The 72,089-nt window shown below is 39.1% G+C and overlaps 1 protein-coding gene and 2 non-coding genes across 4 annotated transcripts; 1 reads left to right on the top strand and 2 right to left on the bottom strand.

Moving 5' to 3' along the window:
* Positions 1–20,239: 20,239 nt before the first annotated feature.
* On the bottom strand, positions 20,240–20,311 carry trnaq-cug (transfer RNA glutamine (anticodon CUG)). The gene has a single exon. It is a non-coding gene; the product is annotated as a tRNA-Gln (tRNA).
* A 280-nt stretch (positions 20,312–20,591) lies between these two features.
* Positions 20,592–20,663, bottom strand: trnaq-cug (transfer RNA glutamine (anticodon CUG)). The gene has a single exon. It is a non-coding gene; the product is annotated as a tRNA-Gln (tRNA).
* Positions 20,664–36,394: 15,731 nt separating this feature from the next.
* Positions 36,395–56,197, top strand: LOC133537092 (homeodomain-interacting protein kinase 1-like). Of its 2 annotated transcripts, none has more exons than XM_061877954.1 (9): positions 36,395–36,989; positions 37,188–37,447; positions 38,257–38,448; positions 45,713–45,894; positions 46,612–46,735; positions 48,765–48,875; positions 48,977–49,063; positions 49,322–49,515; positions 54,621–56,197. In XM_061877954.1, the coding sequence occupies exons 1-9, from the start codon at positions 36,938–36,940 to the stop codon at positions 54,802–54,804; spliced, it is 1,386 nt and encodes a 461-aa protein (XP_061733938.1). In that variant the 5' UTR covers positions 36,395–36,937; the 3' UTR covers positions 54,805–56,197. The 2 variants fall into 2 exon arrangements, with proteins under 2 accessions (XP_061733938.1, XP_061733945.1); XM_061877961.1 differs by having other exon boundaries at positions 36,399–36,989; positions 37,136–37,447.
* The last annotated feature ends 15,892 nt before the right edge of the window (positions 56,198–72,089 follow it).

Here is a 72,089-nt window from a genome sequence, read left to right as displayed (position 1 = left end):
TTTTTACCATTTCCACCCAATCATCCTCTTGTGAACAGATGTCAATGGAAGGGCTCGAAACCAAAGCAAAATATAATACTTTTTTTGGAAGACTCATTGTAGTTCATTCTTTTTCAAATTTGCCATCAGAAAAGGGAAGGTACCACCCATTACCTGCATCAAGTTATCAGATTGATAAAGGGGAACATTATCACCAGACCTATGTAAGCGTCAATATATACCTTGATGTTGCAGAAAAAAAGACCAAATGTTTTTTTTAACCGATTTCCGAACTCTAAAAGGGTGAATTTGCCGATTGAATCGCCTTTCAATTGTTCGCTGTCGGAGCAATGACATTTTACCCGTGACGTTACAAAGGGAAGCAATCCACCATTTTCTCAAACACATTACACACACAAAGTCAAATCAGCTCTGTTATTTTCCGTTTTTTCGACTGTTTTCCGTACCTTGGAGACATCATGCCTCGTCGGTGTGTTGTCGGAGGGTCTAACAACATGAACAGAGAAGGTTTCAAGTTGACTTACGTGGAGTGTGCTAATCAGACATATCAATGGTCACGGCAAGCTAATTGATGCTAACATGCTATTTAGGCTAGCCGTATGTACACATTGCATCATTTTGCCTCATTTGTAGCTATATTTGCATCCAACCTTTCCCTTCACCCACATTTAATGCCAAACAAACACATACCAATCGACGGATTCAAGTACACCAGGGGTCAAAAGATGCGAAAGTCCCTCGTTTGTTCTGCACATTTTACCGACGACAGCTATGCTACGACAGATGGCACAGAGATGTGTGGATATCCTGCGACACTAAAAGCAGATGCATTTCCAATGATAAAGTCAACAAAATCACAAAGGTGAGTTTTGTTGATGTTATTGACTTATGTGCTAATCAGACATATTTGGTCACGGCATGACTGCCAGCTAATCGATGCTAACATGCTATTTAGGCTAGGTGTATGTACATTTGTAGCTATATATGCATCCAGCCTTCCCTCCACCCACATTTAATGCCAAACAAACACTTACCAATCGACAGATTTACGTTGCTCCAGTGGTCAAAAGATTCTATCGTTGGTTAGAAGGCGATCACCGAATTCGTCCTCGTTGGCTGAATAGCTTCAGTTTTTTCTTCAATTTTGTTTTCGCTATCTGCCTCCACACTCCAACCATCCGTTTCAATACATGCGTAATCTGTTGAATCGCTTAAACCGCTGAAATCCGAGTCTGAATCCAAGCTAATGTTGCTATATCTTTCTGTTCTATCTGCCATGTTTGTTTGTATTGGCATCACGCAGTGACATCACTATATATATATATATATATATATATATATATATATATATATATATATATATATATATACATATATATATATATCTTTATACTAGGATGTGTTAAAAGTGCTTAAAGTGCATGGTTTTCCCCCAGTATATTGATTAACAGATAATGGCTTAATGGTATTACCTTTATTCTTGGCAATATATTTGATAGTATTACAAGTTACTCCTTATATGGATGATCAAAGAGTGTTCTGCAAATTAATTAGACTTTTATTAAGATAGGCTGTCACCCTATAAAATCAGGTTTTAAAATATGCATTTCTAACAATTACTGGGCGATATGGCCTAAACTATGTCACGGATATCTCGTGATAACAATCTGTATTTCAATATATTATTGGATATATAAATAACAGGGCCATTTGCAAAATATGTCACAAAGGGACCTAATTTAGCTGCTGATCGCATAATTTCCTCTTGTATTATTTTCTCATATGAATAATTTACTTGTTATTTTATTGTTAATAGCTGGTTATTTTCTATTGTAACATTGTTCCATCGATACTTTTGTTAAAATGTACCAAGCACGTACTCTTCTGTTGTTTGGAGACACCACATTAGTTTTGGGCAACATTACAAATTTAGGTATCGATCCAATAGTAGTTACCGGGGCAGTATTGATCATAGCAATGTTCATACTTAAAATGTTCAGAACCATTAAATGATTACATTTTTCTAGTATTTTTGTTAGGGTTTTTTTTTTGTTTGTTTTTTACGGGCATCACCGAGCGCAGTCGTCACGATGTGACATTGCTGGTTTAACCAGCCGAGGAGCCTGTTTGGCAACGTACAATCACGAAATACTTAAACAGAAAAGGTAGAATGGAGGCATTTCGGCTTAAATACTGACGATAAAAGTGAAGCTTTAATATTGAAGCACTGCTCTACCAGAGGTGCTTCAAAACATGGCTATTAGCTAACGGCTAACAAACAGCCGTAGTCGGCAGTGTTTTAGCTACTTCTAAATCACTATTCTTCACCATCATGGCATCAAATAAAGTAAGTTTAATACAAGTATCATCCCTGCAGGACGATGAATAGCTAACATGCTTCATTACACACTGTAGGAGGATACAATAGCTCACCACAAACAAATGCCACGAGTGGATCTAAACCTGACATCCACTGTAATGATACCAAGTACAATAGCGTGTCTTGTCGATATTACAATGGTAACGTCGAGATTCTTTTATGTCCACAAAATCTTTTTTTTTTTTTTTTTATATAATGTTTATAAACTCAGGAAATACATCCCTGGACACATGAGGACTTTAAATATGACCAATGTATGATCCTGTAACTACTTGGAATCAGATCGATACCTCAATTTGTGTTATCATCCAAAAGTAATGTAAAGTACCCAAACAACAGAAAAATAAGTGTCTATTACATTTTAACATAAGTGTAGGTAGAACATGTTAAAACAGAAGGAAAAATCAGATATCAACAGAGAATGAACAAGTAGAATAATATTCCTTTTTTTTTTCAGGTTGTCCTTCATAATTTGGACCAAATAATAGAATGAGAATGATTATGTTACTGCATATGTCAGCAGACTAAATAGGAGCCTTTGTTTGCTTACAACTAAAAAGACAAGTTGTCTAGTATGTTCACTATTTTATTCAGGCCAACATTGTTCTTTGATTGCAATAAGAAACTTATGAATAACACAATTATTGTTATAATAAAACCAATAATACAATTTTTTTGTGGTCGCCTTTATTTTGAAAAGTATCAAAATACATTTTGGTACCGCCTTATTTTCGTATTCTATTTTCCTTTTTTTTAATATTAAATGTATATTAAAGTCAAGAATGCAAAAATAATTGAACAAAAGCAAAAGCTTATATTGGCTCTTTTTTCTTGAATTAGTTAACAGTAACAAAAACGTCAAAAAAAAGGATTTTGTGATAACAACAAATATCAATCAAATCACTGTAGCTCTGGGGGACACAGCTAGAATATGTCATCAACATGAATTAACCCTGATTAAATGATAGCATTAAAATCTCTATCATCAACCCAATGTATATCTTTTTTTTTGTCCTGTCCAGCCACTCAGGCAGATCATATCTGTTTTACAGATTTACTTTACAAAAGAGAAGTGTGGTATACTTCTCTTGTTGCCTTATTTGTATTTGACTTTATTAAATGGATTTATATTATTATTTGGCGCAGTTAGGCCGGAGGAGGCGGGGATAGAAAGAGAAAAAAAAGGAAGACAGAGGGGGAAATTGTGGGGAAAAGGGGGGTAAGACAGAGAGACAAAAACAACAACAGCAAACACAACAACAGAATAACATCAGCAAATAGGATATGTACAAATATGATGGTAAAACTGATCGCAAAGAAGTAGTGAAATAAATAATACAGACAATAAAATTAGCATTATTACAATACAAATACGAATAGACATAGCACTATTGATAATGAAAAATAACAATAATTACCTTTAATCAACAATACAATAAATATAGGTAATGATAACTTGAAATACAAAAGAAAGCAGTTAAATGGAGGGGAAGAAAGAGAAGCCAACCATATTAACCTTGTAAATTGTTATAGTAACAATAGGCTAAGCTTTGTCAGTGTGCCGTGTGTTACCCAGTTTCCCGAGGGCAACACTTTCTATCATTAATATCGTATATTGTCCATATTTTTTGCAACCCTAATTATGACTATTAGCACTGTTGTAAACGCCAGCATTAATGATGTACGATTTCATAGCCCAAAGTCTTTATTATTTTTAAATATCAGTGTCAACAGCCGGTCTTTATCTTCAGGTCGTCATAAAATAACATATGCACAAAGATGAAATGTACTTCAAGAATGTCATGTTATGCATTGCCTTACGAGACACATTTTTTTAAACGCTGCGATCAAAACAACACCGAGATACGATGGAGGTTTTAAAATCAGACGGCAGGCACTGAAACCAGAACAGCGGTGAATACTAAAGTGTCACCAGAACTTAGGTGTCACCCATCCATCCATTTCCTACCGCTTATTCCCTTGCCGGTGCCTATTTCAGCTACAATCGGGCGGAAGGCGGGGTACACCCTGGACAAGTCGCCACCTCATCGCAGGGCCAACACAGATAGACAGACAACATTCACACTCACATTCACACACTAGGGCCAATTTAGTGTTGCCAATCAACCTATCCCCAGGTGCATGTCTTTGGAGGTGGGAGGAAGCCGGAGTACCCGGAGGGAACCCACGCATTCACGGGGAGGACATGCAAACGCCACACAGAAAGATCCCTTGCCTGGGATTGAACCCTGACTAATCAGGACCTTCGTATTGTGAGGGAGACGCACTAACTCCTCTGCCACCGTGAAGCCCAGTGAGATGTCACATTACCTCAAAATAATTTAGAAGACAAATAAATGTGTTGGAGCATAATGAGATGAATCGGCGTGTGAAGCACGTGAGCGAAAAACGGTGCGATCCAGCCCGGTGTAGTCTTCTTAGGAGCTATCAAAGTGTCATTAAAATGTTGTAAAATGGCTCCGAGCCAACCAAAGAGAGGAGTGACGAAATGTGGCAGCGGAAGATTAATTCCACGCTCCCTCTTCAAGGTCCCCGCAAACCTTCCAATCATCATGAAGTCACGTTTTCGGATTAAGCCACGTGCTATTTAGACCTAACGTGAATCACACCTGCAGCTATCCAAATGCATTACGTTTGTTTACAGTGGCTCTTTTTGCACAGCTGACACTTTTCACCGTGGGAGAAACGGCATGCAATGAAAAGGGTGGCACAAACGATTATCACACCACGCAAAATGGAAGCAAAGATTTGAGAGGAGCTGATTTCTAGCTGGTAAAAAACATGACCTAAATTGCTTTTTTGTCACCGTGACGTCCAATTGTAAACATGCACCGTGGACAATTGGATTCAATGGAACCTACGGTGAAAGGTGCATGAGTACTGTATTGACTTACAGTACTTTATTCTGGAACATATGGTTCATTCATTTTTTACTTATCTCCTTCGTTAATGTGCATCTTTGATCGATAGACAATTATACCTCAATTATACAATTATACATTTACACAGCAATGCCTGAGAAGGAGCAGGATGAAGAAAAATCTTGTATTTCCATGCCCCCTTCAACATAATACGTAGTCTTATTTAATGGATATCATACAAACCAACAAATACATCCAAATATAATGAAAACAAACAAAAAACACAACAAGTGCAAAACTTCATGAAGTACACACCGGACAAAAAAAAAAAAAGAAGTAATATACACCTCACGGGATGATACAAAACAAATACTAAACCAGACAAAAAAAATAAGTAAAATAATAAATATAAAGCAAAATGTAAACACTTATGACTGTCTATATCAGGGGTCGGCAACCCAAAATGTTGAAAGAGCCATATTGGACCAAAAATACAAAAACAAATCTATCTGTAGCCGCAAAAAATTAAAAGCCATATTACTTACAGATAGTGTGTCATGAGATATAAATTGAATTAAGAGGACTTAAAGTACACTAAATGAGCTTAAATATACCTTCAAATGAGGCATAATGATGCAATATGTACATATAGCTAGCCTAAATAGCATGTTAGCATCGATTAGGTTGCAGTCTTGCAGTGACCAAATATGTTTGATTAGCACTCCACACAAGTCAATAACATCAACAAAACTCACCTTTGTACATTTGTGTACAACGATAGAAGTTTGGTTGACAAAATGAGACAGAAAAAGAAGTGGCATAAAACACGTCATCGAAAGTCGGAGAAAGTTATACATGTAAGCAAACAAGGGTGAGTTCAAGGACTGCAAAAATAAGTAGGACAAAACGGCGCTCGCCAAATACTCGAATCAGTGAAGCATGTTTAATACAAACAGTGTGCTTTATAACAATTAGGGAGGTTTGTGTCATGTTTGTCCTCCTACAGAAACCATATTTAAACAAAAAATATGTTTTTCCCCCCTCATCTTTTTCCATTTTTTATACAGTTTTGAAAAAGCTTCAGAGAGCCACTAGGGTGGCGCTAAAGAGCCACATGCGGCTCCAGAGCCGCGGGTTGCCGACCCCCGGTCTATATGATCTTATTGTTTTGTCTTTATATCATCCATCCATTTTCGACCGCTTATTCCCTTTGGGGTCGCGGGGGGCACTGGTGCCTATCTCAGCTACAATCGGGCGGAAGGCAGGGTAATCCCTGAACAAGTCGCCACCTCATCGCAGGGCCAACACAGATAGACAGACAACATTCACACTCACATTCACACACTAAGGCCAATTTAGTGTTGTCTTTATATATATGTTTTTCCATTGGAATATATCTAGGGGGGGGGGTTACCCACATTTGAGGTCCTCTCCAAGGTTTCTCATAGTCATCATTGTCACTGGCGTCCCACTGGGTGTGAATTCTCCTTGCCCACTAGGTGTGAGTTTTCCTTGCCCTTATGTGGGTTCTTCCAAGGATGTTGTAGTCGTAGAAATTTGTACAGTCCTTTGAGACATTTGTGATTTAGAGTTATATAAATAAACATTGATTAATTGATCTTTACGGTCTTTTATCTCATTGTAAAGAGAATTCCATAGTTTAACCCGCACCACTGATTGATATACAAATCTGTTTTAAGGTTGTCCTTGAATACTGATGTTTCAAATGACATTTTCTTCTATGCTCTGTATTCTCAGAAGTGATGACAAACATTTTTTGTAAATTTGTTGGTAATGTTTTACTTTTAGCCTTAAACATGACACATAATGTCTGTAACTTTCCTAGCTCCAGTAGTTTCAATAAACCAGAATTAATGAATATGTTAGTGTGTTCTAAGTAATGTACTTTATGAGTAATCCTTATAGCTCTTTTCTGTAGTTGATACAATGCCTTTATGTTACTCTTATATGTGTTCCCCCACACTTCCACACAGTAGCTGATATATGGCAATATAAGTGCACAATAAAATATATGCATTGCCCTATAATCTAACACATATTTTACCTTGTTTAATGGAAAAATACTCTAAGATATCTTTTTCCATACATGTGCAATATGAGATTTCCATGTCAGACCATCATCCAGTATCACTCCTAAAAATCTAAGTTCAGAAACCCTTCTCAATATCAATTCCATCTATTGACAGTTTGATCGTTTCCTCACTTTTCCTCTTACAAAAAATCATAATCATGGTTGTTTCCAAGTTCAAGTTTTTAAAGGCCCCTCCGATGCTTACAACATTGACACTAAATCCATAGTTCTGGACCTGAAAATGTTTTCCCTCAGTAGCAGTGGCGGGCCGTGTGTTTCCCACCTCGGCCTTCAGTGATGTCCGACTTCAATGATTACCTCTTTAAAACCATGATTTATGTCACCACATGACCATTGCTGGAAAAGAAGTATACAGGAACATATTTGCGCCCTACAGGGGATTGAATCACCGCAAAAGTGTACAAAATGGATTATTTTCTGGCGCATTTAAAAGTCAATAAACCCGTATCAGCAATTAACACATCTTTTGTGGTACTGTCAAAATTACAATTTCAAAAAACATATTGAACGTGAAAAAATAACTCCTCTACAACCTGACGTCACGTCCGCTTCTCCTCCATACAAACAGCGTGCCGGCCCAGTCACATAACATATACGACTTTTGCACACACATGAGTGAATGCAAGCATACTTGATCAACAGCCATACAGGTCACACTGAGGGTGGCCGTATAAACACCTTTAACACTTTTACAAATATGCGCCACACTGTGAACCCACACCAAACAGGAATGACAAACACATTTCAGGAGAACATCCGCACCGTAACACAACATAAACACAACAGAACAAATACCCAGAATCCATTGCAGCACTAACTCTTCTGGGACGCTACAATATACACCCCCCGCCACCACCAAACCCCATCCCCCTTATCTTCCGAATTCGGAGGTCTCAAGGTTGGCAAGTATGCCGTGGGCGTGTCCAGCGTGTACAACTGAATGTGCGGCGGCAGGAGCTTGAGCCGTAACACCCCTTGGCCTCGGCAACTAAAAATGCAAAATTTCAGACTTGAATAAGAACTATCTTCCAAAGAAGCTATGGTTGTCCAAATTAAAGTAAAATGGAATAACATTGTATTTCCAGATTCTGGTATGCTCTATATATATGTTGTCCTCATAATGTTAACCCTGTCATCAGTTTTGAAATACTGCAAATTCTGAACTATAAGCCGCTACTTTTTTCCTTTTGCACCCTGCGGCTTATAAAACGGTGCAGCTAATTTATGGATTTTCCTTCGCTGACGTCCATGATACAAAAGTTGGCAAAAAAAAAAAAAAAAAAAAAAAGCAAATACATTGAGAATGTTTTTACTTGTTGGTGCTATGGCGCCATCTTTTGGACATGTTTGATCACTGCAGGTGCTGCAGTCTACTTCCATTTACCGGTAGTGCTTTCAACAGCAAGTCTTATTGCCATCCATAGCGGTCCTACTTGTATGGATTCTTCATTCATAACTCCAAGCATCGTTTGTAAGTGACTAAAACTGTTTATAAATACTGAACCGTCCCATGTGGGATGTCTGTAGGAGTGTTTTCAAGCATATTTGTACATGCTATAATAATGTATCGACATTAGCATTCGCTAATGTGCTAACAGGTTGACGAGTGTCTGTGTTAGAATTATTAACTTACAACGACATTATTTTTGTATTGTTTTACTTTCACAAATTCCTCAGGAAATTCACCAAGACATCACCGTGGAGTGATTGAGACTAGTTATCTCATAGGTGTCAAACTCTGGCCCTCGGGCCAATAATGGCCCACCCTCTAATTTCATTTGGCCCTTGAGGCAATATGAAATCAACATTAGAGCTGGCCCGCCGGGATTATGCAGCGCATTCACCGCTAATACTCATACTTGCCAACCCTCCCGATTTTCCCTGACTCCAAAATTTCAGTGCACCTCCCGAAAATCTGCCGAGGCAACCATACTCCCGAATTTCTCCCAATTTTCACCCGGACGACAATATTGGGGACGTGTCTTAATGGCACTGCCTTTAGCGCCCTCTACAACCTGTCGTCATGTCCGCTTTTCCTACATAGAAATAGCGTGCCAACCCAGTCACATAATCTATGCGGCTTTTACACACACACGCACACAAGTGAATGCCAAGCATACTTGGTCAACAGCCATACAGGTCACACTGAGGGTGGCCGTATAAACAACTTTAACACTGTTACAAATATGCGCCACACTGTGAACCCACACCAAACAAGATTGACAAAACCAATTTCGGGAGAACATCCTCACCGTAACACAACAGAACAAATACCCGGAACCCCTTGCAGCACTAACTATTCTGGGACGCTACAATATACACCCTCCCCTTGCCCCCCCCCCCCCCCCCCCAAGCAATAATTGACGTTTTATTCATGCACTTTCACTTGCTACTTCAAGGCTTGAATGTTTGATTCATTCATTATTGTTATTTTATTTTCAAATGTATTATTAGGCTGTGGAAAAAGTTTATTTTAATATTTCCCTCAGAGCGCTGCAAATAGAAAAGAGGCATTCTATTTTTATTTAAATTTTATTTGATATACCATTGATATTTTTTAATTATTATTTAAAACTCAATTTTTGCATGTCACTATAAAGTTATATAAGCCTTGCTTGTTCGATATTCAATGCAAAACTTGTTTGGGCCCCTATTAAAAGGTTAATTTGTTCACCCTTGGCCCGTGGCTTTGTTCAGTTTTAAATTTTGCTCCACTCTGTATTTGAGTTTGACACCCTTGAGTTAACTGATTGGAGAGCTAGCTTTCGCAGCTAGCGGGTCGATGAGGATGACTTCTGTTTTTTTTTTTGTTTTTTGATTGGCTGTTTTACTGCCGTGTTACAGAAAAAGTTTGGAAACAGTTGAGGTATGTAAATATCAATCAATCAATCAATGTTTACTTATATAGCCCTAAATCACTAGATAAACATTAACAAAATATTTCCGTGTAAATCACTAATTTCATAATGTATACTTCAGCGGCTTGTAGTTTTTCTCAAAAATGTTGTGGGTGCGGCTTACATCCCGGTGCGCTTTGTAGTCCGGAAAATACGGTAATCACTAACCAGGGCGATAAACATGCAATTAAGTGATCACAATAATGTTGTTTAAATTCCTTTATCCACACAGCTTAGTACAGTTAGTTATCTACCGTTTACTAAAAAATGTATTGAAAGTGTGGGAAATGATTGGCATATTCAGAAACAAAAAATACAGAGAACTTGACATTTGAAATTGAAGTTTCAGTCATCTGGAAGCTACAGGTTTATTTAGGAAAGTGTTTGTTATGTTTCATCAGCTATTTGTAACCAGGTTCTTCAATAGCGCTTGAAATTTTACTTATTGTTAATATCACAATTACAAAGGAAAACATATATGTGGGCAGAATGCGGGCCGCCAGCATCCAAAATCTGACCACTTCTATGTTAGCTACCTCTCTTTCTTTATCATGTCCATTTTCTGCTGGATCTACTCTCTATTTTATCCTGCCCTTTTTTTGACTGCAGCTGTTACATGTATTGCAATACTGTACATCAGGGGTGTCCAACTCATTTTAGCTCAGGGAAATCTGCGCACGCGCGGGCCGGACTATTAAAATAATGGAATTAAAACTAAAAAATAAAGACAACTTCAGATTGTTTTCTTTTTCACACTTAGGCCAAAAATAGAACAAACACATTCTGAAAATATGACAATAAAAGTATAGAAAAAAATACCAGGCAGCGGTAAAGTTTAGATCCATGAAGGAAAGAAGAAATTGAATGAATGTTTATAACTGAATACATTTACATATGCATAAAAATGTGTGTTCATGTGTATGATTTTTTTTTCATGAATTAAGTAACGTTTATGGAAACCTTTTTCCAAACCCCAATATAGAATGTAAGATATAACGGGATAATGCATACATTTTATAATTTGTTTTCAAAACTGTTACAAAAAAGTAGGACCCCAAAAATCTACTGTGGTATGACTTGATGAGGTCGTTGGGACCTCATTTTGAAAATTCCTAGCACCAACACTGATGGAGTATTGGTACGTGCAAAACAGCATATAACAATAAAAGTATAGAAAATAATGGTAAGGTTTAGATCAGGGGTCCCCAAATTCTAGTCCGCGGGAAGTCTCAAGCTCTTTTTTTTTTTTTACTTGTCCTTTATAATCTATTTTTTACTGCTTGTTACTCTCAGGGTCTCCTAGCCGCTTAGGCAAATAATACATGCATTTTCCCATCAATAACATGACATCATCCCAATGTCGGGGGAAGTGCGCACTCTGTTGAGGTTAAAGTTAAGTTAAAGTATCACTGATAGTCACACACACACCAGGTGTGGTGAAATTACTCCCTGCATTTGACCCATTTCCTTGTTTCACCTGGGAGATGAGGGGAGCAGTAAGCAGCAGCAGTGGCCGTGCTCAGGAATCATTTTGGTGATTTAACCCCTAATTTCAAACCATGATGCTGAGTGCCAAGCAGGGAGGTAATGAGTCCTTAATCAATTAGTGCGTGAGGAACACGCACACATACACACAGCCCGGGTCCCGGCCAAATTTTTTTAACCCAATGCGGCCCCGAAGTCAAAAATTTTGGGGACCCCTGGGCTAGCCAGTGGCACTTTTGAGAAAAAACAAGTTACAGACAAGCACAAATGCAAACAAAGAACAATTAGTCAATTATTATAAAACATTCTAAATTATTTGAGGCCCACATTAAACATTTTTTGAGCAGAATATGGGGGCACATTATATTTGTGCCAAATCCATACAGAATGAAAACTATGCATGCTACTATAGCATGCTAGAGGAAAAGACAGGCAGATAACGTTTAGATTACAGTCGTACCACATAACTTTCCTCCAGAAGGTCTTATCTTTCTTTGTCTATGGTATGTCAGATAAAACAAAAATTGAGATGTTTGGCCAAAATACCCAGCAATATGATTGGAGGAGAAAAGGTGAGGCCCTTAATCCCAGGAACACTACTCCTACCGTCATGCATGGTGGTGGTAGTATTATGCTCTGGGCCTGTTTTTCTGCCAATGGAACCGGTGCTTTATTAAGAGTGTAATTGGGACAATGAAAAAAGAGGATTACCTTCAAATTCTTCAGGATAACCTAAAATCATCAGCTCGCAGGTAGGGTATTCAGCACATTTGGGTGTCCCAGCAGGACAATGACCCCAAAACACGTCAAAAGTGGTAAAGGAATGGCTAAATCAGGCTATGATTAAGGTTTACGAATGGCCTTCACAAAGTCCTGACTTAAACGTGTGGACAATGCTGAAGAAACAAGTCCATGTCAGAAAACCAACACATTTACCTGAACTGCACCAATTTTATCAAGAGGAGTGGTCACAAATTCAACCAGAAGCTTGTGGATGGCTACCAAAAGCGCCTTATTGCAGTGAAACTTGCCAAGGGACATGTGACCAAGTGTTAACATTGCTGTATGTATACTTTTGGTCACATTTTCAGTAGACCCATAATAAATGCATAAAAGAACCAAACATCATGAATGTTTTATTTTTGTGACAAACAAGTATGTGCGCCAATCACTCTATTACAAACAAATAAGAGATGCAGAAATGATTGGAAACTCAAGACAGCCATCACATTATGTCCTTCACAAGTGTATGTAAACTTTTGACCACGACTGTATATGGAACATTAAAAAGTAACTCGAGTTAGCCAAGTCTGCTTTTCTTTAAACAGCTATCGCAACGTAAAACGGAAAAAACCGCAGCGGCAGCATTCATCTGAAGCCAGAGTTTACTATCATTGATGACTTCCTAACTGTCGAGGGACAACAGACATATCGTTTTCTCACCTCCTGAATGGCCCCGCGTAATAACAAGCGATAGAGGAGGAAGCCAGAACAGCCAGATGTCATTACACTATCATGCGCCGCCATAAAACATTTATGAGCTATTAGAGCGCCGTGCCAGAGGTTGCTGCTGATTCTTACGAGTTGTTTGAGACACAGTCTGGGGAGGAGGCGATACACCAGGCTAATGTCACCAAATACACACAACAGCCTGCTCGATTTATTCAACTTCCACAGAACAACAAATCTAACGGTGACCAATGATTGCATCATTTTGTATCCAGTTTTTAGAGACCCATACCATCAATGATTGATGAATTTGTTAAGTTATCGTTTTTTTCCATGCGGAAGGCGGACGTTCGTCAACTTCACCGAGACCTCTTGACTATATCGTGTTAGCTGAAAGAGGCCGGCTCAAGCCCCTTTTCCGAGGGATTTTTTTCTGTAAGAAGGTGATTTTGTTCTCCCGGTGTCCATTGCATTACCTGTGGCAATTCCGCAGCTCAGACGAGATCTCATTTCAGCGTCGTGCCTGAAAAGAGAGCAGGCTTAGGGGAGATGACAGGCCTCTGTCGGAGAACGTCCCGCCCGGCCCCGTGCCAGGAAAATGAGGGTTACACAATTACACACATTTCCGAAAAAAAAGAAGCCTTTTCGTAATTGGATCCATTTTAGGGGCCTTTAAAGCCCACCTTTTGGAGCTACAGCAGCCCGAGGTGCAGATTTCATTCTTCTCTATCAGTCTGCAGTTCTGTTTTATACAGACTGGCCTGAGAAAACCCAGGACTGCAATGAAGTTAGTCATTCACTTGTGCTGAGGAGATTCCATTCTAAAGGTGTCTAACTCGGATTATATATCGACAAAAGACGACAGGCACCTGTGTCATGACTTGATATACAATACTGAAGTGTCGTATAGTTACAGTACATTATATTACTTATAACATATATTCTGTGCGAGCAGTTTCAAGTGATAACTAATAGAATAAAATCACCCAGACTCCACCATGGAGTGTTCCCAACAAGAGCTGAGGGGATTACCTGGCAAAAAGAAATATAAAACAAATCTAGTGTTTTCTGACTTGGCCTCAGGGTAGACCTACAGTTTACAATGTACAGCAATGTTTCCCATACATTGTTTTATTTGTGGCAGCCTGCCACTAACAAATTAAGCCTTCCACGTATGGATAAATAAAAAACTATAAAGCACCTGGTCTGCCAGAAAACAGAAAAGGTTTATTAAAAAAACTAAAGTAAAAGCAAATGATCTGAGCAACATACATGTCAGGTCAACAGACACATGTTCAGATCATTTGCTTTTTATTTGTGTTACGAATCAGTTTGGAGCGTCTCAGTGTAGTTCTGGTCATACGCTTGTGCATAGTAAGGGCCATATGATGTCCGCCTTCACCGAATCACAGTTAGGATTACAAAATTGCCAATAAAAACAGAATCTGTCACTATAAGGAGAAGGAACATGTATCATGCATGCATTGCACCAATAAATGAAAGAATTTGCATTTCAATTAACAAACATTTTAGTAGGGATTTGAACAAAACAAAAAACTTTTGTGCTAATACAGCTTGTGCTTCACATTATGTTGATTATATAATGTCACATGATTAAAGATATTAATTACAGTTACTTACAAAGGAGCTGAGCCGGAAGGCAAAGCTCTCAATTTACCGGTCGATCTATGTTCCCATCCTCACCTATGGTCATGACCAAAAGGATAGGATCACGGTTACAAGCGGCCGAAATTAGTTTCCTTCGCCGGGTGGCGGGGCTCTCCCTTAGAGATAAGGTGAGAAGCTCTGCCATCCGGGAGGAGCGCAAAGTAAAGCCGCTGCTCCTCCACATCGAGAGGAGCCAGATGAGGTGGCTCGGGCATCTGGTCACGATGCCACCCGAACGCCTCCCTAGGGAGGTGTTTAGGGCACGTCCAACCGGTAGGAGGCCACGGAGAAGACCCAGAACACGTTGGGAAGACTATGTCTCCCGGCTGGCCTGGGAACGCCTCGGGATCCCCCGGGAAGAGCTGGACGAAGTGGCTGGGGAGAGGGAAGTCTGGGCTTCCCTGCTTAGGCTGCTGCCCCCGCGATCCGACCTCAGATAAGCGGAAGATGATGGATGGATTACAGTTACATTTGTTCATTCACACAAATTCAATGTTCAGCACTTTTGGAGCCATTCTATATATAAAAACATATATTGCCAAAAGTATTTGGCCACCCATCCAAATAATCAGAATCAGTGATCCTAATCACTTGGCCCAGACACAGGAGTATAAAATCAAGCACTTAGGCATGGAGACTGTTTCTACAAACATTTGTTAAAGAATGGGCCACTCTCAAGAGCGCGGTGATTTCCAGCGTGGAAATTTCAGGATGCCACTTGTGCAACAAATCCAATTGTGAAATTTCTTCGCTCCTAAACATGCCAAAGTCAACTGTCGGCTTTATTAAAAGAAAATGGAGTTTGGGAACAACAGTAACTCATCCACAAAGTGGTAGACCATTTAAACTGACAGAGAGGGGTCAGCGGATGCTGAAGCGCATAGTGCAAAGAGGTTGCCGACTTTCTGCACAGTCAGTTGCTATAGAGCTCCAAACTTCATGTGACCTTCCAATTAAACCATGTACAGTGCGCAGAGAGCTTCATGGAATGGGTTTCCATGGCTGAGCAGCTGCATCTAAGCCACAAATCACCAAGTCTGATGCAAAGCGTGGGATGGAGTGGTGTAAAGCACGTCCTCACTGGACTCTAGAGCAGTGGCGACGTGATTCATCACTTCTCTGGAGTGATGAATCACGCTTTTCCATCTGGCAATCTGATGGATAAGTCTGGGTTTGGAGGTTGCCAGAAGAACGGTACATTTCGGACTGCAGTGTGCCAAGTGTGAAATTTGGTGGAGGAGGAATTATGGTGTGGGGTTGTTTTTCAGTAGTTTGGCCTGGCCCTTTAGTTCCAGTGAAAGGAACTTTGAATGCTCCAGGATACCAAACCATTTTGGACAATTCCATGATCCCAACATTGGGGGAACAGTTTGGAGCGGGCCACTTCCTCTTCCAATATGAAGGTCCATAAAGACATGGATGACAGAGTCTTGTTTTGATGAACTTGACTGGCTTGCACTGAGGAATTTTCGGCCGGAGAATAATGGAAACACAACAATCGAATGTCTCAGAGTTCATTAATAAAGCTCTGTGTATTGATGGACGGAATTCTAAATCCGGAGAAAAAGACTGTGCCGCGGCCGATACTGTTTCAGATGAGGGTTGCTATTGTTGTGTACAAGCTTGCCAGTTGTGTGGAATACAAATGTATTGTTAATCAGCTTGGAGAGCACAAATGCAGCATGAATAGGTTTGTGTTTGCTTTATTATTTGCCTTGTAGTATACCTGCTTCATTCTTTTTCGTGTCATTCGTATTTTGGTTCGGAAGTCCGAATTAAGCCGGCATTCTCAATTTTTCCGTCTTCAATAAAACTCTTTCTTTTTTCTCCAATCGATGCACTATAAAATGTTATGTTCTTTTACTTGGTGAACAGTTTAATATTTATTACAATTGTTGCCTATGTTTTTATTGAATGGTATCTGCTTCCGGGTCCCCTCCGATGGTCAAGAGATCTTGTTTTCAATCGCATTACACATTTGTGTTCGTCGGACTTTACAAAAACTGAACACAATCAGATTAAGGTGTTTCCATGGGTTGTTGGAGAGTATTTAGAGCCAAACAATTTGGGAAATCGGACTAATTTAGTGCATCGACACATACTGACTGTGAAACTATTAATGTGTTTAGCTACAGTACTAACACAAAATTAAAACACAACTAAAATAGTGGAAAGTATTTTGAGAAACATGAAATGATGCAGATATTGCTAAAACGGGATCTTGTTGGAAGCTTGATGTATGCCCAAACTAAATGGCAACTGCCAATGTAGTTTACATCATCACATTATGTTTTATTTATTTTATTACAGCTCGTCCCCTAATGGTAAAACATAATTGGCAGTGGAAATGTCTGTTTATTTACAATGAGGTTCGTATTTTTAATTGTTGAAATGAAATCCGCGGTGACAAATTAGTTGTTTTGATAGCTGACAACAAGGTTTCTTTTGCCAGTTACTGTGATTAAACATGAGTTTTTTAATGTTTTTAATGGGAAATATGAGGTGCGTCCCGGAACGCATGGATAGTGAGTTTAGTGCGTCAGGAACGCAAGACGCACTAAAAAACACCTATCAACATCACTGCTGAGGACCTTGATTTTTATAATTGACTTCACAATATTGTACTTTAATTACAGGGCATTGTACGTCATATGAAGTAAAATGTCCACCTTTACAAACTGAGTCAGATAGGTAAGAATAGGTTTCACCAAAAATTTCACTCAGCTTGCTGAATTCAAACCATTACACCATGGAACCTACAAGCCCTGCTAAACCTCCTGAATTCATGGGGGGTCGGTTTGGTGTGTAACAAAGATGACATTCAATTTGCAGACATAATGAAACACCTCCAACAGTACTAATCCAAAACTATGGCCTGAAAATCTCTAAAGCAAATAGTAAAAATCACTTAATTTACATACACAACAGCCCCTTTAAATCTCCCAATTGTTCAGAGACTAGTAAAAGGTCTCCAGAGATTTGAACTCAGATCACTATACACTGTACACAAGACGCACAGTAGAAATCAATTTCATGTTGTTGCTCTAGAGATATACAGCTGTTAAAGGCATAATAGTATATTTCTATCCAATGTCATATCCAATGTATGATTTGAGTTCTATATTTTGTATATTGAGTCTGAAGGAGTGGGTGTTGCTTTTAATTTTTCAATATTGCACTTCTGTATCATCTGAGATGGGGTGAGACTCAGCACCTCCAAGTCCGAGTCCATGGTTGTTGCCCTGAAAAGCGTTGAGTGCCATCTACGAGTTGGGGAGGAGACCATGCCCCAAGTGGAGGAGTTGAAGTACCTTGGAGTCTTGTTCACGAGTGAGGGAAGAGTGAATCGTGAGATCGACAGGCGGATCGGTGCGGCGTCCTCAGTAATGCAGACGCTGTATCGATCGGTTGTAGTGAAGAAGGAGCTGAGCCGGAAGGCAAAGCTCTCAATTTACCAGTTGATCTACTTTCCCATCCTCACCTATGGTCATGAGCTTTGGGTTATGACCGAAAGGACAAGATCACGGGTACAAGCGGCTTACATGAGTTTCCTCCGTCGGGTCGCAGGACTATCCCTTAGAGATATGGTGAGAAGCTCTGCCACGTTGGGAAGACGATGTCGACCGGCTGGCCTGGGAACGCCTCCACGGGAAGAGCTGGACGAAGTGGCTGTGGAAAGGAAAGTCTGGGGGTCCCTGCTTAGGCTGCTGCCCCCGCGATTCAACCTCGGATAAGCGGAAGAAGATGGATGGATGGACTTCTGTATCAAAAAGAGATTTGAAGTGTCCATCAAATGATGTAGTTATTAGTGAGATGTGAAGTTTATTAGCACATTTTACCAAGTCAAATTTTCTTCCAATGGTTTTGAATTAAGATTTCGTTAAATAGAGGACATATATCTATTACAGGCCATAATGTAATACATCCATAACATGAGTCTTGTTTCCACCAAGTATGATGGTTTGGTTGATTGTTAGGTTCACGTTTTGCACCAGCCAAACCAGGGCTATTCAACTTGTTTTAGGGGCCACATTTACAGAAAGCTAAGGACCAGGGGCAGACATCTCCCTTTACTATTTTGCTCGTTATGAGAAGCAGGATTCTCTGTAGAGGAAATAGGTTTAAAGTCTATTTTTTCCTATATGTTACAAATTTCAGACAATAAATAGCACTGTTACGCAAGACAAGCAAGTGTCCAAAGGAGTGTCCGCAAATTTTAATTCAATTTGGAGGCATGTCTGGTGTTATTCCACAGATTTGGCCCACTGGATGCCAGTTGAAAAGCTTCGAGCTAGACGGTTAACTGTTCGGAGATTCCGAACCTATTATGAGATAATTTTTTGCAATCACATAAAGCAGTGGTCCCCAACCACCGGGCCGCAGCCCGATTGGTACCGGGCCGCAGAATATTTTTTTATTAATTTTTATTTAAATAAAAAAAATGTGTTTTTTTTATTTTTTTATTAAATCAACATAAAAAACTCAATTTACACTTACAATTAGTGCACCAACCACAAAAACCTCCCTTTTTCATGACAAAGAAAAAAATAAAAATAAGGACCCCCCCCCGGGCCGCGTGACAAATTATTAAGCGTTGACCGGTCCGCGGATACAAAAAGGTTGGGGACCACGACATAAAGTACAACCCAGAAACTAGTAAAAGCAAGTCCCACAGAGATTTAAACACAGACTGCTGGATTCAGAGTTCAATGTGCAAACATTACACCATGGAACCAGTTGACTGAAAAACACTTAATTTAATTCTGGTGCATCAATGCAGCAGAGTTCATTTGCTGAAGGTTTTCAAATGCCAATGCAAGAATCTTCCACTGCGTTTACACTTGTCCAAAGTTCCTCTGTAGAACAGAATCACCTCTCCCAAGTTTTGAACTTATTTGACCTTCAAGATGCTAGCGGAATAGCCCTGAGCTGGACAGATAACTGTTTGGAGAATTGGACCGTATTGCGAGATAACTTTATGGCAATCAAATTAAGTTGCAAACCTCAAAAAGCAGGTTCCACTGAGACTTGAACTCAGATTGTTAGAATCAGAGTCCAGCGTGCTAACCATTACACTACGGAACCATTTGGCTCATCTAACAGTTAATTTCATTCTGGTGCAGCAATGCAGCAGCGTTCATTTGCTGAAGGTTTTCAAAGGCCAATGCAGGGATCTGCCACTGCGTTTACACTGGTCCAAAGTTCCTCTGTAGAACAGGATCACCTCTCCAAAGTTTTGAACTGATTTGGCCGTCAAGATGCTAGCGGAATAGCCCTGAGCTACACAAATAACTGTTTGGAGATAATTGGAACGTATTCGAGACAACTTTATTGCAATCACATTAAGTTACAAACCACAAAAAGCAGGTTCCACTGAGACTTGAACTCAGATTGCTGGATTCAGAGTCCAGAGTGCTAACCATTACACCACGGAACCAGTTGGCTGAACTAACAGTTAATTTCATTCTGGTGCAGCAATGCAGCAGCGTTCATTTGCTGAAGGTTTTCAAAGGCCAATGCAGGGATCTGCCACTGTGTTTACACTGGTCCAAAGTTCCTCTGTAGAACAGGATCACCTCTCCAAAGTTCTGAACTGATTTGGCCGTCAAGATGCTAGCGGAATAGCCCTGAGCTACACAAATAACTGTTTGGAGAGAATTGGAACGTATTCGAGACAACTTTATTGCAATCACATTAAGTTACAAACCACAAAAAGCAGGTTCCACTGAGACTTGAACTCAGATTGCTGGATTCAGAGTCCAGAGTGATAACCATTACACCACGGAACCAGTTGGCTGAACTAACAGATAATTTCATTCTGGTGCAACAATGCAGCAGGGTTCATTTGATGAAGGATCTGCCACTGCGTTTACACTAGTCCAAAGTTCCTCTGTACAACAAGATCACTTAAGTGATTTGGGCGCTGATGCTGGACGACATTATCAAATTTCGATGCACTGATTTGTCTGTTCTGAGGTCAAACGGAATAGTCAACAGTGAAATGTGAAAAATAAGTGACTTTTGCAAAACACTTGATTTTACCTCTGGGTAGAGAATGGTGTAAAATAGTGGTACTCACTGCTGAAAAACAACAGAATGGTGATTATCACTTTTTTGCGCCTGCCCTCTTCATTAAATTACATTACATTAATTTATACAAGGTTTCTACAGGTATCAGCGAATTCAATTTAACGCCTTCTAGTCCCATTTTAATCCTACTTAAAAAAAAAATGTAATGCCCTTTTCCGACTGCATATGGTTATTATATATAGTCAAAAGCATACAACTGCATACACAAAATTGTAAGCATTTGACAAGAACAATGTTGAATAGTTGAAAAGTTTACATTAACTGTTGTTATCTAGTGAATAAAAATTGGCTCGTCAGGTTGTTTTATCAGAGAATTTATTTTGATGTATTTATTTTTCTGAAATAGCATTTTGTGTTCTGAAATAGTGCAGTGGTCATAGACAATAGCCATTTAAAAGGTTATGTCTGTCAATCGTCACACTGTACCTATAATCAAAATGATGAACTGGGAACTGCACTTAAGCCCTCTAAAAACATCCAACTCGGAATTAGTTGACCAATAAATGATATACCCAGAAGTCATTTTTTAAATTGTAACTCTTTAAAACATGCTGTAAACATGCATATCCTCTGAAAATATGCCTTATAATTGCCACAAACTGAAATATAAATGTTTTATCAGGATACATTTTTTTTTCAAACAGTTAAACGGTTTCATGCAAAAGTAGATAAAAATTGAAATAGAAATGCAAATGATGCATGTGTTTGAAAATGGATGATTGATTTTAATTTTTTTTACAAAAAGATGTCATGTAATGATATTTGGAAAAAATTACAATAAGCTGTTTAGAATAGGCTGACTTCATTTAAAATCTTGAATTGATTGTATTTGAGACCTTCAAAATTGTTTAAAATAGGTACACTAGATACCAAGTTAAATATTAAGTGTCAGGCAGCTGAACAATCTATTATATATTTTCTGTGGGAAGAGTTGTGGTCTGTTGTGAGAATTGTAGTCCAAATGTCCATCCTAGGCCACCGTATATTGGGGAAACAAAACAACCATTAAGCCGACGCATGGCACAGCATTGACCGGCAAACTCCTCAGGCCGAGACAACACTCAGCTGTCTACCGACACCTCAGGGCGAAACAGCATTCCTTTGAGAACAAAAATGAACAGATTCTGGACAGGGAGGATGGATGGTACAAAAGAGGGGGTAGGGCAGCCATCTATGTCAAGGTTGAAAAACCATCCCTGAAACCATCATCTCTGCGACACCACCTATCTACCACATACAAAACTGTCCTTTCCACCATTTCTAAAAGACTCTGCAATTCAGCCTCCAACAGATAACAGGGGTTAGAAACATTCTGGTCACCTTCTGTGACATGGCCGGCTCTACGCAGGGGCAAGAGGGGGCAGACCCCCCTTAAATAAATGTCTTGCCCCCTCAAATCAAAATTTGAGAAAGCAAATTTTAATAAACTCACAAAATTACTACATTACAAGTTGACAAAATTATCTGCACCAGCGGAAAAATCAGCCGAAAAAGGGACACACGCGATATAGTAGTGTCGGCTATCTCTCATCCCTTCCTCCGCTGTGCGTGTATTCAACATTCCACAGGCTGCGCAGCAGACACACACCCGCACACAGCCCTCAGCCCTCAGTAAACATCCAATCACTGTTGCAGTATGAAAGTAAAAGAAAAGGAAAGGTTGTCTACATTCATCATATACTTGTTAGGATGGGTGTATTTGTGTAGACTTATCTCTCATAAACATGTTTATCGTCGCGGACTTTCGCTGCTACGGAGTTCCTTTTTTTTTTTTTTTTTTTTCTTTTTACAACTTGACGAGAGCAGTGACAGCGGAGGCTCTGAGCAGCAGTGGTTTGGAATGCAGAGAGCCTCCACTGTCCCTGTAACAAGCTACAAGTCATTCATGATGCTGTTAATGACGGTAAAAATGAAACATAAGGAGCAGTCCTCCTCTGCTGTCCTCTGTTCAGAGCGGAGTCCCTAGCAACGGCCCGTTTTACTTAGCAACGGTCTGGCAATCAACTGCTGGAATTCTTTTTCTGTTGTTTTTCTTGTAATTCTACACAGTCAACCTTTAATGTTTCAATCTACATTTTGTAATAAACAAATTATAAGTTTCATTTGATATGACAAGACACCTAAAAACAAAAACACTGCCGTTTTCACCAATTTACAAGCAAGTGGGCAACACACATACATTTGAGTGAATTAATTTTTTGCCCAGATGAGTGCCCATGTTCTGTTTTATAAATTAGTTTAAGATTATTTTTTATCATTATTCATCAGACTACTTTTCAGTTTTGTAAATATTGACTGTAGTGTGTGAAGTCCTACTTTGGGTCAAAATTTATTTGAGAGTTAGGCCATCCAGTTAGGATAAATGTTATGTTGTTGGTTGATAAAATCTGGATGAAGGATGTTTTATTTTATTTTATTCATTTATTTTTATTTTTATTTTTCAGTTTCCCCCCCTGAGGGATTGCCACCTTATTGTGGTTAGGGGGTTCGCATGCCTCAGTGACCGTAAGAGCTATACCAGCAGGAACTTAGTCTTCAGGTGGGACACCCAAGTTGGACAGGTCTGAAGGTAGAGGCCTGACAAAGTGCAATCCACTACTCCAGGTTGAGGTTGGACACATAGCTAAAGACCCATTTCAATGGAGAAAGCATCGTTACTATAAGCACAGAAAAATAAGTGCTGGAGCATGATGTGTACAAATGATGCCCCCTTCACATTTCTGACTGCCCCCTCATATAAGCATGCCTAGAACCGCCCCTGTTCTGTGACCAGAATGCCATTTGTTTACAACTCAATGGAATGCTTACATGGGGGATTCCGACTATTTTGGACTGATAAAGGTTGATCCACAGCGATCGTTCTGCCACACAATACCTCAGTGCTAACGAGGGAAAATTACACTTCAACGACTGTCATTGGCTTTGACAGTAGGATTGCTCGTTTGCATCAAAACAGTTGTTTTTCTCACTTTAATAGGGCAAAACCACCTGGGCACACACTACTGGTTTTGGAGTATAAATATTTGGGGTTTAGGCAGCAACCGCTAGACTAGATCTGAACAATCTAAGACTATGAGCACAAAGTGATGAAGCTTACTCAGATGAGAAGCGAAACGTCTTCTAAGACAAACCGAACAGTGCAGTTGTAATTAATTGAATGCCCTGAGATGACAGTAACCTGGATGAATGAGAACATTCAGACATATAAGGTCAAGGTTCACTTTAACAAACTGAGCCAGACAGGTAAAGCTAGGTTCCACCGAGACTTGAACTCAGATTGCTGGATTCAAAGTCCAGCGTGCTAACCATTACGCCGTGGAACCACTTCCTACCACCCTTGCTAAACCTGAGGTCGGACTGGTGTGTAACAAATATAGATTCAACTTCCAGAATGAAACACCTCTAACAGCACTAATCCAAATCTAAGCCTTGAAAATTCTAAATGTAAACATGCTTAATTTACATACACAACAGATCATTTTAACCATCCAATTGCTCAGAGATTAGTAAAAGTGGGTGCACAGAGATTTGAACTCAGATCAGTGGATTTGAAACACACAGTAGAAATTAATTTCACGTTGTTGCTCTTGGGAGATACGGCTATTACAGGCAAACAAGTATCTGTCTATGAATGTTATGATTTCAATTACATATATATTGTGCATTGCAATTTACAATCTAAAGGACAGGACATTGTTTTAAATGTTCTCAATATTGCACTTCTGTATTATGAAAATAACTGAAGTGTCCATCAATTTATGTATGATCAATTTATTGGCACATTATACCAAGTCACTTTCATGTGTGTTGAACATACTTGGCCAATAAAACTGATTCTGATCAATTTTTAAAATATCACTATCCTTTACAAAGGAGTGTGTTTTCATATGCACTAGAAATATAAACATATACGTCACCACAAAAAGTTGTGTATTTCAAATTATATGTCTCATAAAATAAAGAAGACAGGACATAGTTTCGTATTTATATAATAAATAAATAAATGGGTTGTACTTGTATAGCGCTTTTCTACCTCCAAGGTACTCAAAGCGCTTTGACACTACTTCCACATTTACCCATTCACACACACATTCACACACTGATGGAGGGAGCTGCCATGCAAGGCGCCAACCAGCACCCATCAGGAGCAAGGGTGAAGTGTCTTGCTCAGGACACAACGGACGTGACGAGGTTGGTACTAGGTGGGATTTGAACCAGTGACTCTCCCACTGCGCCACGCCGTCCCTATTAGTCAGTTAAGGGCAGTTAATGTTAGCTGATTAATGTTAGCTGATTAGTTAATATCAGTTAATGTTAGCTGATTTCAGTTATTAGCTAATATTAGTTAATATCAGTTAATGTAAGCTGATATTAGTCAGTTAATGACATTTAATGTTAGCTGATTAATGTTAGCTGATATTAGTTAATGTTAGCTGATGTTAGTTAATGTTAGCTAATAGTTAATATCAGTTAATGTAAGCTGATAGTAGTCAGTTAATGTCAGTTAATGTTAGCTGATATTAGTTTATATTAGCTGATATTAGTTTTTAGCTGATATTAGTTAATGTTAGCTGATTTCAGTTATTAGCTAATATTAGTTAATATCCGTTAATGTAAGCTGATATTAGTCAGTCCATAACATTTAATGTTAGCTGATTAATGTTGGCTGATATTAGTTTATATTAGCTGATATTTAATATCAGTTAATGGCAGTTAATGTTAGCTGATTTCAGTTATTAGCTAATATTAGTTAATATCAGTTAATTTAAGCTGATATTAGTCAGTTAATAACATTTAATGTTAGCTGATTAATGTTAGCTGATATTAGTTAATGTTAGCTAATATTAGTTAATATCAGTTAATGTAAGCTGATAGTAGTCAGTTAATGTCAGTTAATGTTAGCTGATTAATGCTAGCTGATATTAGTATATATTGGCTGATATTTAATATCAGCTTAATGTTAGCTGATATTAGTTATTAGCTGATATTAGTTAATGTTAGCTGATTTCAGTTATTAGTTAATATTAGTTAATATCAGTTCATGTAAGCTGATATTAGTCAGTTAATAACATTTAATGTTAGCTGATGTTAGTTAATGTTAGCTGATGTTAGTTAATGTAAGCTGATGTTAGTTAATGTTAGCTGATGTTAGTTAATGACTGTTAATGTTAGCTGATGTTAGTTGATGTTAGTTAATGACAGTTAATGTTAGCTGATGTTAGTTAATGACTGTTAATGTTAGCTGATGTTAGTTAATGTTAGCTGATGTTAGTTAATGTTAGCTGGTTAGTTAATGACAGTTAATGTTAGCTGATATTAGTTAATGTTAGCTGATGTTAGTTAATGTTAGCTGATGTTCGTTAATGACAGTTAATGTTAGCTGATATTAGTTAATGTTAGCTGATGTTAGTTAATGTTAGCTGATGTTAGTTAATGACAGTTAATGTTAGCTGATATTAGTTAATGTTAGCTGATGTTAGTTAATGACTTTTAATGTTAGCTGATATTAGTTAATGTTAACTGATGTTAGTTAATGTTAGCTGATGTTAGTTAATGACAGTTAATGTTAGCTGGTATTAGTTAATGTTAGCTGATGTTAGTTATGACAGTTAATGTTAGCTGACTATTTGCTATAAAAGTGGGGCTTGAACAGTGACATGTCCTCTTTAAAAGTCAAATGCGCGGTAAAAGTGCAAGAATGAAACACAAACAAAGAAATACAAACACTCAGACTCTAAAGTATATTGAGGTAGTGACATTAATAAAAATATAGTCACGTTAATAAAACGGAAAAAAACAGGACAAAATACTACCCATAGCATAAAAACAAATTTACAATCCAGTCTCATGAACATGTTAACGTGAAAATAATTAACATGTCACTAGCACTCAACAAAAGCAACCAACATTGACACATTGTCTTATTCACAAGTTTATTTACTTTTGTATACTGCATTTCTGTTAATGATATGCATTCTCTCAAATGTATCAATAGCCTCGATATTTTGATTTGAGAATCGACATTACAGCATAACTATTTGGTATCGGAGGTATCAATATTTCAGTATCGATCGGCACATGACCAACTTGTATAGAGGGCAGAGCTTGACATTTTGCTGTGCTCTTTCCAAGGTTTTGAGTTAAAAAAAAAGGTTACATAGAGGACCTATATCTATCCATCCATCCATTTTCTACTGCTTTTTCCCTTTTGGGGTCGCGGGGGGCGCTGGTGCCTATCTCAGCTACAATTGGGCGGAAGGCGGGATACACTCTGGAAAAGTCGCCACCTCATTGCTGGACCTATGTCTACTACAGGCTATAAAGTAATACATTCTGAATATGGGTCCTGTTTCCACCAAATAAGATGGTTTGGTTGATAGTTAAATTCACGTTTTGCACCATACAAAGCAGGGCTATTCAACTTGTTTTAGGGGCCACATTTACAGAAAGCTAAGGACTGGGCCGGGGGCAGACATCTTCTTTACTAATATTTTTGTTTGGAGAACCAGCATTCTCTGTAATAGACATTTCTGAAAAAAATATCACTGTAATGCAAAATACAAATGTCCAAATGAGTGTCTTCTCGAGTGCTTTTAGGAATTTGCTGCAGAAACGTTACGCCTCTCCCAAGTTTTGAACGAAACTTGGGGGCTTGTCTGGTGTTATTTCATGGATGGATTTGGCTCCCAAGATGCTAGCTGAATAGCCTTGAGCAAGACCAGGGGTCAGAAACCTGGATTTGTAGTTAATTGTGTCAGCCTGTGAGACATAGTCAGTTTGATAGTAGATAGTAGGTATATTTCTGATTATATAGTGCACTTAAAATCCGTTCATTTTCTCAACAGTGCGCCTTATAACTTGGTGTGCCTAATGTAAGGAATAATTCTGGTGTGCTTACCGACCTATTTTATTTGGTACATGGTGTAACGATAAGTGTGACCAGTAGATGGCAGTCACACATAAGAGACAAGTTTAGAATGCAAGATGACAACATTAAACAACAACAAAACTTTCCATGTTCCATTGAGAATATAGAACATTACACACAACGCTCAAAAATCTGTCCAAATGTTTCAGTACGACTTTAGTCAGCTATGAAGCTGCACCGCTTCATCTACTATTCAACATACGAGTGTTATTATGGTGTGTGTACAAGGGCCGCTCAACTGCTTTAAAGGGGAACATTATCACCAGACCTATGTAAGCGTCAATATATACCTTGATGTTGCAGAAAAAGGACTGTATGTTTTTTTAACCGATTTCCGCACTCTAAAAAGGTGAATTTGGGGATTTAAACGCCTTTCAATTGATAGCCTGTCAAGCGATGGCCTTTCACCCGTGACGTCACAACATGAAGCAATCCGCCATTTTCTCAATCTTATTACACGCACCAAATCAAATCATCTCTATTATTTTCCGTTTTTTCCCGTACCTTGGAGACATCATGCCTCGTCGGTGTGTTGTCGGAGGGTGTAACAACACTAACAGAGACGGTTTCAAGTTGCACCAGTGGCCAAAAGATGTGAAAGTCCCTCGTTTGTTCCGCACACTTTACCGACGACAGCTATGCTAAGACAGAGATGGCACAGAGATGGCAAGAATGTGTGGATATCCTGCGACACACTCAAAGCAGATGCATTTCCAACAAAAAAGTCAACAAAATCAAAAAGGTGAGTTTTGTTGATGTTATTGGCTCGTGTGGAGTGTGCTAATCAGACATATTTGGTCACGGCATGACTGCAAGCTAATCCATGCTAACATGCTATTTAGGCTAGCTGTATGTACATATTGCATCATTATGCCTCATTTGTAGCTATATTTGCATCCAGCCTTTCCCTCTACCCACATTTAATGCCAAACAAACACATACCAATCGTTGTTTAGAAGGCAATCCCCGAATTTGTCCTTGCTTCCTCCCGTGCCGCTGTGTGTCGTGATATGGCTCAATAGCTTCAGTTTTTTCTTCAATTTCGTTTTCGCTACCTGCCTCCATACTCCAACCATCCGTTTCAATACATGTGTAATCTGTTGAATCGCTTGCGCTGCTGAAATCCGAGTCTGAATCCGAGCTACTATGCTATACCTTTCTGTGCTATCCGCCATGTTTGTTTCTGGTGGCTTCATGCTGTGACGTCACAGGATAATAGACGGATGGATATAACGACGGTTAAAATCAGGCACTTTGAAGACGTTTTTCGGGATATTGCGTGATGGGTAAAATTTTGAGAAAAACTTTAAAAAATAAAATAAGCCACTGGGAACTGATTTTTACTGGTTTTAACCCTTCAGAAATTGTGATAATGTTCCCCTTTAATGCGCCTTAAAATCCGGTGCGCCTTTTGTGTGTAAATAGACCTTAATAGACGCGCTCATCGGTCGCAGGCCTTACAATCCAGTGCGCACTCAGGTCCGGAAAATACGATATATCAGGCTAATAATTTTTCGCGGCTCCAGACATTTTTTTTTTTTTGTATTTTTGGTCCGATATGGCTCTCTCAACATTTTGGGTTGCCGACCCCTGAGCTAGACAGATAACTGTTCAGAGATTCGTAACCTATTTTGTGATCATAACTGCAATTAGATAAAGTTACAACCCAGAAACCAGTAACAGCATGTCCCACTGTGATTCAAACTCAGACTGCTGGATTTTGAGTCCAGAGCGTTCACCATTACACCATGGAACCAGTCAGGCTAACAGCAGTTAATTCTACTCTGAAATCTGGTGAAGACTTTAAAATGGCAACACATGGATCTGTCACTGTGTTTTCATGGGTGCAAAATTCCATTGTGAAACAGGATCACTGAAGTGTTTTTCGGAATTTGCTGCAAAAATGTTACGCCTCTCCAAAGATTTGCACTAAACTTAGGGGATGGTCTAGTGCCATTCCATGGCTGAATTTGGCCCCCGGGACGCAAGTTGAATAGCGCTGAGCTAGACACATACTGGTTTGAAGATTTAGAACCTATTTGGACATAATTGTATTAGCATGGCAGCACGGTGGAAGAAGTGTTAGTGCGGCTGCCTCACAATACGAAGGTCCTGAGTAATCCTGGGTTCTATCCCGGGCTTAGGATCTTTCTGTGTGGAGTTTGCATGTCCTCCCCGTGAATGCGTGGGTTCCCTCCGGGTACTCCGGCTTCCTCCCACTTCCAAAGACATGCACCTGGGGATAGGTTGATTGGCAACACTAAATTGGCCCTAGTGTGTGAATGTTGTCTGTCTATCTGTGTTGGCCCTGCGATGAGGTGGCGACTTGTGCAGGGTGTACCCCGCCTTCCGCCCGATTGTAGCTGATAGGAACCAGCGCCCCCCGCGACCCCAAAGGGAATAAGCGGTAGAAAATGGATGGATGGATTTATGCATATACAGTTACAACCCAGAAACTGGTAAAAGCAGGTTCTCCCGAGATTTGAAAAAAGATGGCTGGATTTGGAGTTTAGCGCGCTAACCATTACACCATGAAACCAGAAGGGACCACTTACAACACTGCTGTCCAACGATAGGTTAATTGTTTACGATGTATTTAGCTAAGTAGGAAAGAGGGTTGTATATCATGGCCTATTTCCAAAATTGGCCCTAGTGTGTGAATGTGAGTGTGAATGTTGTCTGTCTATCTGTGTTGGCCCTGTGATGAGGTGGCGACTTGTCCAGGGTGTACCCCGCCTTCCGGCCTAATGCATCTGAGATAAGCTCCAGCACCCCCCGCAACCCAAAAGGAACAAGCGGTAGTAAATGGATGGATGGATGGATTTAATTCGGATTCATAAGGTTCTAAATTGATGTCTCAACTCTGTTCCAAAATACAAAAGTACTTATTTTTTCTTTTCACCATAAACACTTTAGACAGTTTAAATTTGAACTGTAAACAAGACTGTCTCAAAAGTACAATGTATTAATGAGGAATAAATTGCAAGTGAAAGTGTAAATCGATTGCAACATTCCATCATGACAAATTGCATGAATTTAAATGCAAAATAATGACAGTAAATGTTTAAGCTATTTTAATGAGACCTTTATTTTCTCAGACTGGATGTAATGCACAGTGAGTTTATTCTAAATGCAAGAAGTGTGGGTTTGGATATTATGCCAAATTTGCCAGTAAAAAGCCCTGAACTATATGAGCCTTGACTCTATATCCCAATATATCAAACTGCAAAATGTATTTAAACCAGCCCTTTCAGAACTGTTCTGTTGTGCATAAAACCGAATTTAGTCCAAACATTTTAGGTACACATACAAATATGAAGCATAAAAACCCTGACAGGTTTTCTTGTGCGTAAACTTAGGAATTAGAGAGTTCTGAACATATGAAACCCAAAACCAGTGACGTTGGCACGTTGTGTAATTCTTAAATAAAAACAGAATACACTAAGTTGCAAATCCTTTTCAACTTATATTCAATTGTATATACTGCAAAGACAAGATATTTAATGTGAGAAACTTTTTTTTTTGTAAATAATCATTAACTTACAATTTAATGGCAGCAACACATTGCAAAAAAGTTGGCACAGGGGCATTTTTACCATTTACCAAAAGTGTTTTTATTAAATTATTAGGCAATGGCACAAACATTCAAGTCATTTCCAAAACATAAATTGCAAGATTGTCAAGACATTTTAAGTTTCAAATAAAAATTAGCTACATAATAGGAAATCAAATAGTATTCGTCCTTCACTATGTGGTATGTTACTAAGGTTATGGAATTCTCTTCATTTTCTAGCGGGTGACTGTTCAAATGATGCTACATATTAGCAGTAATGCTACTTTTAATAGCAACGCTCCCCCCCCCCCCACACTTGAAAAATTACGGTTGTCTGTTCGACATATTCCCACTTGAAGCCGAACCGCCGCCAGACGATGGAAACCCTGCTGTTTTTATTGGGAATTAATTCTTCCTTCATTTGTTACCAGATCCGCAGCATCTTTCTCTCGTACGGCTAGGTTAGCAGCTAACGTTAGCCACGCTGCTACGTCTCTGCTCTGCGAGGGCGTGTATGTGACGTATGACGTGACAGTTTGTGACGTATGTAAGAATGTGCACCTGCTTGTCTGCGAGAAGGAGACACGGGAAAGAGCGAGGAGAGCCTGAAGTGTACGCCCGCAGCTAACAGTCCTGCGTGAGAACGTATACTCAGATATTACGATATAGTCATTTTCTATATCGCACAGAGACAAATCCGCGATATATCGTAAGTATCGATATATCGCCCAGCCTTAGTTTTGGGGTTTGTAGGTTCCACTAAGACCATGGAACCACTTGACCCTGAAAAAGCTTGCCTTCATGTTGTTGTTAAGGGATTCAGATTCATCATGGGCTAGACAATACTTTCAAGTTGTAAATACAATATTCATGCCAACTTTAAATGGTAGCCAAGGTTAATTAAAATAGTGGAGATGGATGTCAGCCTTAAATCTTCTCAAGTGAATTGTTATAAATGTTGCACACACACTGGCAAAACATTTTGCGCTAAGATTTAAACTCAGATCGCAACATTAAGCAGTAACAGTATTACAGTAATGTATGAGATGAGTAACAATGGTAAAACATTTGGTAATCAAAATGCAAACATGCGTGTTTATCTGTGTGATGACAAATTGAGCCTGAGGCAGTATTTTAGCTTTTCCTTTGCGTTTAGCATGTTTTTAGCATAAGGGTAACATCTTTGTTCAGCAGGCATCCTATTGTCGTTTTAAATAAGTGTCATTAAATAGTTGTCCAACTTTTGTTTCAGAAATTAAAATAGAAAAAATGTCCCGAAATTAGTTTTTTGATTTGCATTTAGGAATTCGAAATAGAATGGACGAAAGGTACACGGACCAAGGGTCATAGCTAAAATAGTACTTCCGGTTCAATTTGTCATCACACAGATAAATACGCATTTTTGCATTTTGGATTATCATTTTTTCCAATGTTTTTGTTTATCTGGAAACATTTTAATCCATCAAAAGAAAACAGCACAAATTTTATGGCAATACTTTAATGAAAATCAACCCTTTTTGTTTGTTTTAAAATCTGCCATATTCAATAAAAAAAAAAAAAAAACAGCCCTAATTTTATTTTATGATTTGCGTTTCAGAATTGTGAGGTGGCGACTTGTACAGGGTGTACTCCGCCTTCCGCCCGATTGTAGCTGAGACAGGCAACAGCGCCCCCCGCGACCCCAAAGGGAATAAGCGGTAGAAATGGATGGATGGATGGGTTTCAGAATTGGAAATAGAATGAACGAAAGGTACACGGACATTTGTGTATGTTGCTTCACTATAAGGCAGTGGTTCTTAACCTTGTTGGAGGTACCGAACCCCACCAGTTTCATATGCGCATTCACCGAACCGTTCTTTAGTGAAAAATAAATGTATGTATTTATTTTTTTTCAAATTCAAGACAAAGTAAATGTTTTTGGTTTTTTTACTGGTGCACAAAATGAACCGTGCATTAACATCACCTTGTTCAAAGAACAAAACCAACACAGTGCATGAACTCAACAAATTACACACCTGCAAATCAGATGGAAAATTATAGGGAACATTGTTCAGGGGCATTCATAATACACCAATAGGGAATAATTTTTATTTGCACGATGAGTCGGGTGTGTCTTGACCTTCGCGGCAGAGGCTCTGCCGAAACCCTGAGGCCGACTCACCGAACCCCTAGGGTTCGATCAAACCCAGGTTAAGAACCACTGCTGTAGGGCAATTTTTGCCTCACCATAACTTCGTACCAAAGTCGTCACGTCAGTCACATTGATGGCTTCTGTGACATTATAATCACGCCATAAAGTTTTTAGTTACTCAAAGACGGCACTTGTCACTTAGACGACCTGTAACTTACATAAATAGAAGGTGGTGTATATTTTAATCGCCTTAACTACCCTTTTTCGTTATTTAAATTTTGTAAAGTATAACACATTTTTTGCCTCATCATACCTTCGTACTGAAGTCACCCTGTCGGTCACGTCAACGTGTCTCATTGATAGCTTCTGTGACACTTTCTCCACCATTTTAAGATCCCTGTGATTCCCAAACAGTTTGCTATTGTATTTGATGCCATTCCATCAGGTGTTTTTACAGGGCTTACTCATTTCCTCTTTCTTCTGTAACAATTGTGAACGATCCACTTGACACTCCTGTAGGGAAACTTTTTTTCAATCAGAAAAAAAATAACATAAAAATCCACAGCGTATTCTAATATGATTGTGTCTGTCTCCTATGTAATTGCGCTCTGGAATAATGTTGTGAATGACATCTGCTGGGTCAAAACATGGTCTCTTCCTAGGTATTTACTTACCAACAACATCAAAGAGATTTCTTTCAAAATCATTCATCGTTATTACCCTGTAAAGACTGTGATGGTTAGATACAAGAAGGACATTGATGTTACCTGCACCTTATGCAACATGCGTCCAGAGACTGTTTACCACCTGTTTTGGATTTGTGGAAAGCACTCCATCACTATGGCAGGGCATCTGTCCTTTTATCCTGGACAATATTCATGACAAATATGTGCTTTGTTTGCCCATTCTAAAAAATACTATAATAAAAATTTAAAACATAAAAGAGTGTAATAAAACAGTAAACAGTGACATGTAACATGAAAAAGCTGCAATGTTGACACTAATAACACAAAGCTGCCATTCGGACTGTTATTGACCTGCTGAAGGCTCTAATTACTTCACTGGAACAATTACCCTTTCAAATATTTTTGGGGGATAATATTGCACATTTTGTGCGAAACAAAGTTTTCTTTCACAAAAAGAGCATTAAACAAACAAAAAAGTATGAAAAAAAATTATAAAATCTTATAATCAAGAGATCTACAGACTTAAGCCTTAAAAGTAAAAAATATATAAATATACATTTGGCTTATTTTCAACACTTATTCTGTTTTTATTGTTATTAATTATTGAGCATGAATTATTACCATGAATTGATTAACGTGGACCCCGACTTAAACAAGTTGAAAAACGTATTCGGGTGTTACCATTTAGTGGTCAATTGTACGGAATATGTACTGAACTGTGCAAACTACTAATAAAAGTATCAATCAATTGATTAAACCTATTTACGGGTTCCAATTACTTCACGTCAAATATTCCACTTTGAGATGTTTTGGGGGAAAATGTTGCATAGTTTGTGTGTTTGCCATATAAATAAGGGTTTTGAAATAAAGGCCATAATCATAAAAAACTAAATTTAAAAAAATGTTATAACGATAGACAGACCTGAAGTTGATCTCGAGATTCAAGCGTTAAATGAAAAAAATAATAAATTATGACTTATTTTAGGGCTGGGCGTTATATCGATATATCGCGGGTTTGTTTCTGTGCGATATAGAAAATGACTACATCCTAATATTCGAGTATACATTCTCACACAGTAGCTTTTAGCTGCGAGCATTCAGGCTCTTGTCACTATTACCTATCTCTCCTCACAGACAAGCAGGCGCACATTCTTACATACGTCACATACACGCAGAGAGGTAGCGGCGTGGCTTACGTTAGCTGCTAACGTAGCCGTACGAGAAAGAAGGTGCGGATCTGGTAACCAATGAAGGAAGACTTAATTCCCAATAAAAACAGCAGGGGCTCCATCCAATTTTCCCTCCAATTTTTCATATGTGTGAGCAAACACCAAAACTCCTTGAGCATTCAGTGGCGCACATGTGAGCGACGGCAGACGTGCACACTGTTATGCACTTATCTTTCTATTCGATTTTGTGCGCGGCCTAGATTTGCCGTGCGCAGAGGACGCGTGAGCAGTGTGCATTTGCACAGGCGTGTACCTTAGGGCAGTGATCCCCAACCACCGGGTCGTGGCCCGATTGGTACCGGGCCACAGAATAATTTTTTATTAATTTTTATTTAAAAAAAAAAAAAAATATATATATATATATATATATATATATATATATATATAATTTTTTATTTTTTTTATTAAATCGACATAAAAAACACAATATACAGTTACAATTAGTGCACCAAAAACGTCCCTTTTTCATGACAAAAACGTCCCTTTTTCATGACAAAGAAAAAAAAAAAAAAAAGGATCTCCACCGAACCCCTGAGGTCGACTCACCGAACCCCTAGGGTTCGATCGAACCCTGGTTAAGAACCACTGACCTAGACGAAGTGGCTGGGGAGAGGGAAGTCTGGGCTTCCCTACTTAGGCTGCTGCCCCCGTGACCTGACCTCGGATAAGCGGAAGAAGATGGATGGATATCGCGATATGGCCTAATATGGCTACACGGTGGCAGAGGTTGTTAGTGCGTCTGCCTCACAATACGAAGCTCCTGCAGTCCTGGGTTCAAATCCAAGATTGGGATCTTTCTGTGTGGAGTTTGCATGTTCTCCCCGTGAATGCGTGGGTTCCCTCCGGGTACTCCGGCTTCCTCCCACTTCCAAAGACATGCACCTGGGGATAGGTTGATTGGCAACACTAAAATTGGCCCTATTGGGTGAATGTTGTCTGTCTATCTGTGTTAGCCCTGCGATGAGGTGGCGACTTGTCCAGGGTGTACCCCGCCTTCCGCCCGATTGTAGCTGAGATAGGCGCCAGCGCCCCCCCCGACCCCGAAAGGGAATAAGCGGTAGGAAATGGATGGATGGATGGGCCTAAAAATATCTCGATTTTAAAAACAGGCAATATCGCCCAGCCCTAACTTATTTCAAACATTTTTATTCATGAGACCCTTTGTGGAAAGCCATAAAGGTAAAAAAAAACAAAAAACTATTGTATTGCTTTTTAAAAAGAAAAATATCAACATGCTACCAATTAATGCTAAAGGACATACTAATGCTGATGCTAACGCCACAGGTGCCATTAATTAAAAAAAATAAAAAAATAACCCACCGACATAAACTTCACGCCATCGTTTGCGTAAATTCGTGGATTCAATGTCAAAAAAGAGTTTACCCACGCTACGTGTAACTTGTGAAATACTTACGCCCCGGGTTCGTCACAGACAGCAAGTACAGGATGAGCCCGGCTACGAGTGCTGCGTCATGCGGGCTCCAGTGGACAGCAAGCGGTGAGTAGGTCGCAGGACTTTGAGGCCCCTTCCGGAAAATATATCATCTTGTTCCCGTGCACTTGACGATTATGATACGTAGCAATATGAATCATAAAGCACCCGAAAGACGAATCTGCTTTCCACACCCACGGTGTATTTATTAGAACGCGTCTTCTGTGGGTGGAGAGCTGACTGCGGCGCCCATGTCCTCGACAGAAGAGCCGGGCGTACTGTCGGCTCACCACCTCCACCTCCACTCGGTCCCCTCAAGAATGGACTCCTCTGGCTCAGGGGACAATCAGTTTTCACCCGGAGCCCGAATTCATTCTAAATCATCCGGCTACGACGTGTTGTCAGTGCTCGGACGAGGCGCCTTCGGTAATGTTGTCAAATGCCGGAAGACGACTGACCATAAGACGGTGGCGGTGAAAACCATCAAGAACCACGGCACTTCGGCCAAACGGGCCATATATGAGGTAAGAGTATCTGCTTTTAAGTATGTATTTATAATAAATAAACATTGCTTAATTTACGTTGACCCCGACTTACACAAGTTGAAAAACTTATTCGGGTGTTACCATTATTTTTTGATTGAAAGATTGATACTTTTATTGGTAGATTGCAAAATTCAGTACATATTCCGTACTATTGACCACTAAATGGTAACACCCGAATAAGATTTTAAATTTGTTTAAGTCGGGGTCCACGTTAATCAATTCATGGTACAAATATATACCATCAGCATAATGCAGTCATCACACAGGTTAATCATCATAGTATATACATTGAATTATTTACATTATTTGGTTGATGTCAGTACTTCAGTCATCAACAATTGCATCTACAGAGAAATAGACATTGAAACAGTGTAGGTCTTACTTAGTTGGATATGTACAGCGAGCAGAGGACATAGTGAGTTCAGATAGCATAAGAGCAAGTAAATACATTAGAAGTCCATTTGATTATTTACATTAGGTTATTTATAATCCGGGGAGATGGGATGTGAATGGAGGAGGGTATTAGTAAAGGGTAGAAGTTGCCTAGAGGTGTTGTTTTAGAGTGGTTTTGAAGGAATATAGAGATGCATTTACTTTTACACCTGTTGGGAGTGCATTCCACATTGACGTGGCATAGAAAGAAAATGAGTTAAGACCTGTGTTAGATCGGAATCTGGGTTTAACGTGGTTTGTGGTCAATTGTACGGAATATGTACTGCACTGTGCAATCTACTAAAAAAAGTTTCAATCAATCAATCAAAAAAAATCGGAATAAACTGTTTTTTCAGATTCTGGCCCTGCTGAAAATCAAAAAGATGGATGCTGACAAATGCCACTTTGTGCAATGGAACAGCATATTCAGCATCACAGGGCATGTTTGCATTGAATTTGAGCTTCTGGACAAAAGTCTATATGACTTGATTAAAGAACGGAATTTCAGACCGCTGCAGCTGAAGGAGATCAGGCCCATTGTCTATCAGGTATGTTCTTGAAAATCACCATCTGTTTGTGTTTTTTAATTGGCTGCACAATGACATTGTCACATCAGGCTTGCAGTCTAACGCAGTGGTTCTCAAATGGGGATACGCGCACCCCTGGGGGTACTTGAAGGTATGCCAAGGGGTACGTGAGATTTTTTTTAAATATTCTAAAAAAATCAACAATTCAAAAATCCTTTATACATATATTTATTGAATAAAACGTCAACAAAATATGAATATAAGTTCATAAACAGTGAAAATAAATGCAACAATGCAATATTCAGTGTTGACAGCTAGATTTTTTTCAAGACATGTTCCATAAAGATTTCTTTTTTTGTGAAGAAATGCGCCCGATTGCAGCTGAGATAGGGACTAGCGACCCCAAAGAGAATAAGCGGTAAAAAATGGATGGATGGATGGATGTTTAGAATTAAGTTCATGAATCCAGATGGATCTCTATTACAATCCCCATAGAGGGCACTTAAAGTTGATCATTACTTCTATGTGTAGAAATCTTTATTTATAATTGAATCACTTGTTTGTTTTTCAACAAGTTTTCAGTTATTTTTATATATTTTTTCCAAATAGTTCAAAAAAGACCACAACAAATTAGCAATATTTTGCATTGTTATACAATTTGATAAATCAGAAACTGATGACACAGTGCTATTTTTTTTTCTTTATCTCTTTTATTCAACCAAAAATGCTTTGCTCGGATTACGGAGTACTTGAATTAAAAAAATGGTTCACAGGGAGTACATCACTGAAAAAAGGTTGGTAACCACTGTTCTAGACCAGTGGTTCTCAACCTTTTTTTAGAGATGTACCACCTGTGAACCATTTTTTTTTAATTCAACTACTCCCTAATCAGAGCAAAGCATTTTTGGTTGAAAACAAGAGATCAAAAAGTAAAGAGAACTACTGGTCTAGAGCAGTGGTTCTCAACCTTTTTTCAGTGATGTACCCCATGTGAACCATTTTTTTAATTCAAGTACTCCCTAATCAAACAAATAAATCAAAAAGTAAAATACAGCACTATGTCATCAGTTTCTGATTTATTAAATTGTATATCATTGCAAAATATTGCTCATACTTGTAGGGGGTCTTTCTTGAACTATTTGGGGGGAAAAAAGATATAAAAACAACTAAAAACTTGTTGAAAAATAAACAGGTGATTCATTTATAAATAAGTATTTCTACACATAGAAGTAAACATCAACTTAATCTTTGGGGATGGTAATAGAGATCCATCTGGATTCATGAAATTAATTCTAAACTATTCGTCACAAAAAAATTAATCTATAACATCAATATCTATGGAACATGTCCACAAACAATCTAGCTGTCAACACTGAATATTGCATTGTTGTATTTTTTTTTCACAATTTATGAACTTAAATTCTTATTTTGTAGAAGTATTAATAAATAAATATTTATAAAGGTTTTTGGAATTGTTGCTATTTTTAGAATATTTTTCAAAAAATCTCACGTACCCCTTGGCATACCTTCAAGAACACCTGGGGGTACGCGTACCCCCATTTGAGAACCACTGGTCTAGAGCAGTGCTTTTCAAGCACTGTGCTGCGGCAGACTAGTGTACCGTGAACAGTGTTTGGTGTGCCGTGGGAAATTATGCAATTTCACCTAATTGGTCGGAAATAAATGTTTTGCAAACCATTAATTATGATCCGCAAACAATGTGCTGCTGTAGACTGTCTGTGCTGTCTGGGGACTAGTAGGTAGCAGCCGGTCATTGTTTTGTAAGCGTACTATGAAACAAGATAATTAATGATGGTAATGGTTTGAAGTCATATTGAACAATTGCCTCTGCTATTTTATAACTTTATATTGTCAATAAGTGTTCAATTTCAGCCTAAACCCTTTCGTTCTGCAACTTTTTCAATTTATGAATGTACAACTGTTTATGTAAAACTGTTTAATAAACTATAGTAACTAAACTAATATAGGCTATTGCGTTTCATTTTTAACATTTTCTGGTGGTGGTGTCTGTCATTTATGGTTTACCCGGGTCACAGGACGATACCGGAACCATTGTAAGGGGAACTTATAGGCGGTGGACACAGGATATGATGACATGTGTTGTGTGTTGGACACCTGGAAGTGGACAAAGTAAGAGCGGAAATAAAAGGCAGAAAAAGACAATATGCTTTGTATTTTGGTGTATTATTAAGCTTAGATTGCTAATAAGTGTCAAGTTTGGCACACAACAATGGCGACAAGGATGGGATACTGTCTCCTTGGATTTTTTTTAATGAAGAAAATGTGCCGAGTTTGCTCCAAAAAGATTATAAAACACTCGTCTATAGAGCCACATTTAAATGGGAACTGCATTGGAATTGTCTTATCGTTCAAAATCCTTAATAATAATAATAATATAATAATAATTACCTTTATTGTCTCCGAGTAACGTACATCTATTCAGCCTGTTGTTCACTATTCTTTATTTTAAATTGCCCTTCAAATGTCTATTCTTGGTGTTGGGTTTTATCAAATAAATTTCCCCCAAAAAATGCGACTTATACTCCAGTGCAACTTGTATGTTTTTTTTCTTCTTTATTATACATTTTTGGCAGGTGCGACTTATACTCTGGAGCGACTTATAGTCCGAAAAATACGATACTAATCATGACAGAGTCGCATAAGAGATAACACACATAATAAATCAAATCGCTTTCTATACAATGTATTCTCTTACTGAGATGCTGACTGATTGGATGTTCATATCTTGTTTAGAAGAATTAATCATAATCCACATTAGGGGTTAGAAAAAAAAGCCAGCGCCGTGTCTTTTTTGCCATCTCCAGGCCTAGCCATAGATGACCAACTTCTTGGTTTACGGCCACAACCTTCTGATATCCACGTGAGAGGCAAGATTTGTTATCTACAATTTAAATTTCACCAGTTAACGGGCAATCATCATGATGCAGCAGCTCAGTATGTCAATGCTGCACAAGCTAGTTAGCTTGCTGTGATCATGGCACTGCTAAGCAGTGGCGTGTCCAGACTATTTTTCAGGGGTGGCCCCCCTTAAAACAAGTCTACCCCAGGAGCAGCCGTACCTACCATAGTAGTTTACCACGGTTACCACCGGCAAATATGAACTTCATTTTCTTGTCAGACAATTGCTAACATTAAATAATATTGCGAAGCATAGAGTTATTACAGTACATAGACAACAACTTGCAACAGTTGGCGCAAAATACAAATACTTTACTACGATGTATTGCAAAGTGAACTGGACGGTTTATCCAGGATTGTTGACAGTAATGGGGGTGTTCTAAATAACAGTAAAACAAAATACATGATTTTGGGCCATTAACATACATACAAAAATGGACAGACTCTTGTCACTTACTTTAAAAATTTAATTGTTTGGAGCAGGTGAATGAAACTGAGCTGCTAGGGTTAACCATAAATTATCAATTGAATTAGTCTTGTAATATAAACATGCTTGTCTAAAATTGGCAGGACTGTTTCTGTTATTCAAAATTGTGCCTAATTTGTGACTGATTTTTCAATCAAACAAGTTTTACAGTCATTGGTGTTGTCTCATCTCATTTATTGCTTCGTGATTTCTGCATGTGCTCCAAATATATTAAAAAGCTCCAACTTACGCAAAATAAGGCCGCGCAGAAATGCCCACTTTGTGGACTAATATTGACAGTATACACCACAACCTATCATGGTTATATGTTCATAAGCGCTTACTAAAAAAACCTGCCAGCAATTTTTTTATACTATTCATACTTCAACAAAATCAATAATTTTACACTCTAAAATATCATGTGTTAGTAACAGACTAATGGAAACATAGTAGTACAAGGAGCAAGAACATGTGCTAAGCAAAAACTGTATTGTACAGAGCTGCTTCCCAGTGGAATAGGCTACCTCGTGTATTAAAGGTGTCAAAAAATGTAAGGGCTTTTCCAAACAAGCTTAAAAAGCTACTACACTAAGATTTTTATTCCATTGTATTCTTTATTTTATATATGATGGATTGTAGTACTGTTTATGTATAGCATGTTACAGGCACATCCTTTGTTATTGAGTGTCTTTTCTATGTATGTATGTATGTATTGAGATTTTATTCGGATGATGTTATTGTATTGACCCCAGGAAGATTAGTGTTAACTCTGCAGCAACTAATAGCGATCCATTTTAAATAAAGATTGTCAAATTTCCTCCCGTAATGAAGTAAAATTGTAACATTCATAAACATTTCATTCACATTTAAACATATTCGGTCCTTTTTCAAATGCACTCTCTACATTTTTGGCAACAGAATAATTTAAAGTATTACACAGTGTGCCTTTACGAGTATTTGCACAACAAATACATTTAGTGGACTGAGTAGAACTAGAATCACAGTGTAATAAAAAATTGTAAGATTCATTAACATTTTATTTAAATTTAAACTGATTAGGTCCTCATTCAAATCCACTCTTTGCATTGCTGTCAACCGAATACTTTGAAATATTACATAGTGTGCCTTTGAGTATTTGCACAACAAATAAATAACCGGACTGAGTAAAAATAGAATCACGGTTGAATAAAAAAAGATGATGGCAAACACTTAAAATTATATTGTAACTAAAATGACTTAGGTTTTGTAAAGGCCCACAATCGTTCCGCCTCTGAGTGGGGTGGCACCTAGGGTTGCATGTTTGTAAAGGCCCACAATCGTTCCGCCTCTGAGTGGGGTGGCACCTAGGGTTGCACATGCACCCCTTAAACACGCCACTGCGGCTAGAATTAGTTTGTTTGCGTAAACGGCTTATAATAACAATGTTGCCAATACTTTGTTAAAGGCCTACTGAAACCCACTACTACCGACCACGCAGTCTCATAGTTTATATATCAATGATGAAATCTTAATATTGCAACACATGCCAATACGGCCGGTTTAGTTTACTAAATTACAATGTTCAATTTCCCGCGGAGTTTCCTGTTGAAAACGTCGCGGAATGATGACGCGTATGATGACGCGTTTGTGACATAATTGGTTGGAGGGGACATTTTAGCCCAGCACCACACACAGCTAAAAGTCGTCTCTTTTCATCGCATAATTACAAAGTATTTTGGACATCTGTGTTGCTGAATCTTTTGCACATCTGTGTTGCTGAACCTTTTGCAATTTGTTCAATTAATAATGGAGAAGTCAAAGTAGAACGGTGGAGGTGGGATGCTTTTAGCCTTTAGCCACACAAACACACGGTGTTTCCTTGTTCAAAATTCCCGGAGGTGAAGCTTTACTATGGACCAGAGCGGTCAAGCGAACATGGATCCGGACTACATGTCGACCGGCAGTTTTCGGTGAGAAAATTGTGGAAATAAGTCGCCTCTTACCGGAGATCAACGAAGCTTCTGTCGTGCTGCAGCAGCCGTGACTTCCCTCAGAGACTGGCATCAACACACCCCTCCGACTATCAGGTACTATTTAACTCACTAAAACACTAGCAACACAATAGAAAAATAAAGGATTTCCCAGATTTATCCTAGTAAATGTGTCTAAAAACATCTGAATCGCTCCCAGTGCAATCGCCTTTTTTTTTTAACTTATTTATTTTATTTTTTTTCTAGTCTGTCACTCCAAATTTCCTCATCCACAAATCTTTCATCCTCGCTCAAATTAATGGGGAAATTGTCGCTTTCTCGGTCCGAATAGCTCTTGCTGCTGGAGCCTCACATTATAAACAGTGTGAGGTTGTGAGGAGCCCTACAACCAGTGACGTCACGTGCACATCGTCTGCTACTTCCGGTAAAGGCGAGGCTTTTTTATTAGCGACCAAAAGTTGAGAACTTTATCGTCGATGTTCTCTACCAAATCCTTTAAGCAAAAATATGGCAACATCGCGAAATGATCAAGTATGACACACAGAATGGACCTGCTATCCCTTTATATAGGAAAATCTAATTTCAGTAGGCCTTTAATATTCAGGTCATGATATGTAAAATGGAGTATTTTTGGATGCATTTTTAAAGTGATAAAAAGCCAAAATGGATTTATTGATTGACACTTTTATTAGTAGATTGCACAGTTCGGTACATATTCCGTACAATTGACCACTAAATGGTAACACCCGAATAAGTTTTTCAACTTGTTTAAGTCAGGGTCCACGTTAATCATTTCATGGTACAAATATATACTATCAGCATAATACAGTCATCACACAGGTTAATCATCATAGTATATACATTGAATTATTTACATTATTTACAATCCGGGGGTGGAATGAGGAGCTTTGGTTGATATCAGTACTTCAGTCATCAACAATTGCATCAACAGAGAAATGGACATTGAACAGTGTAGGTCTTACTTGGTAGGATATGTACACCGAGCAAAGAACATAGTGACTTCAGATAGCATAGGAACAAGTATATACATTTGATTATTTACATTAGGTTATTTATAATCCGGGGAGATGGGATGTGAATGGAGGAGGGTATTAGTAAAGGGTTGAAGTTGCCTAGAGGTGTTGTTTTAGAGTGGTTTTGAAGGAATATAGAGATGCATTTACTTTTACACCTGTTGGGAGTGCATTCCACATTGACGTGGCATAGAAAGAAAATGAGTTAAGACCTGTGTTAGATCGGAATCTGGGTTTAACGTGGTTTGTGGACCTCCCCCTAGAGTTGTGGTTATGGCGGTCATTTACGTTAAGGAAGTAGTTTGACATGTACTTTGGTATCAGGCAGGTGTAGCGGATTTTATAGATTAGGCTCAGTGCAAGTTGTTTTACTCTGTCCTCCACCCTGAGCCAGCCCACTTTGGAGAAGTGGGTTGGAGTGAGGTGTGATTTGGGGTGAAGGTCTAGAAGCTCCACTTAGCGCCACCTACAACAAGCCAATTATTACAAATTAGAATGCAAAAATACATGTGTTCTTGTCCCACTTAAGGATCGTGAATGATAGGCAAAATAAAATGAAACTGCCTTTCCCCTTTAAATCTCGTTTTGCAGGATCAGGGGTTTCCCTTTGTGTGCATAGTCTCTCCAGGTACTCAGGCTTCCTCCCATATGCCAAAAACATGTTAGACTAATTGGAGACTCTAAATTGTTCAGGTGTGAATGTCAGCGTGCATGGTGGTAAATGTGCCCCATAAATGACTGGCGACCATTCCAAGGGGTACCCACCTCTTATACATTATTCGGTTGGGATAGGCTCCAGTTCACCGGTGACCCTTAAAGACAGGTATGGAAATTCAATTCACGTTTTTTTTTTTATTCTTTTATATGTAACTCAGTTGGCAGAAACACTGGATCATCTGAAGGCTTCTCAGATCATCCACGCAGACCTCAAGTTGGAGAATGTAATGCTGGTCAACCACGTGCAGCAGCCCTACAAAATTAAAGTCATCGACTTTGGCCTTGCTGCCCACGTGTCCACCGCCAAACAGGGCTCGCTTATTCAGACGCTCCCTTATCGGTGAGTCACTAGTACAGGGATGTTAAAAGTGCGGCCATAGGGCCCACTTGCAGACAGAAACTTTTTTTTATTGGTCCACATTCACACATATAGTAATCATGAAATGTACGTAAAAATGAGGAGTTGGTCCATACGGAAGTTGAATTGCTGAATGTTATTTTATACAAGACTAATGATAACAACTATTGATTAGTGTAATTAAAGTTTTCCACTTATACTGCATTACGATTTTCATGTGAAACGGTGAAAAAATGGCACTTGCATCTTTTAATGTTATTTTGTACACAGAACTCTGTTTTATTTATTTTTTTCTCTATTTAAATTGTGTGCGTGAATCTTCTTTTGGAACAAGTGTTATTCATTTCTTACAGTATGCCTTTGGCCAATAAGTAAAAAAAAAAGCTGTGTGCTGCAAATGACACCCAAGCCGCAGAACATTAGGTCAAATTGTACAATGTATTGAGATGCATTCCAAAAGCTGCGTAAAAAAATCTGCCCTTATAAACATATTACTACAAAGTTTTTATTTGGACTGTCAGAGAGGTGTTCATATAACAACGTTTATTATTGTGGTTGTCTCCAGTAGCTAAATAAGCAAAAGAAAGTTATTGTAGTGCGTAAGTGATCACAATTTTAGTTATTCCATTTGCTTTCTGACAAAAATGTTGTGTCCATAAACAAAATAATAATGACAGTTGATCATCCCTCTAATCTTAGGTCTCCAGAGATCCTGTTGGGCGCCCCTTTCACAGAAGCAATAGACATCTGGTCTATAGGCTGCATCGCAGCTTTTTTATACACAGGCACTCTGCTCTACCCTGGCAAAAATGAATACGACATGGTAAGTATAAGTAAGTATACGTTTACTCTTACATTTTTCTCAATTTCTCATAGGAAATTATAGAATGAAGAAACAATCTGTTCAAGGATCAAACTATATTACCCCCACAAGTGTTCCCCTTAATCTAATTGAATGTGGGGCATTGTCACTGTATATTTATTACAACCACACCTTGAAATTAGTTTTTGTACTTGAAAACAAATTAAAGTAATATAATATAATGTAGCACCCAGAAGAAATCAAAGAAAGTCCAACACTATTTTTAACTTTGATTACCAATCTTATGATGACAAACGGGCACGGTACGGTGTGTTTTTAATAAACATGGGAAAAATCCGAACCACACAATCATAAAACATTAACATTAGCTGGGCGTTACAGTATGAACTGATACAAAATTGCATATTATTTGTGCGCTATTGACAAGTGAAGACTTAACCATCGAAAAAAGACTTTGATCACCGAAAACCGTGCTACCGAAACGGAATGCATAAGAAAAGCAAGCCATTGTTTGGAGCGTTGCCAGCATGTATGTGATGGGGACGTGATTTTTATATATATATTGCATATATACCCGCGCGGACAGGTACCTTCAAAATGTGCACATGATAAGAGGACAGTGGCGGCTTCTAAAAAGAAGTCCAATTAGAGCAACAGCGCGAAGCAAGTGTTACGTCATGCTTGCTTCAGTCTCATTAGTCAGGGACATCATGGGACAGAAGTCAAGTCTCTAAATTCTATAATAACACCATAAGAAGATGATTCATTTGTTGCTAGATTTTAATTTAGAAAAGTGATTAAAGGTCTGTAAACGCTTGAAAAAATCTCAACAATGTACGTACCTTGTACAAAAAGCGGCAACAATTAAAAATATGGCAAAACAATATATGTTAATGGTAATTATGAAAAACTTATTTGTTTTAAGTGTATACATTTTATTTTTGAGCTGTCTTAAAGAAAATCATATCATAACAAATTACTCGATGACGTCATTGCGACCATGCCCATAACCATGCTACTCGTCATTTTCAGGTCTCTTTTTCTGTTTTTAATTGTCCATAGTGTGAAAAGTATTTAAAGGGGAACTGTTTTTTTAGTTTTGCCTATCGTTCACAACCATTATAAAAGACATGACAACGGATATTATTATTATAATTTTTTTGCATTCCATGTATTACATACATGGAATCACAAATCAGCTTACAATGGAGCCTTTGGGAGCCGCTCAATTCCACCATAAAGCCCTTAAAAAAAATGCAAACATGATGTAAGTATACATGTAATTTTAATACCTTTACGTATTTTGATCATTTTAAGCAAACACGGCGCATTAATTTAAAAAATGCATCCTTTTTTTTTTTTTTTTTTTCAATCACTGTTTATTACTCACTGCTGACTTTGAGAGCCAACAAACATAATAAAACATCACTTAATGTATATGGTGCGCTGTCATTACGAGGCCGATGTATATGTATTCCCAATTAGGTGACGAATGACACATAATCCTCACAAAGAAAAGGGTTGTGACTTTTACATGTTGCAACAGTCACATGTAAGTAGACAGCCTGTTGAGGGTTCTTTCTGATTAGGGACAGACAACTCAAAACATTGGTATGCTGATTTAAAGCATACACACGCGCATCTTAATACACACACTGATTAATTTACAGACACAAATTAGTACACACGCACGCAAATTGGATTAAACGCGCACAGATTTAGATACACGTTTGCAAATAATTATGGTACAATAATATTTCCATATCGTTCAAACTTGAGAAAAGTATTTGAGTCTTTTCAGAGACAAGTATTTATTTCTTAAGTGTGTATGAATCCACTCACATTTGTTAAACATGGGCGTACATCAAAGTCTCCACTTCTAGAGGTAAATAAACAGTAGTTATTGGACCTCGCTCACCAAGTGAACCTGGAAGTGACTTTAGGTCATGTGGTTGCAACCCGGCAGTTGCTAACAGATTATGTAGTATATTAGTGCTGCAGAACAACCTAACTATTTTTTTTTTTTTAGATCAGGTTCATTGTGGAGACTCAAGGTCTGCCTCCAGATAATGTTCTAGAGGCTGGTCTACAGACCAGCTGCTTTTTCCAGATGGAACACAACTTTGCTTGGAAGCTCAAGGTGGGTTCCTCCTTTTGACTTTTTTCTTTTAAAAACCACATGGAAATGGATAACAGTTAAATGTAATTGATGGCTAACTATAACCATGTTCTTTTATACAGACACCAGACCAATACCAGAAAGAGACCAGTTTGGTCCCCAAAGAGACCAGACGATTGAAGTTCAACTCACTTGATCGCCTTTTGCATGTAAGCACTTACTCTAAAACGCCAAATAACTACTCCTGATCGCAGTATAAGACTGTATTTCCTCTGAAATTCTTTGACTGGTTGTCCACGTTTCATAGCGTTTTTTCCTGTGATTCACACAGAACGGGGACTTTTTCTGGAATAATGTAGTTTTTGGGGTTTTTTGTTATTTTCTCATCGAAAAAGGGTTGTCCTATATTTGGGTCAATACCAGCTTCACGGTTTTTATTTGGGACTTTTATTTGCCTTTTGATTCAGTTTCAGCCTGGCATCTTAAACACCAGGCACATCGCAAACAAAGCTGCCAAGACGGCCGACGTGCAGAAGTTCGTAGAGCTGCTCAAAGGATTGCTGGAGCTCGATGCCTCCCAACGTCTGACACCTCGCCAGGTGCTGGAGCACGACTTCAGCAGCATGAGCCACTTAGAACCGCTTCACGGCACCAGCTCTCAGTAAGTTGATGCTGCATTTTAATGCAGTGTTTGTTTCATCATTGCATGTAATAGCTGTGTCAGTGTGGTACAATGGTTACTAGCGGATGAAATCAACAAGGAGTCAGAGCTCTTTACAACCTTGATCAGCAAGCTCAGGAGGACTTTCTTCACTTACAGTAGATGAACGCATCACAACCACCGACAAAAAACAGCCACAAGACTAGGTACACCAACACATTAGCTTAGTTTTTGCCATATTAATAATAATGCAGAGTTTATATGGATTCTGTCTAGAATTATTATTTATACAAATAATTGTTTACCTTATGTAAACAATTAAAATATGTACAAAGTAATACACAATCCTAAAACAGCTTCTATATATGCAGTTTTACAAAGCTGGTTGCCAGGATACATTGCCGGTGCATGTTTTGTTAGGGATAAAAGATTATTAGAGAAGCACGCAATCAAAATTGTTGGCCAAACCTGTATATAAGAAAACCAATGCCTGGAACCAAAACTGCGAGTAACATTTTGCCAATTATTATTTACTGTATACTAACCTTACTAAAAGCTTAGCCTTTTAATTGCACACATTAATATTTGTCTTTCATATAGTAAAACATAATATTTAATTACCACTGGTATTCCAACAATATAAAATATCCATCCATCCATTTCCTACCGCTTATTCCCTTTCGGGGTCGCGGGGGGCGCTGGCGCCTATCTCAGCTACAATCGGGCGGAAGGCGGGGTACACCCTGGACAAGTCGCCACCTCTTCGCAGGGCCAACACAGACAACATTCACACTCACATTCACACACTAGGGCCAATTTAGTGTTGCCAATCAACCTATCCCCAGGTGCATGTCTTTGGAGGTGGGAGGAAGCCGGAGTACCCGGAGGGAACCCACGCAAATATTATATTAACAGTATTGGAAGAGCACACTCCCCTTTGCACTTTATGGTTCAAACGAGTTGGTAGGCATCCATGACTGATGCGGTCACGTCTTTCCCGATGCCCTGACCCACCGCTAAAATTTCAGATAGATCGGAGCATGTGAAAGGAAGTTATTACTGTTATAGTATTCTACCTCCAGGGAGTTACAATGGCGCCCCAGTAGTCATGCAGTTGCGTCCCACCTAACACCCCGAACCACCATCAAAAATTCTGGAAAATAAGAGCATCTTGAAGGAAGTTACGACTGTTAAAATTTTTCAAGGAGGCGATATTGACGCCACTCCAAGGATGAAATTGCATTCCATCTAATTCTAGGACCCACCATCAAAAAATGTTGGAAGACCGGAGCATGTGTAAGGAAGTTATTACTGTTATAATTTTTCACCACAAGACGGCAATATAGTCACTGCATTACTCATGCAGTTGTGTCCCACCTAGCACCCCGACCCGCCATCCAAAAATTTCCAAGGGCTAGCGCATGTGAAACTTTATAATGTTTCACCGCAAAGGGACAAAAACGGCGCTGCGGTAGTCGAACAGTTGCGTCACACGCAATACTCCAACCTACCATCGAAAAACTTTCAGAAAGATTGGAGCATATGTAAGGAGTCATGCAGTTGCGTCACACCCAATACTCCAACCTACCATCAAAAATTTCAGGAAGATCAGACAAAGCATGTGTAAGGAAGTTATTACGGTTATAGTTTTTCACCATAAGAAGGCGATATAAGGCACTGTATTAGTCATTCAGGTTGTGTTCCACCTAGCACCCCGACCCGCATTCAAACATTTGAGAAGGGCTAGAGCATGTGAAACTTTATAATTTTTCATCACAAGGGGACGGAAATAGCACTGCGGTAGTCATACAGTTGCCTCACACCCAATACTCCGACCTACCATCAAAACTTTCAGGACAATTGGAGCAAGTCTCGCACAACATGATTTAGAGTTGTCACTTTAGTTGTGTTAAGTGCGCAATGACGAGTTGTAGAGCACTAGTTCTCTTCTAGATGGTACACTATGTGAAGGTATGCTAAGGGTTAGGTGAGATTTATCAAAAACATTAAAAAATATATATATATATATATTTGTTGGATAACACTTATACAAAATTTTAATGTAAGTTCACCAACTGTGAAAAGAAACGCAACAATGCAATATTCAGTGTTTACAGCTAGATTTTTTTGTGGACATGTTCCATAAATACTGATGTTAAAGATTTATTTTTTTGTGAAGAAATGTTTAGAATGAAGTTGATGAATCCAGATGGATCTCTATTACAATCCCCTAAGAGGGCACTTTAAGTTGATGATTACTTATTTGTGTAGAAATCTTTAATTATAATTGAATTACTTATTTTTTTTCGAAAAGTTTTTTAGTTATTTTTATATCTGTTTTTCCAAATAGTTCAAGAAAGACAACTACAAATTTGCAGTATTTTGCACTGTTATACAATTTCATAAATCAGAAACTGATGACATAGTGCTGTATTTTACTTCTTTATCTCTTTTTTTCAACCAAAAAATGCTTTGCTCTGATTAGGGGGTACTTAAATTAAAAAAATGTTCACATGGGGTACATCACTGAAAAAAGGTTGAGAACCACTGTTGTAGAGGACATTAAAGGCAGTGCACTCACGGCAGTACTTAATGTCGGCCGGGTGAAAATTGGGACAAATTCAGTAAAATGGTTGCACCGGTAGATTCTCGGGAGGTGCACTGAAATTCAGGAGTCTTCCGTAAAAATGGTGAGGGTTTGCTTTCCTGCCCTAGCAATTCTGGCGGGAAAGCCATTTATAGTAGGTGAATTCATTAAAAAGTGCATGTTGGATTTTTTAAGAAACCTTTTCTTGCGGCCTAGCTTTACCCAGTTCCTGCATCCAGTGGCTCCCAGGTAAATTGAGTTTGAGACCCCTTGTCTAAATAGAGGAAGTAGCTTAAAAACTGTCCATCAACATTTGGAGATAAAATGGTTATTACGTACATCCACAATAATACTAGTTGAGGGAGAACCCAAAATGTTGTTTTTAACATGGTTCAATCAATCAATCACTCAAAGTTTATTTATATAGCCATTAATCACAAGTGTCTCAAAGGACAGCACAAGCCATACCGACATCCTCGGCTCAGATCCCACATCAGGGCAAGAAAAAACTCAACCCAATGGGCACAATGAGAACCCCCGGGGGGGACCGCAGCTGTGGATGTCGAGTGGATTTAGTTAATAATGTGAGAGTCCAGTCCGTAGTGGGGCCAGCAGGGGATCATCTTGAATGGAGACAAGTCAGCAGCGCAGAGACGTCCCCAACTGACACACAGAGGAGTGGTCCACCCCGGGTCCCGACTTTGAGCAGCTAGCGCGACATCTCTGGTCACCTCCATGCAGGGGAGGGGGGAAGAGCAGAAAAGAAAAGAGGTGGCAGATCAACTGGTATAAAAGAGGGGTCTATTTAAAGGCTAGAGTATACATCTTCGTTTTAAGATGGGACTTAAATGCTTTGTAACTGTTTGTAACTTTGTAACCGGTAGAGCATTCAAGAGTACTGGAGCCTGCTCTGGGAATCACTAATAAGCCGGAGTTCTTAGAACGCAGATTTCTGGCTGGGACATATGGTTCAATACAATCATAGGAGACCAAGACAGGATGGAACTAGACTGTTTAGTATTTTATACGTAAGTAGTAAAACCTTAAAGTCGCATCTTAAGTGCAAAGGAGGCCAGTGCAGGTGAGACAGTATAGGCGTAATATGATCAAACTTCCTTGTTCTTGTCAAAAGTGTAGCAGCCGCAGCCCAACTGTAATTTTTTAATGCTATGCATAGGGAGACTCAAATAATACGTTACAGTAATCGAGACGAGATGTAACGAATGCATTAATAATGATCTCAGCGCCAGTGGTGGACAAAATGGAATGAATTCTAGCGATATTACTGACATGAAAAAAGGCTGTTTTAGTAACACTCTTAAATGTGTAAATCACAGGAGAGAGTCGGGTCGAAGAAAATACCAAGATTCTTTACCGAGTCGCTTTATGTAATTGTTTGGTTGTCAAATGTTAAGGTGGTATTATTAAATAGGTGTCGGTGTCTAGCAGGAATGATAATCAGCACTTCTATTTTCTTAGCGTTGAATTGCTAAAATTTAGTGGACATCCATTGTTTAATTTAATTTAGACATATTTCCGGGTGACTACAATCTGGCGTGTTGCTGGATTTGAAGGGCATGTAGAGTTGGGTGTCATCAGCATAACAGTGAAAGCTAACACCGTATTTGCGTAAGATATCACGCATCATGAACCAAACCCTGTGGACCTCCCACGTTATCTTCACATACTCCAAGGTTCCATTGTTTTGGGAAACACATTGCATCATGTCAGTAAGATAGGAGTTAAACCAAGAAAAGGCTTATACGGTCATGGTCAAAAGTTTACAGACACTTGTAGAAAACATACTGTCACGGCTGTCTTTGACTTTCCAATAATTTCTTCAACTTATTTTTTTGTGATAGTGATTGGAGCACACATTTATTCGTCACAAAAAACATTCATGAAGTTTGATTCTTTTATGGAGTTATTATGGATCTACTGAAAATGTGACCAAATCTGCTGGGTCAAAAGTACTGTATACATACAGCAATATTAACATTTGGTTACATGTCCCTTGCCAAGTTTCACTGCAGTAAGGCACTTTGGTTAGCCATCCACAAGCTTGTATATGTATACATACAACTAAAATTATTTCCTACTATGTATTTCTAGCTTGTATGTTTTGTTGTGCTTAGCTGTTGTGTACATTTGGTGTTAGCTCCTAGTAGCCTACTGCTTTAAAGCCTACAATGTTTAACCTTTTGTAAATTGCTTCACTAAAATACAAGAAAAGACTTAACCTTATGTGCTTATTGGAGGACATTCAGCTGCTATTTGGTTGTCGCGCTTTGTACACGCAAACACACTGCAGGACTGCTTGTATCGATATGCTTACTTCGGAGAATTTTGACATAAGCCGATATAATCTAATACACTACTTGTTTTTACTGATATGAGACCAATGTCAATAACAGATCAGAACACCCATGTGTGATTAACAACTTTTATCCCTTAACTTTGTTCTTGTCAAATGGTATTCCCAACAGCCTACACTAATTAATGTCCGTCTGTGTTGCAGCGTGCAGTCGTGCTTTCACATCATGTCCTTCTGCTCCAACAAGACCACTCTACAATCCTTCGGCGGTAAAGGATTTGACTCGTCATCACTGAGCGAGCCTCACGACGACGAGTCATGCTGTAGCCCCACTTCACCAGAACCGTACGAAATCATTGCCAAAGAAGAGCAGTCGGACCCAAGTTGACGTCAAACGGATAGGGATGAACAGGACGAGATGATGGGTTGGTGAAGAGGAGAGGATAGTATTTTATGCCTTGAGTCTTCTCTTTATCCTTCTTCAGTAACAGCTGTAAGCTCTCCCCCAATCATGTGGTGTGGAAATGAATATTGGTGGTGGTCTGAAGCGCCAAATAGCTGTTAACTCACAGCAAGTGTCCGAACGAATTAGTAGGTAAAATGTGGTTGAATTTAATGTGTTAGTGAGCAGCCATTTCCGGTTTCATCGGTAGTAAGGACATTTCCTGTTACATTGATGACTATTCCATAAATTGTTTCTTTCACTGGATTTCTAGATCCTGACCAAAATGTAAAATCTCCTTCCTAGTCTGCCACCTCTTTTGTGGAAACTGTTGCTTAATCCTGCTAACTGTACTCTCACAGTATTTTCTGTACTAATATGTTAAAATAGCTGCACACCACAAAGCGACTTTGTCTATGTTGTGGTTTATCAACGCAAATTCAAAGTCTGTTATATGCCCTGTAGCCTAATATTAAGTGCACTTTGGACCTTCTGATGGCTTAAAACCTGGGCCATAAAATGGACCGGTATTGTGCACGGCTGTGTCTGCATCTTCATTCTAACCGCTCTCCTTGCCCCATGCCCTGTCTCTCTGCACCTAGCCTTTTAATCCTCCAATAAAACCCATCTTATTCTCACCGCCACCGAGGTGTCGGCGTCTGCCGTTGGCACCAGGAAATGAACAATCCCCAAACACACTTCTTGATGAATGTAGTGTTTCACCACATTGGTGCCCATGCCTCTGATTTGTGTGCACGGAGACTTCCACTGGAGGCTTAGCAGATGAATAGTCCTTGCCTGGGAGCTGCTTAGTGCGCGGCACACACGGGACTGGCTATGTTGCAATGCGACAGCTGGTTGACAACAACTGGTAGTACATTATGCAAATGACAGCAACTCCTTAACTTGGATCGTTGTCGTTGATTAGACTATGTGGAAGTAGGCAAGAGGTAGTGGTTACTAACTACTGTTAGTCTTTTATATCAGTTTGTTTAGTCGATTTTCCTTAGTCTGTCCTTCAGTTGGTCTGTCCAACGCCATCTTTTCTGTCTGCCTACACCTCTGTCCGTCCAATGGATGAACAAATGTACAACTTGACAGACCAATTGCCAAAGACAGATGACTCTGAGAGCTTGTCCATATATCTCTCTGTAATTCTGTCCGTCAGTTGGCTGGTCCATTCACTCCTACTAAATGTTTGTGCGTCCGTCTCTATCAGGCAGTTGGTCTTTTCCACCGCTACCATCGGTCTCGCCGCTCACCAGCCAGTTCCTCATGCATTAGGTGTGCTTTGCCTGTTTTTGTGTCTCAATGAGAATGGATAAAAAAAATGCATGTATTTAGTGTGCTGTCCTCTTTGATTATTATGTACATTATGTCCCGATCAACTGTTTTGGCATCCACATCTGATTTTTGGGCCTCAGATTTGATCTGATTTTGAGTCCCAATAAAAATAGGAACTGAAAATGTTTTATAGCAAGTAACTAAATCAAAAATAAGATTTTCTGATTAAATGTATACTTCTCGAGTATTGTTGTAAATCAGATGTCTTATTACATTTGTGGTAATGAATGCTACATAATTTAGTTTTTAACAAAATGAAGTGGCACAATAACTAAACAAAAGCAAAAATTTACTCCAATTTAAATAATTTGGGTTTTGCCCCCAAAGTCTGCTGTATCCTGCTCCCTGAGCTTTTAAACTCGACTGACCATACGTCCACTTTTGCTGCGGGGCTGTCCGGTCTGTCCGGGTGGGGTTTCTTAAATGTCTCAATTGCCCGGCGTTTTGAGTCAGGGTTGTGAGTATTTTCAATGAACTTCCAGGGTTAGGGAGCGGTTAAAATCAAACAAATTGTGAAGGTGTGCGCATGCAGCAATATTCGTGTAGGAGAGGCAGAGAAAGAGAGAGCGGAAAAGTGAATAGATCGATAATCAAGGCATACTTGGTCAACAGCCATACAGGTCACACTGAGGATGGCCGTATAAACAACTTTAACACTGTTACAAATATGCGCCATACTGTGAACCCACACCAAACTAGAATGACAAACACATTTCGGGAGAACATCAGCACCGTAACACAAACACAACAGAACAAATACGCATAACCCCTTGTAGCACTAACTCTTCCGGGACGCTACAATATACACCCCTCGGTGCCCCCTACCCCCCTCCACCTCAACCCCGATTACGTCACATCAAATATTCCACTTTGAAAAATATTTTTGGTGGAAGATTTTGTGTGTTTGCAATAAAAAACATGGTTTTATTTGACAAAAAAGGGCGGAAAAGAAACAAAAAACAACATAAAAAAAACTAACATTTTGAAATGGGGAATAGATCTGAAGTTGATGTAGACTCCACAGATTTATGTTAAATATAAAATGTATGTATGCACTGACACACAATTATCATTTCATGACCGAAACAAAACACTTTTTATACTTTTATACTGAAATAAATGCACCTACAACTTATTAAATAAAAACAAAAAAAAAACCAGCAGCTGTAGAGTTTAAATCAGGGGTAAGGAACCTATGGCTCTCGAGCCAGATGTGGCCCTTTTGATGACTGCATCTGGCTCTCAGATAAATCATAGCTGACATTGCTTAACATGATAAGTAATGAATAATTCCGCTGGTAATCACAGTGTTAAAAATAACGTTCAAAATATAAAACATTGTCATACATGTTTGTGCTTCTTTGTTTTGTATTTACTTCCCACCAGTGCTCTTATTTTGTTTCCATTTCCTGTTTGTCCCACTAGGCGCTGTGTTTGTTTCCCTCACCTGCTGTTGATTGGCAGCTGGTCCACACCTGCTGCCAATCAGCATGTTTCTATTTATGCTTGTCTCACGCGCTCCTCAGGGATCGAAGATTGACTATTGTTTAGAGCTGTACATGCAAAACTGCTTCATTCTCTTCTGTTGATGGTATTAAAAGCATTTTACCTGCTCTTCGCTCTCTTGGTTCCTGCATCTTGGGGTCGCCACTACTGCTGCCATGCGAGTTTGTGACATATTATACTCTATAAATGTTGGTTTTACTTAAAAATGCAGACATTTAGTTGTATTCAGTTTTAAAATATATATGGCTCTCATGGAAATACTTTTTAAAATATTTGTCTTAAATGGCTCTCTCAGCCAAAAAGGTTCCCGACCCCTAGTTTAGATCATACTTGCCAACCTTGAGACCTCCGAATTTGGGAGATGGGGGTTGAGGTGTGTGTGTGTGGGGGGGGTGTATTGGTGGTAGAGGGGGTGTATATTGTAGCGTTACGGAAAAGTTAGGGCTGCGAGGGATTCTGGGTATTTGTTCTGTTGTGTTACGGTGAGGATGTTCTCCCTAAATGTGTTTGTAATTCTTGTTTGGTGTGGATTCACAGTGTGGCGCATATTTGTTACAGTGTTAAAGTTGTTTATACGGCTACCCTCAGTGTAACCTGTATTGCTGTAGATGAAGTATGTCTTGCAGTCATTCACATGAGACTTTAAAAGTCGCATACAACATGTAACTTGGCCAGCACGCAGTTTGCACAGAGGGAAAACTGACACGACGACAGGTCGTAGAGGACACTAAAAGCAGTTCCATCATGGCACGCCCTCAATGTTGTCGTCAGGGTGAAAATCGGGTGAAATTCAGGAGAATGGTTGCCCCGGGAGGTTTTAGGGAGGGACACTGAAACTCGCGAGTCCCCCGGAAAAATTGGGAGAGTTGGCAATTATGGTTTAGATCCATGAAGGAAAGAAGAAAGTGAATGAATGTTTATTACTGAATACTTTTACATATGCATACCAATGTTTCTTTTTTTCTTACTATTTTTAATTAATTAAGCAACGTTTATGACAACCTTTTTCAAAACACAGTACATAATGTGAGATATAACAGGGCAATGCGTACGCTTATCATTTGTTTTCAAAACGCTAACAAAAAGTGGGACCCCATTTTTATGCCTTGAACCCCATTTTGAAAATTTCTAGCTCCAACACTGCTGTCAACAGAGGAGAAAATTTGCTTTATTTAAATATATTATTTATAAAGCAAGTTCAACTATCAATGGTAAATTTCCCGGCCTTGGCACGCATATACAGTATGCATCCTCTTTTTCCCAGGGATCAATAAAGTACTTTCTATTCTTTTCTATTTTTAGGATTTTAGAATATGGTCAGCCCATTTTAAACAATACCAAAAATGACCAAATAAAAATGTTTGTATTGAAAAGAAAAAATATTAAAGAAAAAATATTGATCTAATCACTATAGTATCATGTATATGCTGATACTATACTAGGTATCTATAATATCGACATACGAAAAGATCACCCTTATTTTACATTGAAGCTTTAGCGGTTAGCTTCTTGTCATCCTGCTGTGTGCGTGTCTCTCTTTACACTTAGACATCCTTTTATTTTCATTCAAATTTGAACTTTGCAGTACAGATATGAACAAAATGTTGTTGTATTAGCTCATGGTAGTGCAGGATAAAAGAACAATAAGGTGCAGATATAAATAGATTACTGTACAGATAAATATATTGCACTTTGGCATCTGCAGCCATGTTTATGGATGTATGTTATATTGGCTTTATAATCAAGCAAGGTAATCCATTTTGGGGGGGATTTGAGGGGATTATTTTAATGCGTTCAAGAGTCTTATGGCCTGAGGGAAGAGGCAGTTACAGAACCTGGAGGTTCTGCTACGGAGGCTGCGGAACTGCTTTCTAGAGTCCAGCAGTGAAAACAGTCCTTGGTGGGGGTGGGAGGAGAGACTGCAGATTTTCTGAGCAGGCAGTGGCTTTTTGCAATCCCTTGGATAGGAGGAAGAGGAGTCCTGATTATCTTTTCCGTCGTCCTCACCCACTCTCTGCAGAGACTTCCAGTCTGAGGCACTGCAGGCTCTAGTCCAGACAGAGATGCTGTTGGTCAGCAGGCTCTCTCTAGTGCCTCTGGAGAATGTGGTGACAACGGGGGGAGGGAACTGAGCTCTTTTCATCCGATGCAAAAAGTACATGCGCTGCTGAGCTCTTTTTTACAAGAGCTCTGGTGTGTAGGGACCAGGTCATACGACCAGTTATCTGTACCCCCAGGAACTTGGTGCTGCTTACCATCTCCACTGCTGTGCCTTTTATGAAGAGTGGAGTGTGGCTGGACTGGTGCTTCCTGAAGTTGACATTCAGGACCAGGTTGTTGGTTCTTGCACCGGTCAACCAGATGTTTCACCTCCCTGTATTGCCATGTCGTTGTCACAGATGAGGCCCACTACTGTTGTGTCGTCCGCATACTTCACAATGTAGTTAGTAGTGGACCTGACGCAGCAGTGATGGGGCATCAACGTGAACAGCAGCGGACTTAGGATGAAGCCCTGGGTGTAGCTGGTGCTCAGGGAGATGGCACTGGAGGTGTTGTCGCCCACTCTCACAGACTTGCGTCTGTCTGTGAGGAAGTCAAGCAGCCAGTTGCATGGGGGGTACTGAATGCAAGGGGGGCCAGTTTGCTCACCAAGTGCTGCGGGATGATGGTGTTGAACGCCAAGCTGAAGTCCAGAAACAACATCCGCATGTGTGTGTCCTTTCCTTAAAGATGTTCTAAGCTCAGGAGTAGTACAGAGGAGATAGCGTCCTCTGTGGAGCGTTAGGGCGATAAGCATACTGGTATGGGTCGAATGTGGGGGCAAGTCTGGAGACGATGTATTCCTTTACCAGCCTCTCGAAGCACTTCATTATGATGGGGGTGAGTGCCCCGGGGCAATAATCATTGAGGGAGGAGATCGGGGGTTGTTCAGGCACTGGAATGATCATGGCCGTCTTAAAACATGATGGAACCACAGCCTGGGTCAGCGAGGTGTTGAAGATGTCTGAGAGAACCCAGCCAGCTGGTCTGCACGTCCCTTAAGCACCCTGCCCGGAATGTCACCAGGTCCTGCTGCTTTCCGGGGGTTCACTCTCCTCAGGATTTTGCAGACATCCGCTATGTCCAGGTTGAGCGGCTGATCATCAGGGCGAGGGATGGATTTCCTCGCCGGCGTTGTGTTAAGTGCATCAAACCTTGCAAAGTGGTTGTTTAGGGCGTTAAGGAAGCTGGTGTGTCACAGGGACGGGGGGCAGCTTTATAGTCTGTTGACATGTATGCCCTGCCACATTCGTCTAGTGTCCTTGGGGTTCTTGAAGTCCTGTTCTGGCTGTGAGCACGCTTTGCAACCCTACTGGCACGGTTCAAGTTAGCTCTGGCAGTTTTAAGTGCTACCATGTCGCCAGATTTGAAAGCCTTGCTCTGAGCCTTCAGCATGAAGCAGTAAATAACTTATCAAATCAACTTTATTAATAAAGCACATTTAAAATTTTCCACAGAGGTAGCCATAGTGCTGTACAATGGGCAGGTTAAAAGATAATACGAGAACAGAGCAAACAACACAACACAAACAGAACATGATAAAAAATAAATAAAACAAAAACAGGTTCACAGCAGGTGTATAATGGGGCGCCATTGCAGGATGGATATCACTCAGTGTTAAAAGCCAAAGAATAAAAGAATGTTAAGAGATATTTAAAGACAGGAAGAGAGGAGGCTTGTCTAAGAGGTAAGTCGTTCCAGAGCTTTGGAGCAGCGGCGAAAGCTCTTGTCACCTCTTAGCTTCAGATTCGTGTCAGGGACCGTCAGTAGCAGCTGATCGGCTGATCTTAGGGATCGGGTGGGGCAGTATGGCTGAAGGAGGTCGGCGAGATATGTTGGCGCGAGGTTGTTTAGTCATTTAAAAACAAATAGGAGTTCAAAATTGTAGCTTAGCATGGTAAGTAGACACGTTTGTTGCAGCTTGCTCTTAAAGTAATCCTGTTATTCAAAAGCAACTTTTCTTACTTGTTGGCACACATTTTTGTGCATTTGGGATCCCCATATGTCCCGAGTCCAACCATTTGTAAAACCATGGAGGCATGGTAGAGATATTTATAAAACAAGTTTGCCTTCTTCCAAACTAGCTTCAAACAAGCCGAGTGGAATTTGAGACTTTAGTGACGTATTTTGCATTAGTTAGGTCAGCGGATATCTCCATATATGGTATGTTTACCCAAAGAGCTTTGCGCGAGTCTGTCCTCTATGTTCATGCATGGAAACATGTTCCGTTGTTGCCATTTCTAATACAAATGAGGCTTGCCTTCCAAACTAGCTTCAAACAAGCCGAGTGGAATTTGAGACTTTAGTGACGTATTTTCCATTAGTTAGGTAAGCGGATATCTCCATATATGGTATGTTTACCCAAAGAGCTTTGCGCGAGTCTGTCCTCTATGTTCATGCATGGAAACATGTTCCGTTGTTGTTATTTCTAATACAAATGAGTGTATAATTCGACCTTATCTGTCAGTAAACTCAATAATAAAAGCCCTGAAAAATACTACATGCCTGATGGGGTGGAGGCGCAGTTAAATAAGGCTTCGCCTTGAGGAGGATTTCAGCATGTAAATAAGACCGCCCACAAAACAACGCATTCTTAAGATGGTCCGTATATGTACAATATGTATGCACAATTTTGACCAAAGAACCACTATTATATATTAAGGAAGTGTACACAAGAAGTGTCTGAAATGCAGAAACAAAATCATAATATGACTCCCTTTAAAACATTGTTACAATTTATCTACACCCTTCAAAACAATGTCACATTTTATCTACAATTTGCACAATCAGGGTACAAACTAAAATACAAGTTTTAAAAAAAGCACAGATGTGTATTGATGCATGGAGCTGCCTCTTTAAAAGCCTAAATGGAATCTAGCCATGATTAATGTCATTGCTAATATATCAAAGATGAATGTTGACGACGCTTTATTACATATTAGCGATAGTTGAAACACACTCTTATTTATGCAACCCTCTCGTGTCTTTTGTGTTTTTTCCCGCACTCCATAGGGAAGACAATTAATTTTAAAGACAGTGGTGCTGCTCCAAAATCATAATTTGCACATCAAACAGGCTCCACCTTCATCCTGCTCTATTTGCATACAATTGCACAAAAGGTACATCAATGTCTTTTGTGCATCAATGTCAAGTAGAAGCCTTCATTCCATGTTCTTCTGTGCGGGGATGCTGAGGTCGGCACACCTGAGGTGCTTAAAGCAAAGCGGCAAGCTGGATGTTGAGTGTAAACAAATGACGGGAGCCTGCCAGGCGGCTGCCAATTCTTTTTTTAACGGTGCTATCAAGAGTAAAAGCTTCAAACATACAATTATCAGAGGGAAGGGAAACAAGTCAAATTGTTTTAACAAGGATTAATTAGCTTTATTGCCTAAAGTGAAAGCTGATTAATTTTAAATTAAAGGCCTACTGAAACCCACTACTACCCACCACGCAGTCTGATAGTTTATATATAAATGATGAAATATTAACATTGCAACACATGCCAATACGGCCTTTTTAGTTTACTAAATTGCAATTTTAAATTTACCGGGACTTTTTTTTTTTTTTAAAACGTCACGTAATGATGACGTGTACGCGTGACGTCACGGGCTGTTATGAATATGAGCGCTGCACACACACAGCTAAAAGTCGTCTGCTTTAACGGCATGATTACACAGTATTTTGGAGATCTGTGTTGCTGAATCTTTTGCAATTTGTTCAATTAATATTGGAGAAGTCAAAGTAGAAAGACGGAGTTGGGAAGATTTAGCCCTTAGCCACACAAACACACGGTGATTCCTTGTTCAAAATTCACGGAGGTGAAACTTTAGTATGTATCACAGCGGACATGGATCCCGACTACTTGTTAACCAGCAAGTTTCGGTGTGAAAATTGTGGTTAAAAAGTCGCCTCTTACCGGATATCAGCGGAGCTTGTGCCGTCCATACAGCTGCCGTCGACTTCCCCGAGACACTGCGCGTCAACACCCGGCCGTGGACGTACACTTCCGACTATTACACTCACTAAAACACTAGCAACACAATAGAAAGATAAGGGATTTCCCAGAATTATCCTAGTATATGTCTCTAAAAACATATGAACCAGTCTCAATGAAACGCGATTGCAATCTCGTTTTTTTGTTTTTTTTTCATAGTGCGTCGCTATTAATATCCTCAAACACGAATCTTTCATCCTCGCTCAAATTAATGGGGAAATTGTCGTTTTCTCGGTCTGAATAGCTGTTTTTGTTGGATGCCACCCGAACGCCTCCCTAGGGATGTGTTTAGGGCATGTCCAGCTGGTAGGAGGCCACGGGGAAGACCCCAGGACACGTTGGAAAGACTATGTCTCCCGGCTGGCCTGGGAACGCCTCGGGATCCCCCGGGAAGAGCTAGACGAAGTGGCTGGAGATAGGGAAGTCTGGGCTTCCCTGCTTAGGCTGCTGCCCCCGCGACCCGACCTCGGATAAGCGGAAGATGATGGATGGATGGATGGATGGATGAATAGCTGTTTTTGTTGGAGGCTCCCATTAAAATCAATGTGAATATATGAGGAGCCCTCAACATGTGACGTCATCGTCTGCGACTTTATCGTGGATGTTCTCTACTAAATCCTTTCAGCAAAAATATGGCAATATCGCGAAATGATCAAGTATGACACATAGAATGGACCTGCTATCCCCGTTTGAATAAAGTCTCATTTCAGTAGGCCTTTAAAGTATTATGAAATGACTGGTTACATGAATATTCTATATAATTAAATTATTTACATCAGAACTTACACTCAGGTCATGTGTACAACATACACGAAAAGTGTTAAAATACATGAGTTACAATTGTTTGTATACAGTATACTTTTTGGTACGTGTTCGATTTATATCCACTGCCTTTGGGGCAAAACATTACCTGGTCCACTAAAAAATGTAATGCCTCCACTTTTTTTTTTCCCAAAGACAGGAAACTTAATTCCTTCTCCCTTTTCGTTTTCACCCTCCGAAATTGTGTCTAATGTTCTTGGAATGAAAAGCGTTGTCTCCAATGCATAGTTGTTTTGTATTAACTCTTGAAATACTCCCAATAAATCATCTTTGATCACTAAACAACATACTAATTTCATTCTCCGCATGCCGTACTAATTACTGCACATTATAAATAGAATTTCTGCGAGTGAGTAATTGGCTTGTGTGATGTTCCTTCGAAACAATATCCTACTACAGCAGCATAGACGGTAAGAGTCCAAATGAACATGAAAGAAAGAACAAATGTTTTTTTTTTTAATTGCATCAAGGCTTTTTGAGCTAATCCAGTCAGATTCTAAGGTACAACAAAACATAAAGCAAGTGGTCAATGTTCAACCTGGTGCTATAGAAAATTATCTTTTAAATATATATAATAATTCATTAAAGAATATTTCATGCTGTGGTCCAAGGTCCTATTATGTTCCCTCTAAGCCAATTCTCATTAAACTTTCACCGCGGAGAACTCATGAATAATATGAATAATGAGACCAGATAAGCTTAGGTCATAAGTTAAGTTTGTACTTGGGAGTCGTACATTGATTCTCCTATCATCCGTCCATGTGTTGGTTTATCTGTAGGTTGAATCATCTTTCTGTCCCATCTTTTGGTCAATCCAAAGATCCTTCTGTTCCTCCATTTATCTATCTTTACATCTTGTTTGTCCAGTCATCCGTGTTGGTTCCTACAAACATCACTTTTCCAATAGAACAGTGGTTCCCAAATGGGGGTACACGTACCCCTTGGGGGTACTTGAAGGTATGCCAAGGGGTACGTGAGATTTTTTTTAAATATTCTAAAAATAGCAACAATTCAAAAATCCTTTATAAATATATTTATTGAATAATACTTCAACAAAATATGAATGTAAGTTCATAAACTGTGAAAAGAAATGCAACAATGAAATATTCAATGTTGACAGCTAGATTTTTTTGTGTTCCATCAATATTGATGTCAATGACTCCTTTTTTTGTGAAAAAATGTTTAGAATTAAGTTCATGAACCCAGATGGATCTCTATTACAATCTCCAAAGAGGGCACTTTAAGTTGATGATTACTTATATGTGTAGAAATCTTTATTTATAATTGAATCACTTGTTTTTTTTTCAACAAGTTTTCAGTTGTTTTTTTTTTATTTATTTTTTTTAAATAGTTCAAGAAAGGCCACTTCAAATGAGCAATATTTTGCACTGTTATACAATTAAATAAATCAGAAACTGATGACATACTACTGTATTTTACTTATCTCTTTTTTTCAACCAAAAATGCTTTGCTCTGATTAGGGGGTACTTGAATTAAAAACATTTTCACAGGGGGTACATCACTGAAAAAAGGTTGAGAACCACTCCAATAGAACACCTTTAGTGTTTTTTTTACAGTAGGTCCTTAAAATAGAACATTAGAAAATGGCAGTGCTTATTGAGTGCTCTCTTGTGCCGAGTGCACTTGATCGATACTTCTTGCGCGAACTAGTGCATGGAAAACGTTAATTAATCAATGACACTGCACTTAATGTGAAACTTATTCCTAGCTGCTTCCTGCTCCGTCATTGATAAGTCTATAATGGAAAATATCCCCTTTTGTGGCAAAGTCAGAACTAGTATTAATCCTCGTTGTTGAAATGTTCGCATAGCATTTCGTTTAACTTAAATTAAATATGGTCTTGTTATCCTCATATTTTTGACCAACCCAAATAATATATTTTTATGAATGTATAGAAAGCCTGTGGCTAAATTAAGGCCCTAAACAGAATTATTTTTGGAGCTGTCCTTGCTCCCCATCTATTAGGAAACACATTTAAATTTGTTTCCATCTATATACTTTTTTATCTGGTGACTCAAATAACTTTACATTGAGAAACCCATTATTTACATTTAAGCTACAATTACACCGATGTGAGCGACACTGGCAGCAAGGTTCGCTAAGTGTCTTGCCCAAGGACAGAAACTGCAGTGACTCGGATGGCGGAAACTGAATTTGAACCAGCAACCCTCAAAGTGTCTGGTCGGCCGCTCTACCATCTGAGTCACGTCGCCCCAATGGGAAGAAATTGTTCCAATGAATATTTTTTTGTGTACAAAATACACAATTTTACATCATTAATACAGATGTTCAAACCTTCTTACTGGTTATTATGCCTTACATATGCTGCTCACCACAAGGGACTGTGGCAATGTTGAGGGAATGTTGCCATTATATTATCAGTGATAAAGCAGGAAGCGACTAGGAATATGTTTTTTTGCGGTGACTTTCATAAGCAGAGCCAAGTAATTTCTTTAAAGGGGAACATTATCACCAGACCTATGTAAGCGTCAAAAATATACCTTTATGGTGCAGAAAAAAGTCCATATATTTTTTTAACCGATTTCCGAACTCTGAATGGGTGGATTTTGGCGAATTAAACGCCTTTCCGTTTATCGCTCTGGAGGGGATGACGTCAGAATGTGACGTCGCCGAGGTAATACAGCCGCCATTTTCATTTTCAACCCATTGTAAACATTGGGTCTCAGCTCTGTTATTTTCTGTTTTTTCCACTATTTTTTGGAACCTTGGAGACATCATGCCTCGTCGGTGTGTTGTCGGAGGGTGTAACAACACTAACAGGGAGGGATTCAAGCTGCACCACTGGCCCGAAGATGCGAAAGTGTCTGTTGCCAGACCCCCATTGAATCAGACATATTTGGTCGCGGCGTGACTGTCAGCTAATCGATGCTAACATGCTACGCTAATCGACGCTAACATGCTATTTACCGGCAGTGCTAAAGCAGACATGGCACGGAGATGTATGGATAACCTGCAGATGCATTTGTAACGATAAAGTCACAGAAATCACAAAAATGAGTTTTGTTGATGTTGACTGCCAGCTAATTGATGCTATCATGCTACGCTAATCGATGCTAACATGCTATTTACCGGCGGTGCTAAAGCAGACATGGCACAGAGATGTATGGATAACCTGCAGATGCCTTTGCAACTATATTAAGTTTCCTTCCACCCACATTTAATGCGAAAAAAACACTTACCGATCGACGGATTTAAGTTGCTCCAGTGTCGCCAAGATGCGAAAGTCCTGATCGTTTGGTCCGCACATTTTACCGGCGATGCTAACGCAGCTATTCGGCCATGCTATGGCTATGAATAGCGTCAATAGCTATTCGCTCAATAGCTTCAGTTTCTTCTTCAATACTTTCATACTCCAACCATCCGTTTCAATACATGCGTAATCTGTTGAATCGCTTAAACCGCTGAAATCCGAGTCTGAATCCGAGCTAATGTCGCTATATCTTGCTGTGCTATTCGCCATTGTTTGTTTACATTGGCAGCACTGTATGACGTCACAGGGAAATGAATAGTGGCATCGCAAATAGCGAAAATCAAGCACTTTAAAGCTTTTTTTAGGGATATTCGGAGAACGGTAAAATTTTGAAAAAAACTTCAAAAAATACAACATGCCCTTGGGAACTGATTTTTATTGTTTTCAACCCTTTTGAAATTGTGATAATGTTCCCCTTTAAACTTTCACATGCGTTTCTTCAAGCGTATTTTGTGGATACAGATGGGAACAAAAAAGTCTTCATTGCATTGAACCATTTTCTTGTTTAATGCAAGGGAACCTTTTAAGAGTTGTTTGTTTTGCATAATAAAAAGTTGCTTCATACTCACCACCCTGAATTGTTAGGAATGCCCAATAGGAACTGTTTGGTAGGCAGCATTGATAAGAGCCTCCCTAGAGTCCACAATTGTTCTCCCACTCTGTGCAGTTTTACCTCCAGGATACAATCAAGGCCGCTGTTATTCTCTCACTTTGTACCCTCGTGATTACATTTCAAAACCTTTTTAGAAAGCCTCCTGTTTTTTTTAGTGGTTGAGCTACAGCATTATGAAGTAATTTAACACTCCAGCTACTCCCTGCTTGGCATAATTATAATGTCCTGTGAGTTTCCATTCAACTCATTTGGATATGAAAATGAGAAAAATAAGCACTTTAATTAGCACATTTCTTTCAGAAGTTGATTGTGTACCACGTCACAGCTCTCAGTGGCGCAGTGAAAAAAGTTTTGCCAGCAATGAAACACAATCTGCGTGCAACGTGATTATCATTTGTGATGGCGCTATTGGCGTTAAGGGGCAAAAGTGTTGTGCTGCTCCACCAGATGGCACTGTCGTGCAAAGATTGTAAAATAATCACATAAACCGAACTGAAATATTATTTAACCATGAAACAATTAAAATACGAGCATTCACTTTGACTGGTATGCAAACCCTGGTTCAGCACATAAGCATCATTATCATTTAAGGTGTGCGGCCTTTCGAAGTTTTATGGCAGTTATGCTCATAATTGCCAACCCTTCGGATTTTCCCGGGAGATCCCAGGACAACCATTCTCCTGAATTTTCCCCGATTTCCACCTGGACAACATCATGGGGGGCGTGCCTTAAAGGCAATGCCTTTAGCGTCCTCTACAGCCTGTCTTCACATTTGCTATTCCTCCATACAAACAGCGTGCCAGCACAGTCACACAATATATAGGGCTTTTACACACACATAAGTGGATGCAAGGCATGCTTGATCAACAGCCTTACAGGTCACACTGAGGGTGGCCGTATGAACAACTTTAACACTGTTACAAATATGCGCCACACTGTGAACCAACACCAAACATGAAAGACAAACACATTTGCGGAGAAAATCCGCACCGTAACACAACATAAACACAACAGAGCAATTACCCAGAATCCTTGCAGCACTAACTCTTCCGAAACGCTACAATATACACCCCGCCCACCAACTCAAACTCAGATTAGGGTTTAAAACTATGGTTTCAAGTTAGTTTTAGGGATTTCAAACTAGGGTTTCAACTAAAGAGTTGAGTTTCATACTAGACTACGGTTTCAAACTAAGGTTTCAAATTAGGATTAAGGTCTCTAACTAGGGTTTCAAACAGAGATTCAGGTTTTTAATTAGACTGGAGTTTCATACTAGACTAAGACAAGGGTTTCACACTAAGGTCAGGGTTTAAAATTAAGGTTTCCAATTTGAGTTAGAATTACTAAGCTTTCAAACTTGGGTTTGGGTTACAATATAGGATTTTAAACTCAGCTCGGGTTACTTCCTGGGGTTTCAAATTTGGGTTTCTTACTGGGGTTTCAAATTAGTGTTAGGGTTACTTAGTGGGGTTTCAAACTCGGGTTTGGGTTACAAACTAGGGTTTCAAATTCAAATTAGGGTATTAATATTACAGTTCAGTTTCATATGAGATTAGGGTTTCAAACTAAAGATGGGGTTTAAAAAACTCAGGTTTCAAATTAGGATTAGGGCTACTAACTGGGGTTCCAAACTAGGGTTTCAAACTTACATTAGGGTTTTAAATTAGAAATGGACTTTCATACAAGACAAGGACTAGGGTTTCAAACTAAGGTTAGGGTTTAAAACTAAGGTTTCCAATTCGAGTTAGAATTACTGAGGTTTCAAATTAGGGTTTGGGTTACAAGATAGGATTTCAAACTCGGGCTCGAGTTACTGACTGAGGTTTCAAACTAGGGTGTCAAATTAGTGTTAGGGTTACTTACTGGGGTTTCACACTCGGGTTTCAAATTGGTGTTAGGGTTACTTAGCGGGGTGTCAAACTCTGGTTTGGGTTAAAAATTTAAGAGTTTCAAATTAAAATTACGGTAATCTTAGATTTGAGTTTCATACTGTACTAAAGTTTAAAACTAAGGTTATGGTTCAAAACTATTGTTTATAATTAGTTTTAGGGTTTCTTATTGGGATTTCAAACTAGGGTTTGGGTCACAAACTAGGGATTCAAAAAAGGGCAATAATCTTAGAGTTGAGTTTCATACTAGACAACGGCTTCAAACTAAGGTTAGGTTACAAACTAAGGTTTCAAATTATGATTAGGGTCACTAACTAGGGTTCCAAACTGGGGTTTCATACTGAGATTAGGGTTTGTAATTAGACTGGAGTTTCATACTCGACTAAGACAAGGGTTTCACACTAAGGTCAGGGTTTAAAACTAAGGTTTCCAATTTGAGTTAGAATTACCATGAATTGATTAACGTGGACCCCGACTCAAACAAGTTGAAAATCTTATTTGGGTGTTACCATTTAGTGGTCAATTGTACGGAATATGTACTGTACTGTGCAATTTACTAATACAAGTTTTAATCATTCAATACTAAGCTTTCAAACTTGGGTTTGGGTTACAATATAGGATTTTAAACTCTGCTCGGGTTACTGCGGTTTCAAATTAGGGTTACTTACTGGAGTTTCAAATTAGTGTTAGGGTTACTTAGTGGGGTTTCAAACTTGGGTTTGGGTTACAGACTAGAGTTTCAAACTCAAATTAGGGTATTAATCTTAGAGTTGAGTTTCATATGAAATTAGGGTTTCAAACTAAAGATAGGGTTTAAAACTCAGGTTTCAAATTAGGATTAGGGCCACTAACTGGGTTTCCAAACTAGGGTTTCAAATTTATATTAGGGTTTTAAATTAAAAATGAAGTTTCATACTAGACTAAGACTAGGGTTTCAAACTAAGTTTAGGGTTTCAAACTAAGGTTTCCAATTCGAGTTCGAATTACTGAGGTTTCAAATTTGGATTTGGGTTACAAGATAGGATTTCAAACTCGGGCTCGAGTTATTTACTAGGGTTTCAAACTAGGGTTTCAAATTAGTGTTAGGGTTATTTACTGGGTTTTTAAACCCGGGTTTCAAATTAGTGTTAGTTACTTACTGGGGTGTCAAACTCGGGTTTGGGTTACAAACTAGAGTTTCAAATTAAAATTAGGGTAATCTTAGATTTGTGTTTCATACTAGACTAGGGTTTCAAACTAAGGTTTCCAATTCGAGTTCGAATTACTGAGGTTTCAAATTTGGGTTTGGTTTACAAGATAGGATTTCAAACTCTAGCTTGAGTTACTTACTGGGGTTTCAAACTAGGGTTTCAAATTAGTGTTAGGGTTACTTACTGGGGTTTCAAACAAGGGTTTCAAATTAGTGTTAGTTACTTACTGTGGTGTCAAACTCGGGTTTGGGTTACAAACTAGAGTTTCAAATTAAAATTAGGGTAATATTAGATTTGAGTTTCATCCATAGGGTTTCAAACTAAGGTTAGGGTTTGAAACTAAGGTTTCAAATTAGGATTAGGGCCACTAATTGGAGTTCGAAACTAGGGTTTCAAATATGGATTACGGTTTAAAACTAAGGTTTCGAATTTGGTTTAGAATTACTGAGGTTTCACCAAACTCGGATTAGGGTTTTAAATTAGGTTTAGGGTTAGGGGGTTGGGTTTTTTGTGCTCCAGCACCCCACGCGACCCCAGAAAG

This window comes from Nerophis ophidion, linkage group LG02 (genome assembly GCF_033978795.1).
Source record: "Nerophis ophidion isolate RoL-2023_Sa linkage group LG02, RoL_Noph_v1.0, whole genome shotgun sequence".
NCBI classification, from domain to species: domain Eukaryota; kingdom Metazoa; phylum Chordata; class Actinopteri; order Syngnathiformes; family Syngnathidae; genus Nerophis; species Nerophis ophidion.
This window is presented reverse-complemented; position numbering and strand designations above follow the sequence as displayed.

Bases quoted from the DNA above. Each gene is read 5' to 3' on its own strand.
- LOC133537092 (XM_061877954.1), top strand. From the start codon at position 36,938: ATGAGCCCGGCTACGAGTGCTGCGTCATGCGGGCTCCAGTGGACAGCA. The intron at 36,990-37,187 runs GTGAGTAGGTCG...TGTCCTCGACAG, and splicing joins GCTCCAGTGGACAGCAAGCG to AAGAGCCGGGCGTACTGTCG. The intron at 45,895-46,611 runs GTGAGTCACTAG...CTCTAATCTTAG, and splicing joins ATTCAGACGCTCCCTTATCG to GTCTCCAGAGATCCTGTTGG.